At 49.1% G+C, this 72,089-nt stretch overlaps 2 non-coding genes and 3 pseudogenes across 2 annotated transcripts; all 5 read left to right on the top strand.

Annotated features, from left to right (window-relative positions):
- Window positions 1-28,783: 28,783 nt before the first annotated feature.
- LOC147098739 (uncharacterized) lies at window positions 28,784-29,497 on the top strand (annotated as a pseudogene).
- A 471-nt stretch (window positions 29,498-29,968) lies between these two features.
- LOC147098738 (U2 spliceosomal RNA) lies at window positions 29,969-30,145 on the top strand (annotated as a pseudogene).
- Window positions 30,146-30,789: 644 nt separating this feature from the next.
- On the top strand, window positions 30,790-30,981 carry LOC147098737 (U2 spliceosomal RNA). The gene has a single exon (XR_015074096.1). It is a non-coding gene; the product is annotated as a U2 spliceosomal RNA (small nuclear RNA).
- Window positions 30,982-34,883: 3,902 nt separating this feature from the next.
- Window positions 34,884-35,168, top strand: LOC147098736 (U2 spliceosomal RNA; annotated as a pseudogene).
- A 645-nt stretch (window positions 35,169-35,813) lies between these two features.
- LOC147098735 (U2 spliceosomal RNA) lies at window positions 35,814-36,005 on the top strand. The gene has a single exon (XR_015074093.1). It is a non-coding gene; the product is annotated as a U2 spliceosomal RNA (small nuclear RNA).
- The last annotated feature ends 36,084 nt before the right edge of the window (window positions 36,006-72,089 follow it).

Genomic DNA, 72,089 nt, shown 5'->3' with positions numbered 1-72,089 from the left:
ACGGTACCACGTTAGCAGTCCTCCAGTCCTCTGGCACCACACCTGTAGCCAGAGAGGATTGGAAAATGATGGTCAGAGCCGCCGCTATTTCCTCCCTTGATTCTCTCAACAGCCTGGGATACATTTCATCTGGGCCTGGCGATTTATCTACTTTCAAAGATGCTAAACCCCTTAATATTTCCTCTCTCACTACGTTTATCTCATCTTATATTTCACACTCCTCCTCCTTAACTACAATTTCTGCATCGTCCCTCTCTTCTGTGAAGACAGATGCAAAGTGTTCATTAAGAACCATGCCCACGCCTTCCGTCTCCACACACAAGTTACCATTTTGGCCTCTAATAGGCTCTACTCTTTCCTTAGTTATCCTCTTCCTCTTTATCTATTTAGTCTGTCTGTCTGTCCGTTCTCTATACACGCAAAAGTTATAGAGCGTACCTACACGTGCGTTACATCAAAAGAAAGCTTACAATTCCGGAACGGTCATAAGCGTATTTACTTTTCGGTGAGACAAAAATTGTGCCGACGGTATCCAAAAAACGTTCAAAATTCTGCTTATTATCCCCTCATTAGCATTGAGTGACTATGATGTCGAAGAGCTGCTATGATGTCAGAGCAGTTTTTGTGCTGTCATAAAGAAATCAATGCTTTCACTGTGCCCAGCCTACTCAGCTGGAGTGACTCGGGCCGGGTCTCTCTCTCTCTCTCTCTCTCTCTCTCTCTCTCTCCTTCCCCTTCCCTCCCTCTCTCTCTCTCCTTCCCCTTCCCTCCCTCTCTCTCTGTCTCTCTTTCCTTCCCTCCCAAACAGGGCGATACTGAATTTCTAACCCTCTCCCTCTCTCTCCCCCCAATCTCTCTCTCTCTCTCCCCCATCTCTTTATCTCTCTCTCTTGTCTCCCAGTCTCTCTCTCTCTGTCTCCCAGTCTCTCTCTCTCTCTCTCTCTTCCCCCAGTCTCTCGCTCTCCCCCAGTTTCTCTCTCTCTCCCCGTCTCTCTCTCTCTCTCCCCCAGTTTCTCTCTCTCTCCCTGCCTCTCTCTCTCTCGCCACTCAGCCTCGCGCTCTCTCTCTCTCTCCCAGTCTCTCTCTCTCCCCAGTCTCCCAGTCTCTCTCTCTCCTCCAGACTCTCCCTCCTCCAGTCTCTCTCTCACAGTCTCTCTCTCTCTCCATCTCTCTCTCTCCTCCAGTCTCTCCCTCCTCCAGTCTTTCTCTCTCTCCCCGGTCTCTCTCTCCCTTCCCCCGTCTCCAGTCTCTCTCTCCCTTCCCCCGTCTCTCTCTCTCCCTCTCCCCCAGTCTCTCTCTCTCTCTCCCCCCGTCTCTCTCCCCCAGTCTCTCTCTCTCTCCCCCTCAGGCTCTCTCTCTCTCTCCCTCTCTCTATCTCCCCATTCTCTCTCTCTCTCTCCCCAGTCTCTCTCCTCTCTCTCCCCCCAGTCTCTCTAGTCTCTCACTCTCTCCCCCGTCTCTCTCTCTCTCTCCCCCCCAGTCTCTCTCTCTCCCTCTCAGAGTTGGGGTCACTCGGGCCGGGCCTCACAACTGCTCGGCCCGAGACACAGAGCGGGGGAGCGGCAGCGGCCGGCCGTAAACCGCGCGGCCCTGTAAACTGCTGTTTTACAAAAAAGCCTTGGCAACGCCGGGCCCCCCCAGCTAGTCTATTTATAAAACATCTTTGGGTTTTCCTTGATTTTACTTACCAATATTTTTACATTACCTCCCTTTGCTTTCCTAATTTCCTTTTTAATTTCACCCCTGCACTTTCTATACTCCACAATATTTACATCTCAGCTTAGCAAAATTGGTCTTTCCCCAATTCAGAACTTCTACTTTGTCCTTTTCCATAACTATCCGAACTAAATTATGATCACTGCCACCAAAATGCTCTCCCACTGATACCCTTTCCACCTGCCTAGCTCCATTCCCTAAAACCAAGTCCAGAACCGCGCCCTCTCTTGTTGGGCTTGCTACGTACTGGCTAAAAAAGTTCTCCTGAATGCATTTTAAGAATTCTGCTCTCATACCTTTCACACTAATTTTAGCCCAGTTAATATTAGGGAAGTTGAAATCCCCGACTATTACTGCCCTATTGTTTTTGCATTTCTCATAAATGTGCCTACATATTTGCTCTTCTATCTCCCTCTGACTGTTCGGAGGACTATAGGACACTCCCAGCAGTGTGATTGCCCCTTTTCTGCTTTTCAGTTCAACCCACATGGCCTCATTTGATGATCCTTGAGGATATCGTCCCTCCTCACAGCTGTAATTGTTTCTTTAATCAATATTGCGACCCCCTCCTTTTTTACCCCCCTCTCTATCTTGTCTGAAAACCCTGTAACTCGGAATGTTGAGCTGCCATTCCTGCCATTCTTTCAGCCATGTCTCAGTAATAGCTATAATATCATACTCCCACATGTCTATCTGTGCCCTCAGCTCATCTGCTTTATTCCCTAGACTCCTTGCATTGAAGTATATACTATTTAGCACTGACAAACTCCCTTGTTGTCTATTTTCTAGCCTTTGTTTCCTCTGCCTTCCAAACTCACTGACTAATTTACTGCGTTCCATTTCCAGCTTTGCTTCTCTCCCTCCTGAATCCACTCTCAGGTCTGCACACCCCTGCTAAGCTAGTTTAAACCCTCCCCAACAGCACTAACAAACCTCCCCGCGAGGATATTGGTCCCGGCCCTGTTGAGGTGGAACCCGTCCAGCTTGTACAGGTCCCACCTCCCCCAGAACTGGTCCCAATGCCTTAGGAATCTAAAGCCTTCCCTTCTGCACCATCTCTCCAGCCATGCATTCATCTGCTCGATCCTCCTATTTCTGTACTCACTAGCGCGTGGCACCAGGAGTAATCTGGAGATTACTACCTTTGAGGTCCTGCTTATTAATCTCTTTCCTAGCTCCCTAGGGATGAGGGACCCCATCCCTCTTTCTACCTATGTCATTGGTACCGATATGGACCATGACCTCTGGCTGTTCACCCTCCCCCCTCAGTGAGTATAGGAATGGGAAGATAGAACAGATGAATGCGTGGCTAAAGGGATGGTGCAGGGGGGAGGGCTTTAGTTTCCTGGATCACTGGGTCTGCTTCTGGGAAAGGTGGGACTTGTACAAGTCGGACGGTTTACACCTGAACCAGAGGGGAACCAATATCCTTGCGGGGAGGTTTGCTAGCACTGCTGGGGGGGGTTTAAACTAACTTGGCAGGGGGATGGGGTACAGAGTGGAGCTATAGTGGGGGGTGATTTACAGCCAAATACAGAGAAAAAAACAAGGCAGAGCAAATATGTGAAGGCAAAAGGGAATATGGCAGGGCTGGAAGGCATTTATTTTAATGCAAGGAGTCTTGCAAATAAGGTGGATGAACTGAAGTTGTTGTTGAACACATGGGAGTACGATATTGTTGCTATCACGGAGACATGGTTGAGGGCAGGTCAGGACTGGCAGCTCAATATTCCGGGGTATAGAATCTTCAGGCGAGACAGAGGGGGGTGTAAAAGGGGAGGGGGTGTTGCAATATTAATTAAGGAGTCAATTACTGCTGTAAGGAGGGATGATATATTAGCGGGTTCCTCTAATGAGGCCATATGGGTAGAACTTAAAAACAAAAAGGGGGCAAGCACTTTGCTGGGAGTATACTATAGGCCCCCAAACAGTCAGGGGGAGATAGAGGAACAGATATGTAGGCAAATCTCAGAAAAGTGCGAAAATAATAGGGTAATAATAGTGGGGGATTTCAACTTCCCCAATATTAATTGGGATAGTCAGAGTGTGAAAGGTTTAGAGGGTGCAGAATTCTTAAAGTGCATCCAGGAGAGCTTTTTGAGCCAACATGTAGAAAGTCCTACAAGAGAGGGGGCGATACTGGACCTAATTCTGGGGAATGTAGCCGGGCAAGTGGTGGAAGTGTCAGTAGGAGAGCATTTTGGCGACAGTGACCATAATTCGGTGAGATTTAAGGTGGTCATGGAAAAAGACAGAGATGGCCCGGAAATAAGGGTTCTAAATTGGGGGAAGGCCGATTTTAATATGATAAGGCAGGATCTGGCCAAAGTGGAATGGGAGCAGCAATTATAGGAAAATCCACATCAAAACAGTGGGAGACTTTCAGAAGGGAAATAGAGAGAGTACAACGCCAACATGTTCCTGTAAAGGTCAAGGGTGGGACCAACAAGCAAAGGGAACCTTGGATGACAAGGGATATACAAAAATGCATTAGAAATAAAAGGGGGGCTTTTGGCAGTTACAAAAGACTAAAGACAGACGAAGCCCTAGAGGAGTATAAAAAGTGCAGGGGCATACTTAAAAAAGAAATTAGGAGGGAGAGGAGGGGCCATGAAATAACACTGGCGAGCAAAATAAAGGAAAATCCTAAGATGTTTTATAAGTATATTAAGGGCAAGAGGATAACCAGGGAAAGGGTAGGGCCCATTAGGGACCAAAGTGGCAATCTGTGTGTAGAGCCAGATGATGTAGGCGGGGTTTTAAATGAATTTTTTGCATCTGTGTTCACTATGGAGAGAGACGGTGCAGACATAGAAATCGGGCAAGGGGACTGTGACATACTTGAACATATTAGCATCGAGAGGGAGGAGGTGCTAGCGGTTTTAGCAGGCCAAAAAGTGGATAAATCCCCAGGCCCGGACGAGATGTATCCCAGGCTGCTGTGGGAGGCAAAGGAGGAGATTGCAGGGGCTCTGACACAAATTTTCAGAACCTCTCTGGCCACAGGGGATGTACCAGAGGACTGGAGAACAGCTAATGTAGTACCATTATACAAGAAGGGTAGCAGGGATAAACCAGGGAATTACAGGCCAGTGAGCCTAACATCTGTGGTAGGGAAATTATTGGAAAAAATTCTGAGGGACAAAATTAGTCTCCACTTGGAGAGGCAAGGATTAATCGGGCATAGTCAGCATGGCTTTGTCAAGGGTAAATCATGTCTGACAAATCTGATTGAATTTTTCGAGGGGGTGACTAGGGGGGTGGATGAGGGAAATGCTGTGGATGTGGTTTACATGGACTTCAGTAAAGCTTTTGACAAAGTCCCGCATAGGAGACTGGTCAAGAAGGTAAGAGCCCATGGGATCCAGGGTGCCTTGGCGCGTTGGATCCTAAACTGGCTGAGTGGCAGGAGGCAGAGGGTGATGGTCGAAGATTGCTTTTGTGACTGGAAGCCTGTGTCCAGTGGGATACCTCAGGGATCGGTGCTGGGTCCCTTGTTGTTTGTGATCTACATAAATGATTTGGATGAGAATGTAAAAGGTATGATCAGTAAGTTCGCAGATGACACGAAAATTGGTGGGGTGGTAAATTGCGAGGAGGAAAGCCTCAGGCTACAGGACGATATAAACGGGTTGGTCAGATGGGCGGAAAAGTGGCAAATGGAATTTAACCCTGAAAAGTGCGAGGTGATGCATTTTGGACGGACAAATAAGGCAAGGGAATACACAATGAGTGGTAGGACCCTAGGAAGTACAGAGGGTCAGAGGGACCTTGGTGTACATGTACATAGATCCCTGAAGGCAGCGGAACAGGTAGATAAGGTGGTTAAAAAGGCATATGGGATACTTGCCTTCATTAGCCGAGGCATAGAATATAAGAGCAGGGAGGTTATGATGGAGCTGTACAAAACGCTGGTGAGGCCACAGATGGAGTACTGTGTGCAGTTCTGGTCGCCTCACTATAGGAAGGATGTGATTGCTTTGGAGAGGTTGCAGAGAAGATTCACCAGGATGTTACCTGGGATGGAGCGCCTCAGCTATGAAGAAAGACTAAACAGGCTGGGGTTGTTTTCCTTGGAGCAAAGAAGGTTGAGGGGGGACCTGATTGAGGTGTACAAAATGATGAGGGGCATAGATAGGGTAGATAAAGAGGAACTTTTCCCCTTAGTAGGGGGGTCAATAACAAGGGGGCATAGATTCAGGGTAAGGGGCAGGAGATTTAGAGGGGATTTGAGGAGGAACTTTTTCACCCAGAGGGTGGTTGGAATCTGGAACTCACTGCCTGAAAGGGTGGTAGAGGCAGGAACCCTCACAACATTCAAGAAGCATTTGGATGAGCACTTGAAATGCCATTGCATACAAGGCTATGGACCAAATGCTGGAAAATGGGATTAGACTGGACAGGGATGGATGGGCGGCGCAGACACGATGGGCCGAAGGGCCTCTTTCTGTGCTGTAAAACTCTATGACTCTAATGTCCTGCAGCCGCTCAGTGACATCCTTGATCCTGACATCAGGGAGGCAACATACCTGGAATCACGTCTGCAGCCACAGAAACACCTGTCTGCTCCCCTAACTGTTGAATCCCTATCACTATTGCTTTTCTGACCTTTTTCCTTCCCCCCTGTACAACTGAGCCACCCGTGGTGCCATGGACTTGGCTCTGGCTGTACTCCCCAGAGCAACCATCGCCCTCAGCGGAACTGAATACCGGTTAGAGAGCGAGATGCTCTCAGGGGTCTCCTGCACTACTTGCCTGGTCCTCCTTGTTTGTCTGGTGGTCACCCATTCTCTCTCTGCCTGCAAACTCTTAAACTGCGGAGTGACCACCTCCTGAAACATGAAGCTCTCAGCCTCGCGGATGCACTGCAGTGACGCCAGCTGCTGCTCAAGCTCCGAAACCCAGAGCTCGAGCTCCTCCAGCTGACAACACCTCCTCCACATGTGGTTGTCCAGGACACGAGAAGCATCCTGGACTTCCCACATGGCAGAGGATGTGCATTCGACGGGCCTCAGGTGCCCTTCCTTGCCTCTATGTATTAGACTACTAACTAAACTTCTTAGTTTAACCCTCTACAGTAACTTAGAGGAAAAAAAGACAAAATTATTTACTCAAGTTTAACAAGAACCACTGAGATACTAAACACAAAGGCCTAGAAATTGGGTTGGGGTGCCAAAGTGGCGCAAAAGTCGCCTGAGCGCAGGATTTAGCGCAGCGTTCGAGGCTTCAGCGATCGTCAGATATTCAGTTTCATTGCCCCTCGAGGGACACGGGGCGAGGCTCGAGGCGCTCTGCGTCCCTCTTAGGGCGCTGAAACTGAATATCGCAGCGCAACATGCCGCAGCGCCACACGCTGCAGCACGGCATGCTGCGGTACTGCAGGCCTTCCTCCCACTGTTAAGGGGGAGGTGCCTGCAACAGCGCGAGCCCCGATCGCGAGTGCCGGAAAAAGAGCCCGGCACCAAGGAGAAGTGCCGGGCTCTCGGGAAACAGCTGGCAATGCCGCGGGGGGTGGGGTTAGGAGGTCAGGGATGGAGGTGCTGGCAGGGGGCCGCCGAAAAAGGCGGCCACTCGCACCTCCACCTTAACTTGCGCTGCTGCCGGCACAGTAAGGCCCCGTGAACCGGGCGCGGGTAGCGAACGGCACAACTGCGGCGTTCGCTACCAAATATCGTGAACGGGGCGCGAATGGGGCGCTGCGCACACCGATGACGTCATTGGTGGTGGCGCAGCGCAAAAGGCTAACGCCACCATTATCGCCCCAACTCAATATCACGGGAGGCGCAGCCAGTGGCGCTACAGCCACTGCCTGCCTCTTTAGGCGCTAACAAGTGGCGCTACTCACCCGATTTCTCCCTCAAAGAACCTAATTAGATATCTAGATCCTTAACTTAGAGTTCTCGGGTTCTGAGGCTCCACTCCTCCTTTTGAGTGGGACGTGAGAAACCGCCTACCTCCTCCCCACCGAATTCCTACTATCACCAAAATCTTCCACTCTGCTTGCGATCCACTCCGATTGTGGTTCACTCAGCTCTGTCTCCAAGCTCTGTGCTCAGGCTCGGACTGTTGGAGGACAGATTGCTGGATTGCTGTGACACCCTGCAAGCTCCTTTGGACACTGTAATTCACAGCCATGATGGCAGCAGTCTGAGCTTCCACTGCAGCACTCCGGCATTGGGCGGCTGCTGCTCGTGCTGCAATGGAAGCCGTGAGACTGGCCATCAAACGCTGCATCATGTTGGGTCCACAAGTGTGTGAATGGAGTTAGCTACCACGTCCATGCTTGAGAGGATGGGCTCCAAGCTCTGTGCAAAGCCATGTGAAAAGTTGGTGCCGGGCTCCTCCATACTCCTTGACATTGATGGCAGTCTTTCTGGCCAGCCTGCCAATGCACCAAACGTTTTGTTGTGTATACCCATCAGCGACTTTCCGTAGGCTGACCCATCGAAGTGCTCATCTGCGTCCTCTGCAGTGGAACCCGTGCGCCAATGTTCCCCATCACTTTTCTTTGGACTGCACAGCCACTTTAATAGGCTGAGCGGCCCATTCAAATGCCGCGCAGCTTAAAGGGAGCATTGCCATGTGCAGCCTCTCCCTCCAGCGAGCTGGCAACTGTGCTATCCTTGCCCCCTGCCCTGGCTGACTCATGCCCAGTGTCTCACCACATTCTGATCCCACCTCTGATCTATCCTCTAAGATACGCGCAGTGTCAGTATCTGAGCTAGTGGCTGCGACTGTGAAATCAAGTGACGGTGTTGTGTCTTCATCATCTCCCTCCACTGCCTGGCCAGGTTGCACCTCTTGGGTAGTTGAAAGGAGAAAGGTGCAAGGGTAAGGTTGTGGTGCGTGTTTACATCATCTGCAGCATGTAACTCAGCAGAGAGCGTGGATGAGGGGGAAGTGGGATGTGAGAAGGAGGGTTAGGTATGAGGATATCGTCACCTTCGATGGTTTTGTAGGGGGTGGTGTGTGTGTCAGCTTCACCTCTGACTCCTTTGAGCGGTTCAAATCGCTCCCACTCCCTTGGTTCTAGACCTGGACTTATTTGGGGGTTGTAGTGAAATTGCAACAGACAACTGAGTTGGTGAAAAGAACTTGGATTTTATTTGAGACAAGAAAACATACACAACACAATAAATCTTATCACTCTAAAAGGGGAAACACTTCGGAATATGCGAGGGAGAATGACAATAGACAAAATTACCTTACCCCTCCCAATCCCACTATACTAACTAGGTTGAATTCCAGAGGACCAGGAGATGCTCACCAAATGCCGGAATAGTTTGTAGAGTGGGAAAAAACTTGCAGATCTTCAGTTTCTTCCAGGTTGGTTTCTTGTTGCTCGCGGTGGCCCAGTATTACCTGGTTGTTGGTAATATTGTTGGTTGTTTGTTTCCTGGGCCCTTGGTTGCTGCGATTCCTTCCGTTCTCCTCCTGTTGTCCCGAGGCTGATGTCTTTCGAATGAGCTGTGCCTTTTTCTTCCAGGTTGGTTTCTTGTTGCTCGCGGTGGCATATAATACCCAAACAAAACACTCTCCCATTCTTTAAAAATGTAGTGTACATAAGTATACATAGGCAAAAATACAATTATTTACATACATCCAAGCATGGAGGGGGTTCAACACCCCTGCACCACTTGGTACTCATACATCTTTATTAAAAATAACAAATCAATGTCTTTCTTAAAAAAATAACAAAAACACAAAAAAACAACAATCTTTATTCAGAAATACAAAGTAAAAAATTCAAACAGGTGTATCTCCCTCCACCTTGACATAATGTTCCTTCGAGGTCCTTTGGTTTTTGAATTCTAGTATTTGACCTTTTCCCTTGCACTGAGTGCACACTAGGTACAATACTATTCCCAGCTGGCAAACCACGAGGATGTGGGAAGCCAGTCTAATCCACGAAGGGACCTCTATGTTTTCAAAAAACTCCCACCAGGGTGGAACTACAATGTCCAATATCTTAGCCCCTATCTCTACCGTCTTCTGCTCTAACGTGTAGAAATGTCTCTGTGAGACTATTACTGCTTTGAGCATTTTGGTAAGGTGTTCTGGGAGGGGGGGTATTTCATAGCCGAAATGCGCTATGTACTTTTGCAGGTTGGTAAAATTCTCCCTTTACAGTGAGGTGAACAGTGGAGGGTTCAGGAATGGGGGCAATTCATTCCTGGGCCACTTGAACTTTTGCCTCGGGTTTAAAGCAGAAACTGCTGTCACTAACCAGACACCAGCTATGCTGTCCATTCTGGTAGTGGGGCGCACCTGTGGTGACACAATATGTCCCACCTCCTATATGTGCTACCTGTGGGGGAACATGGCCTTGTGCCATTGCCTCCATGGTACAATTTATAGGTTTTGCGCCAGCAGCTCTGAACCCGCACTGTGGTTTTGAATAGGCGTTCAAGTGCTGGGGACACAGTTTTATGTGTGCTCCCCGGCTAGGGCACCCTGAGAGGTCAGTACCTGTCATAGCGTGCTCCCACTTTATGACGTAAGGTGGGACCGCTGTGAAACAGATGTGTGCACCCCCCTGAATGACTCCAATGTTCTCAACCCTGTATTCCGGGGCAGGTCAGGCTGTTCTACCCATGACCGGCATCCTAACTACTATTCCCATGATGGTGTGGTTGGATCGCCCACAATCCACGGGGACCGGGTAGGCTTCAGAAGCTAGCCGGGGTTGGCACAGGCTTAATGCATTCTCAAATGGAAGGAGGACTGCGAGGTGTTTGTTGCTGATCCAGGAGGGGACTAAACCCTGTTTTAAATCCTCCAGATTACTGCGGCCCTCGCCCAGCAACCACGCCCCATACAGCACGCACACCTCATTCTGCGCAGCCTGGTCAGAAGCACTTCTGTCCTCTCTTATGAGGGCATTTACGGTCTTTGCGTGCTTCTCCAACTCCGCTATAATCTCCTTTTAAATGGACCATCATGGCCTGGTCCTCATGCAACTCCGAGCCCACTACTTTGTTCTCATCCATTAATATCTTCCTTAACTGTGTTTTCAAACCATTTATCTGGGTTTGCAGCTCTATGTCATCCAGACTGTTGATGACAGAGGACCCTGTGTTGAACACAGTAAAAACATCATTCCATACTCCCCTTCTTTGTCTCCCTGTATTACCAAAGTACTCGTGGTGTGTGGTGTACAGTTCGGTTTTGTCTACATTAGCGAAATCGAACTCGTAAAACTTCCTAAACATCTCCTTTAATAGGGCCTGGTATAGCTGCTCTGTTTCTTTGGGACACCACTCCGGTAAGTGTACCTCGGTGAGATTTAAAATCACGGAGGCTACCGCATAGTGTACCCCCTGGTATAGTACCTGATCCGTAGGCACTAGTACCAGCCCATTCCCTGGTCCCTTGGTGGTGGCAGGGCACCCCTCTCTGTGTGTCCTTGCTGCCTGGGTCGTGGGCAGGGGCTTTCGGGGGCGGGTCACAAGCTCAGTGGCATTGACTGGGATCGGGGAGTATGGGACCGCGCACGCCTTCAGGCTGGAATCCCACTTCATCCCCTTCCTGGCGTCTTGCCACTGCTGGTGGAAAATGATAGATATGTCTGTGGGGCAGACCTTCTCTGACCCCCACATGCAGACATAAATCCCCTGATCCGGTTCCCACCACTTGTCCCAGCACACACTCAATCCCCCGTGAGTCCCTGTAATCGTCCGATGGGTATTGTTCCCCAACCGTTCCCACTCGACTGCGGGGTTTCTCATACCTTTGCTCAGTTTTTTGAGCCACCACCACCTATCCAAAGGAATGTGTCCCTTGCACGTTAAACATACACGTTTCCCTACGGTGACGCTGACCCTCGTGGCAATGACCTGTACCCTGGGGCACAGGAGGGAGGCCTCCCAGTACGTGAACCCGGTCTGGCTGGAGTACTGAGTCGAATTGGACCCCAGCCACCCTGGCCACCTTCCCTCGTGGACGTAGACGGCGGTCTCCTCTGCATCCCGTTCGCCACTTCCATTGGTTGCTATAGGTGCTCTCTCTCCTGAGCACCCATAGATGTGAGAGTCCTCCACGTCACCTCTCTTTCCAATGTCAGTCCTATCAGGGCGAGTAGGATCACGTTCCCCTTCATCCTGAAAGTCTTTCTGCAACAGACACAAAAACATACAGCCAGGTCCCCAAGAGATTCTCTGGCTTGGGTGAAGCATAGTCGGATCTCACGACCTCGACTCAAGTACACACACTCTTAGCAGAATACTACTTAATTAAAACTACCCGTCACCTTGTTTAACTTAAGCTAAACACCCAAACTTAAGCTAAATACCTAAACTTACGTTACCTAAACTATGTACATCCGCCGCCTGTCTCGGGGCGGCCAGCCTAATCCCTGTTAGGACTGCGGCCCACCGCTCCCTCCAGCGTGGCCGCACTGTCCTGCACTGTCGGTCCCTTGCAGCCTGTGGCTGCCGGCTGGGGACCCCTGTCCTTGGACTTCCCCCTAACTCGGGAGGCTGTCCCTTTAAAATGGGGAGCTGGTGACCAGGGTTTCCTTGGCTGGGGCGTCCGTGGGGACCTTCTAGGGACTTTGGCGGGTGGGGTTTTCTTGGCTGGTGGGCCTTTAACCCGAACCGCTGCCCCCTCAGGTGCGGTCTGTGGGCTCACCACTGCCGCTGGCTGGGGATTCCCCGTCCTCAAGCTTCACCTCTCCCGAACCTGGGCTAGGGGCAGGTAACTCTTCGCAGCCTGTTGCTGTAGGCTGAGAGTCTCCACCCCCAGGTCCCAAACCTGGGTCTGGGGCGGGGTCTTCACCCTCGGGTCCCTCCTCCTCTACACTTGGGTCAGGGGCGGGGCCTTCGCCCTCGGGTCCCTCCTCATCTGGATCCCAGAAGAGTGGGGGAGTGTCCCAATCGGTGGGCAGGATGGCCCCTCCCCTTAAGCAAGCCACAGCGCCTGCCTGTGCAGTCTGTGAACTCGCTCCTGCTGCAGGCTGAGGATCTTTATCCTCAGGCCCTACCCCAACTGGCTGTTTTCTCCTTTCGGGTTTAAACAGTTTGCACTGATTAATGTGAAACCATTTTGTGCGCCGAGCCATCTTAACGGCATATACCATGGGGCTGGCCTTGTCTACAATGCTGTAGGGCCCCATGTATAATGGTTCCAGACTCCCTACTCGGGCATAGTTCCTCACCATGACCTGATCTCCTACCTCCCACTCGTGGTGCTTTCGGGGTTCCAACAGCAATCGGTTACTCCGATTCTTCTTTCCCATGTTCCCAGCCGTCTGCTCGTGGACCTGTTTAAGGTGCTCGAAGAGGTTTCGGGTGAACCTGTCCCGGTTTACCTCTCTCAGCTGACCCTCTGTGAGCACCGGGGCTAGTACATGGGTAGGGGTCCGCATAACCCGGCCAGTCATCAGCTCGTACGGGGAGTACCCCGTGCTTTTTGACTGGCTGGCCCGGATCCCCATCAGAACCAACGGTAGGACCTCGGCCCATTTACGGGGCGAGTCCACCGTCTCCTTCCTCAACCTTTCTTTTAGGGTCCTATTCATTCTTTCCACAATCCCTGATGACTGTGGGTTGTGGGCAACGTGCCACTTCCCCGCGATGCCTAGCAGCATAAGGGTATTCTGCATTATCTGCCCGGTAAAATGACTCCCTTGGTCGGACTCCACATACTGTGGTAGCCCCCATCGCGAGAACACCTCCCGGATCAGGATCCTGTCAGTACCCAGAGCTGTGGCTGTTCTGCAGGGGAAGGCCTCTGCCCATTTGGTGAACACATCCACCAGGACTAGGCAGTACTTATAGCCTCCCTGGGCAGTGGGCAGGGGCCCGAGGTAGTCGACCTGTATCGACTGCCATGGTCCCTCTATCCTCCTGATGTGTCCCATAGGTACCTTCCTTTTGTGGGGGTCAGGGTTGTTAGCAGCACACACCAGACAGTCGGCGCAGAACTCGCGGACATCTTCCCTGAGTCCCGGCCACCATCCCGCCTGTTCCACCCGTTGTCAGGTGATCTCAGACCCGGGTTGTCCCGCTCCTGGACCCTCATGGGCCAGTGGAAGGAATTCCCTCCGGTGTTGCTGCGGCACAACCCACTGTTCCCCCCGGAACAGCATGCCCTCTTTCACAGAGAGGGTCGCTGTGCCGTACGGACCCTCTACCCTTTTTCCCTCAGTCACTGCACTGAGGACTGCTTTGAGGACGGGGTCTTGGGCTTGGACCGTCTTAAGGTCCGGGGCTAAAGCTACCCCTGCACTCCCTTGGGTCCCATCCCTACCTCTGACCGCCACCATTGGTCTGGACCCATATGGGTCCCAGAAAGTGCCTGCGCGGGCACTCTCCTTGGCAAGCAGGTCAACCTGCTGGTTGCCTTGGCTGCGGGGTTCTGTGGAGGAATGGGCCTTCGCCTTGTGGATGAAAACCTCCCCTTCCTCCCCCACTGCCGCCAGGATCTTTTCCAGCAGGGGTTTTACTGTGAGGGGTCTCCCGTCGGCGGAGGTGTATCCGCGGCAGGACCAGATGGCCAGGTACTCCGTACACGAATTGCATGTAAACATGCTGTCCGAGCAAATCGTGTATGGGGTGGGGAAGATTTCGGGGTGTGTAATGATGTACACTACCGTGGACAGTTCAGCCTGCTGGGCGCTCATGGTGCTGGGGAGCTTAATCACCAGGGCAATGTTTGCCGCTGGGTCATAAACTCCACACCCTGTGAGTCACTCGCCAGCAGATACCGTGCTGGAACAATCTACATAGATCTCGCAGCCCGTGGGATGTATCCCGGCCCATAAACCTATGTTCACTTCCCAAACCCCTTCAATGGAACACCGGTGGGCTGTTCCAGGATATACCAGGTTGGCTGCGAGCTTTGGCTCACAGAGACCCTTCACCTTAAGATCCATCTGTGAGAGGAGCAAGGTCCAGCGGGCAATGCGGGCACTGCTCACTGTTCCATCCTTGATCCTCCCATCCAGAAGCATCTGGGTGGGTGTGTGATGGGTGAGGAGGGTGATGGGAGAGGTGCCTCTGAAGATCAGTGATCTCTTCACAGCCCAATCTGTGGCCAAGAGGTACCGCTCACAGTAGGAGTAGCTCCTCTCCACATCCGTGAGTATCCTGGAGGAGTAGACCACCGGCCTCAGCCGGCCGTGCCGCTCTTGGAGCAGCACAGCACTCAGTCTGTCCCCGCTGGCTGCTACCTCCAGGAAAAACTCTTTCCCCCCATCTATGGCTCCTAGAGCTGGTGCGGTCTGCAACTCCTGCTTGGGCCTGACAAATGCTGCCTGGCAACCCTCATCCCAAACCCACTCCACTCCCTTGAGTAGGAGTCGGAGCAGAGGGGCTGCTGTGGCTGCATATTCTTCAATGAAGTCTCTGCAGTACCCGGTTAGCCCTAGAAATGACCTCACACCCGTGACTGTGTTGGGGACGGGTAACTCCTGTACTGCTTCTCTCCTAGCCTTATCTATGGCCCTTTCTCCAGCGCGTACGGTCAGGCCCAGGAATTTCACCTCCTGCTGGCCGATCTGCGCTTTCTTGGGGTTTACTTTAAAACCCTTTTGCCCAAGCAGCTCCAGCAGTTCGGCCAATAGTGGGCCATGCTCCTCTTTCGAATCAGTGAACAGGAGCAGGTCATCCACATACTGTACCAACTGTCTGGGCTGACTGAAATCCTTTAAACTGTTTGCCATGCACTGATGGAAAATGCTGGGGCTGTTGTGGAAGCCCTGAGGCAAGCAGTTCCACGTGTACTGTTGCCCTTTAAACGTAAAGGCAAACTTGTACTGAACCTCCCTCCTCAAAGGGATGGACCAAAACCCGTTGGAAATATCCAGCACCGTGTAAGTGGTCGTGGATGCTGGGATACTTCCTATCAGGTCGGCAACTGCTGCTACCGTGGGTGCACAGGCTGGGATGTTACTATTGAGCACTCGATAGTCCACCGTGGCCCTCCAGGAATTGTCTGGCTTTCCAACCGGCCACAGTGGAGAGTTTACGTGGGTGGCTATCGGTCTCAGAACTCCCTGCTGTACTAAAGAGGACATGGCTGCTTCCATGTCTGTCTCCGCTTCCCTGGGGAAGTTATACTGTTTCTGTGGTCGGGCCATGGGGTCCCCGTCTACGCTGACCTCAAACCCGTTGACCCTCCCGCAGTCGTGTTTGTGTGTGGCAAATGTGGCTAGGTGGGCCTGCACAAATGCCTGGAACCCCTGTGAGGTGTGACTGACCATGAGCTCGAGGTTATAACCCTCTTTGGGCTTCATGGTGCATAGGGTCCCCTTCCCTTCTTTTCCTGGGATTACTACTATCTCACCGTCCTTTCCTTTACTTGCTCCCCATAGGCAATGATTTCTTAAATCGACCATGATCCCGTGGCCGACAATAAAGTCAGCTCCCAGGACCCCTCTTCCACCCTCCCCTTCCCACTTCATCAGGGCACAGGTCCACTTAGAGCGGAGAGGTCCTAAACAATTGGCGAGCGGGATGGAAAACGAGCCGGCCTGTTTTTTGCCTGTGAACCCCGACTGATTGTATGGGACTCCGTTAGATAGAGGCGAGGTGGTGGGGTTAGCTGAATGGACCACAGTGCATGATGCCCCCGTGCCCAACAGATAGGTCCCCTTCACCTTTTCTACCTCCATCTCCACGAGGGAGGGGGTCTTTTCTGTGATAAATCCATGTAGTGGAACAAGAACTCGAAGGGCGATATCGTAGAATTAGCACGAGTACTTTATTAACAAACAGAGTAACAAACATCATGCCTGCATCCTGGCATTTCACCTTTGCTGACCTTAAAAGGAAGCAAACCTCTGACCTTAGCAGCAGCATTGGCTACAGCACCACCTGGTGGATAACGTTAATCATAACATCCCAGATTACTATATCCCTCCCCCCTTATGATTTCAGTATGAATTTCCTAACAAACAACCATTCCTGAGGGTCACATAAGGAGTCTCCATTCATCATGTTCCATACTTGACAAATCTAACAGTTCAGTATCAATCTCTCTGGTGGCTTGCGACACCTTTGTGAATGTCGAACAGTAAAGTCCCTGCTTGTTTGTGGTGAAGCCACCAGCTGCTCCTGAGCAGTGCTCAGAGTATCTGACTCTGCAACCATGGTTTCCTCTTGACAAATAGGTTCCTGTGGAATTGTCTTTGTCCCTGGTGCTGGCATCACAGATGCACTTGGATAACTGGGGGCAACCTTGCCTTCAGTCATTGCGTCTGGAACCTTCATTTCAATTTCCCCTTGTCTGGGAAGTATCTGATCTACATGTCTGCGTACTACCCTACCATCTCCCAACATGACCTTTTATGATACTGGACCTGTCATTGAGTCGATGAAGCCAGGAATCCACTTTGGTCCATAACTGAAATTCCTGGTAAGGACCGCATCTCCTTCTCCAAAACTTCGGCTCTTAGTTCTTTTGTCATGGTTCTCTTTTTGTTTGTTTTGTCTGTTTTCCATTTTCCCTTTTAGGTCTGGGTGGACAAGGTCAAGAGTGGAGCGTAGTCTACGACCTAATAACATCTCAGCAGGAGAGAGTCCTGTGGTGGATTGAGGTGTTATTCTGTAGCCGAACAGAACCCGTGACACTTTGGCTGCTAAACTCCCTTCTGCACTTTTTTTCATCATCTCCTTAAATGTTTGTACGGCTCTCTCCGCAAGTCCATTCGAGGATGGATGATATGGAGCCGAGGTCACCTGCACTATGCCATTTTTCCTCAAGAACCCTTTTGTCTCTGTACTCACAAAACAAGTGGCATTGTCACTCACCACGATCTCCAGTAGCCCTTGATTACTGAAGCTCTGACGCAGGCAGTCTATAGTAGTAGTGGCGGAAGCAGAATTTACAGGATAAACATCCATCCATTTGGAGTGTGCATCAATGATTATGAGGAACATCTTCCCCATGAATGGACCCGCATAATCTAAGTGCAATCTTCTCCATGGTTTATCCGGCCACTTCCAGGGGTGGAGAGGAGCCACTGCTGGTGCCTTCCGGTGTTCCTGACAAGTGCTGCATGTCTTGACTAGATTTTCTATCTCCTCATCTAGCTTTGGCCACCACAAGTAATTCCAAGCAAAGGCTTTCATACGCGAGACCCCAGGATGACACTGATGTAGTTGCTCTAGGATAGACTGTCCTGCTGGCTGTGGAATAATCACTCGTGCTCCCCACAACACGCAACCATCCTGCACACTCAGCTCTCTTTTCCTGACACTGTAGGGTGTGAAGTCTGCCCCTTCCGGATGCTGTGGCCATCCCCTCACCACATATTCTCGAACTCTAGACAGTACTGGATCTTTACCTGTCCATGTTCTTACTTGCTCTGCAGTCACAAGTGCCGTGTCAGTGTCCTCCAACATCATAACCCTGTCCTTTGGAGCTGCACGAATAGGTGTGCCTGGCAGTGGAAGACGGCTCAAGGCATCTGCGTTCCCATGGTACTTGCCCGCCTTGTAGACGATGACATACTCATATGCCCTCAACATCACTGCCCACCTCTGGATCCGGGGTGACACCATCTGTGGAACTGCTTTCATTTCATTGAAAAGAGAGAGAAGAGGTTTATGATCGGTGCATATGGTGAACTTCCTGCCATATATGTACTTGTGGAACCTCTGTAACCCAAACATTACTGCTAACCTCTCTTTGTCTAACTGGGAATAGTTTTTTTCCGCTGGTGTTAGAGTTTGGGACATAAACCCTATTGGTCTTTCAGTTCCATCTTCCACGCAGTGTGAAAGAACTGCCCCCACCCCGTAAGGTGAAGCATCACAAGAGAGAATGATGTCTTTCTCTGCATTGTAGTGAACCAGCACATCCGACGACAGCATCAGTTTTTTGGACTGTTCAAATGAAACCCCCTGCTCCTCTCTCCACTGCCACTGTGTCTCCTTGTGCAGTAGTTTGTGAAGAGGTGCTAACACAGTTGACAAGTTTGGTAAAAACCTGTTATAATTGTTCAGCAGTCCCAGGTAAGCTTTTAACTCAGCCACATTTGTAGGAGCAGGGGCGTCCTGCAGTGCTTGTACCTTCTCCTTGAGTGGATGGAGCCCGGTGGTGTCCACTCTGTGTCCCAAGAACACTGCCTCATTCCCCAGGAAAGTGCACTTACTCCTCTTGAGCCAGAACCCTGCTCCCCAGTCTAATTTAAGTTCTTTTATCCAGCCCCGACCTAACAGGTTTGGTCCGGTACCTGATACTATAACTACAGGTAGTTGTTCCACTGTGTCCCTGTGTTGCACAGTTACATTAGCTGTACCTAATGTCGCTACTCGTTCACCTGTATATGTTTTAAGATGCAGGGAGCAAGGCTTTAACTCTGGAACTTTTGCACGGTTTTGAGTACTCTGCCTTGTTCATTATGGTCATGCCGCACCCTGTATCCACTTCAAAGTTCACCTTAGAGACATTTACTGTCAGTTGCAATGTGATAGGAGCCACTGAACATGTCCTCTTCTTCCTCAGCTTCCCTGCTGATGTGGTGTGCTCCATGTTTTTTCACTTCTCTCCCTTGGTTTTGCTGTCCTACCCCTTTTGGTTTGGATCCTTGTTTCCCACACTTGTAGCACTTTTCCTCCAGAAACCGGCATTCACGTGCCAGGTGATCGCCCTTGCATCTATAACATGCCTTCACATGTTCACGTTGTGGTTTCTGATGCATGTTTAACTTGTGCACAACAACCTGACCTGCAACTAGCTTAGCATTTGCCCTGTCTAACCCTGTATTTCTTTTACATCTCGGTTCGCTGTCTCTATGGCTTGAGCAAGTTCCAATGCTTTTTCATAAGTAAGCCCAGTCTCGGATAATAATCTGCGCTGCATTCGGTCGTCCATTATTCCGCAAACTAGCCTATCTCTCAGCATTTCCTTCAGGTTGTTCCCATAATTGCAATCTTGTGCTAATTTATGCAACGCCGCAACATAGTCCATTACACTCTCTTCCTCTTTCCTGTTCCTTGAATTAAACTTGAACTGCTGTACAATCTCACTAGGCTTAGGGTTGAAATGTTCTTTTAGCAAGGCCACTAAATCAACAAATGATTTGTCTCCAGGCTTTTCAGGACTGAGCAGATTCCTCATCAAACTGTAGGTTTGGCTTCCCACTGAACTAAGCAGAATGGCTTTCCTTTTTCCGGCATCATTTATTTCATTTGCTTCGAAAAAATAACCCAACACTTCACGAGTACTTTATTAACAAACAGAGTAACAAACATCATGCCTGCTTCCTGGCATTTCACCTTTGCTGACCTTCACAGGAAGCAAACCTCTGACCTTAACAGGAAGCAAATCTCTGACCAACAGCTCAGCTCCCCAGAGTAGGTCCAAGCAATGGGGACCCACAACTCACATGTGAACCCCATACAGACCAAGGAAAGATCCACCATCGCTTCTCACTAAATGACTGAGGTTTACCCCCGCCTTTAAACGGTTAAATGGTTTTCAATCAGGGTCACCCTGTGCTGAGCTTGTAATTGCTCCGTACTTTATTCTTACACCCTCTGAACACCTTGGGGGAGAAATTCGGCTGCTTTGCGCCCCCTGTTAGCGCCTGGGGAAGGTGGTAACGGGGGCGCTGAAGGGTTGGCGACCGGGCACAACGAATTCAGTGATGCCCGTGAACTTCCCTGCTGATCTAGCGCTGGCACTAACACTAACGCAGTGCCCCGGATGTGAAATTGCCTCCCGCCCACCCCCCCGCGCTGTATGGCCGGGCGTGAACAACAGCAGGAAGAGGAGGCGTCCTCACCTCGGCTTAAAGAAACACTCGCATTTCTATAGCGCCTTTCGCAACCACTGGACGTCTCAAAGCGCTTTACAGCCAATGAAGTGTAGTCACTGTTGTAATGAGGGAAACACGGCAGTCACAATTTGTGCACAGCAAGCTCCCACAAACAGCAACGTGATAATGACCAGATAATCTGTTTTTTAGTGATGTTGATTGAGGGATAAATATTGGCCAGGACACCGGGGAGAACTCTCCTTCTCTTCTTCGAAATAGTGCCGTGGGATCTTTTAAGTCCACCTGAGAGGGCAGACGGGGCCTCTGTTTAACGTCTCATCCGAAAGACGGCACCTCTGACAGTGCAGCGCTCCCTCAGCACCGCACTGGAGCATCAGCCTAGCTTTATGTGCTCAAGTCCCTGGAGTGGGATTTGAACCCACAACCTTCTGACTCAGAGACGAGAGTGCTGCCCACTGAGCCACGGCTGACATGACTGGCCGCTTGGGGAGCGCTATTTCCGGTGGGCCAAACTTTATTCTTTGCACCCGTCCGGCGCCTGCTGAAAGTTTCTGATGCTTTATTGCTGCGAGAGGTCCAAGCCCTCCACTCTCTGAGAGTGTTTGAGACTGCAATGGCAGTTGCGCAGGTCACCTGGCAACACAGAACTGAGCAGAAGTATGTTGTGCATCATCAATGGCCCTTCCCTTTAAGCGAGGGAAGCAGCCTGCGATGCCGGTATCTTTTCACTCCACATTGTTCAGCGCTCTGTCGCTCCCGCCCCGCTCTTGGACATTAGCGCCCTAGGAGAAGGGGTTTACGCTTGATTTAGCACTCCACTTCCCTCTTGGAGCGCTAAGGCTGAATTACGCGGCAGGAGAGAATCATTAGCGCCTGGCGCCACTTCTACTACTTTTCAAAAGTTAGTGCCCCAACTGTGGCGATACTGAATTTCTAGCCCCTTGTCTCTAATCGGAGCAGAGAATCAATCTGACAAAAATATTATTTTTGCATCTTTTACGGCCATGGGTCTCAAACGTTTTTGGTTGACGGACCATTTTACAAATCGATTAATAATCTCAGGCCCCCTAATTTTTTGCAGTCATAGAATGATACCGCACAGGAGGTGGTCATTCAGCCCATCGTGCCTATGCCGGCTCTTTGAAAGCGCTGTCCAATTAGTCCCACTCCCCTGCTCTTTCCCCATTGCTCTGCAAATTCTGGGGGTGAGTCAATCAGTGCCACCTCCTCCCTCTTCAGTCAGAACTGGCTTTTTAGAAGCTGCACTCTAATGTCCATGCACACCTGCACATTACTCCTATTTTACACCAGTATATGCAGATCATAGAAACATAGAAGATAGGAGCAGGAGTGGGCCATTCGGCCCCTCGAGCCTGCTCCGCCATTCAATGAGATTATGGCTGATCATCCAAATTCAGTACCCTGTCGCTGCTTTCTCCCCATATCCCTTGATCCCTTTAGCCTTAAGAAATATATCTAACTCCTTCTTGAATATATTTAATGAATTGGCCTCCACCGCCCTCTGTTGTAGAGAATTCCACAGGTTCACCATTCTCTGGGTGAAGAAATCCCTCCTCATCTCAGTCCTAAATGGCTTACCCCTTATCCTTAGACTGTGACCCCTGGTTCTGGACTCCCCTGCCATTGGGACAGCCTTCCTGCATCTAGTCTGTCTAGTCCTGTTAGAATTTTATAAGTTTCAATGAGATCCCCTCTCATTCTTCTAAACTCTAGCGAATATAAGCCTAATCGACCCAATCTCTCTACATACATCACTCCTGCCATCCCAGGTATCAGCCTGGTGAATCTGCGCTGCACTCCCTCTATGGCAAGAACATTCTTCCTCAGATAAGGCGACCAAAACTGCACACAATACTCAAGGTGTGGTCTCACCAAGGCCCTGTACAACTGCAGCAAGACATCCTTGCTCCTGTACTCGAATCCTCTCACTATGAAGGCCAGCATACCATTTGCCTTCTTAACTGCCTGCATGCTTACCTTCAGCGACTGGTGCACAAGGACACCCAGGTCTCGTTGCAATTCCCCTTTTTCCAATCTATTGCCGTTCAGATAATAATCCGCCTTCCTGTTTTTCCCACCAAAGTGGATAACCTCACATTTATCCACATTATACTGCATCTGCCATGCATCTGCCCAATCGCCCAACCTGTCCAAATCGTACTGGAGTTTCTCTGCATCCTCCTCACAGCACACACGCCCACCCAGCTTTGTGTCGTCTGCAAACTTGGAGATATTACATCTAGTTCCCTCTTCTAGATCATTAATATATATTGTGAATAACTGGGGTCCTAGCACCGATCCCTGCGGTACCCCACTAATCACTACCTTCTACTCGGAAAAAGACCCGTTTATTCCAACTCTTTGCTTCCTGTCTGCCAACCAGTTTTCTATGGGGATTGGGTGGGAAAGTGGAGTTGAGGTCGATGATCAGCCATGATCTTATTGAATGGCGGAGCAGGCTCGAGGGGTCGTATGGCCTACTCCTGCTCTTCTTTCTTTCATTCTTTCTTTCTTACTTCCTTCCTCCCTCCCTCCCTCCCTCCCTCCCTCCCGAAGCTTGCCGCGTTTTCCATTACAAACACTCACCGCGCTCCCAAACAATTAGTCGTGTGAAACATTCAGATGCAGGACAAGGTGCCATATGAATGAGTTTTTCTTCCTTTGTTAATAAAATAATTGTGGTAGTTTTTTAGACTACAAAGACAATTCACTTCCCCTTGGGTTACAGAGCTGCGACAGATTCTTCAACAGTACTCTTTGACTTGGACAACACAAGAGAGGATATTGGACATGGGGTTAAGAGACAGTATTGCAGTTAAGAGAGGCACATGACATCCAACTATGAAAGTGGTTTAATCATCACCCGAGTCTTGAAATTAGATTACTGCCCTTAATCCCATACAAAAATTTTCTTTTTAAATACTAGAATCATAGCAATAGAAATTTACGGCACAGAAGGAGGCTATTCGGCCCATTGCATCAGCGCCAGCCGAAAGAGCTATCCAGTCTAATCCCTCTTGGTCCATAGCCCTGTAGGTTACAGCACTTCAAGTGCATATCCAAGTACTTTTTAAATGTGATGAGGGTTTCTGCCTCTACCACCCTTTTAGGCAGTGAGTTCCAGACCCCCACCACCCTCTGGGTGAAAAAAGTTCTCCTCAACTCCCCTCTAATCCTTCTACCAATTGCTTTAAATCTATGCCCCCTGGCTATTGACTTCTCTGCTAATGTTCACTAGATTGATTCCTGGGATGGGAGGGCTGTCCTATGATGAGAGATTGTGTAGAATGGGCCGATACTCTCTGGAGTTTAGAAGAATGAGAGGTGACCTCATTGAAACATAGAAGATTCTGAGGGGGATTGACAGGGTAGATGTTGAGTGGTTGTTTCCCCTGGCTGGAGTGTCTAGAACTAGGGGGCATAGTCTCAGGATAAGGGGTCGGCCATTTAAGACCAAGATGAGGAGGAATTTCTTCACTCAGAGGGTTGTGAATCTTCAGAATTCTCTGCCCCAGAAGGCTGTGAATGCTGAGTCTTTGAGTATATTCAAGACCGATATCGATAGATTTTTGGACTCTAGGGGAATCAAGGGATATGGAGAGCGGGCGGGAAAGTGGAGTTGAGGTCGATGATCAGCCATGATCTTACTGAATGGCGGAGCAGGCTCGAGGAGCCGTATGATCTACTCCTGCTCTTATTTCTTATGTTCTTATTACCCCAACCCCATGAGCCCTAATCTTGTGTAATGACCTTTTATGTGGCACCTTATCGAATGCCTTTTGGAAATCCAATCCAAATATACTACATGCACTGGTTCCCCTTTATCTACCCTGCGAGTTACATCCTCAAAAAACTCTAATAAATTTGTCAAACACAATTTCCCTTTCAGAAAACCATGTTGACTCTGCCCAATCATGTTAGGATTTTCTAAGTGCCCTGATACCACTTCCTTAACAATGGATTCGGGCATTTTCCCTACGACTCATGTCAGGCCATTGCCCACCCCAAATTGCCCTTGAGAAGGTGGTGGTGAGCTGTCTTCTTGAACCGCTGCAGTCCGCGTGGTAAAGGTACTCCCAGAGCGCTGTTAGAGACTGAGTTCCAGGATTTTGACCCAGCGACTATGAAGGAACGGTGATATATTTCCAAGTGAGGATGGTGTGTGACTTGGAGGGGAACTTGGAGTTGGTGGTGTTCCCATGCGCCTGCTGCCCTTGTCCTTCTAGGTGGTAGAGGTCGCGGGTTTTGGAGGTGCTGTCGAAGAAGCCTTGGCGCGTTGCTGCAGTGCATCTTGTAGATGGTACACACTGCAGCCACGGTGCGCCGGTGGTGGAGGGAGTGAATGTTTAAGGTGGTGGCTGGGGTACCAATCAAGCGGCTGCTTTGTCCTGGATGGTGTTGAGCGTCTTGAGTGTTGGAGCTGCACTCATCCAGGCAAGTGGAGTGTGTTCCATCACACTCCTGACTTGTGCCTTGTAGATGGTGGAAAGGCTTTGGGGAGTCAGAAGGTGAGACACTCATCACAGAATATCCAGCCTCTGACCTGTTCTTGTAGCCACAGTAATTATGTGGCTGGTCCAGTTATGTTTCTGGTCAATGGTGAACCCCCCAGGATATTGATGTTTGGCGATTCAGCGATGGTAATGCCGTTGAATGTCAAGGGGCGGTGATTAGACACTCTCTTGTTGGAGATAGTCATTGCCTGTGTCGCGCGAATGTTACTTGCCACTTTATCAGCCCAAGCCTGAATGTTGTCCAAGTCTTTCTGCATGCAGGCACAGACTGCTTCATTATCTGAGGAGTTGCGTATGGAACTGAACACTGTGTAATCAGCAGCGAACATCCCCACTTCTGACCTTATGATGCAGGGAAGGTCATTGATGAAGCAGCTGAAGATGGTTGGGCCTAGGACTCTGCCCTGAGGAACTCCTGCAGCGATGTCCTGGGGCTGAGATGATTGGCCTCCAACCACCACAATCATCTTCTTTGGTGCTAGGTATGACTCCAGCCAGTGGAGAGTCTTTCCCCTGATTTCCATTGACTTCTATTTCACTAGGGCTCCTTGATGCCACACTCGGTCAAATGCTGCCTTGATGTCAAGGTCAGTCACTCTCACCTCACCTCTGGAATTCAGCTTTTTTGTCAATGTTTGGACCAAGGCTGTAATCAAGTCTGGAGCTGAGTGGTCCTGGCGGAACCCAAACTGAGTTGTTTAGCATGTATTTAGTCCTGTGTTGCAGCTTCCCCAAGTTGGCACCTCATTTTTAGGTATGCCTGGTGCTGCTCCTAGCATGCTCTTCTACATTCCTCATTGACCCGGGGTTGGTCGCCTGGCTTGATGTTAATGGTAGAGTGAGGGATATGCCGGGCCATGAGATTACAGATTGTGGTGGAATACAATTCTGCTGCTGCTGATGGCCCACAGCGCCCCATGGATGCCCATTTTGAGCTGCTAGATCTGTTCTGAATCTATCCCATTTAGCACTGTGGTAGTGCCACACAACACGATTGAGGGTGTCCTCTGTGTGAAGACGGGACTTCGTCTCCACAAGGACTGTGCAGTGGTCACTGTTACCAATACTTGGTCAATACCAGACCGATCTGTCCGTTCCAGGATAGACTTCCTGTTTGTGTACCAGATAGTCCCAGACAGATTCACCGACGTCACACCAATGTTCAGAGGCATAGCGTACAAAAGCAAGGAAGTTATGATGAATCTGTATAAAACACTGGTTCGGCCTCAACTGGAGTATTATGTCCAATTCTGGGCACTGAACTTTAGGAAGGATGCGAAGGCCTTAGAGAGGGTGCAGAAAAGATTTACAAGAATGGTTCCAGGGATGAGGGACTTCAGTTACGTGGATAGACAGGAGAAGCTGGGGTTGTTCTCCTTAGAGCAGAGAAGGTTGAGAGGAGATTTGATCGAGGTGTTCAAAATCATGAGGGGTCTAGACAGAGTAGATAGAGAGAAACTGTTCCCATTGGTGGAAGGGTCGAGAACCAGAGGACACAGGCTTAAGGTGATTGGCAGAAGAACCAAAGGCGACATGAGGAAAAACTTTTTTACGCAGCAAGTGGTTAGGATCTGAAATGCACTGCCTGAAAGGGTGGTGGAGGCAGATTCAATCGTGGCTTTCAAAAGGGAATTGGATAAGTAGCTGAAAGAAAAACATTTGCAGGGCTGCGGAGAAAGGGCAGGGGAGTGGGACTAGCTGAAATGTTCTTGCAGAAAGCTGGCACGGGCTCGACGGCCCGAATGGTCTCCTTCTGTGCTGTAAATATTCTATGATTCTATGATTCTCTGACCAATGCCTCCTACTGGCTGACTGTCACCCACAGGAAGACCAGACAGTGGGCAGAGGGATATGGAAGCTGAACGTGAAACTGTTGGCCCCGGAAAACATTGAGGAACTCAAAAGGGATTACAAAGGATGGAGAACCGTGAAACCCCTCTTTGATTCCCCGGCGCACTGGTGGGAAACGATCAAGACGAACATCAAGAGGTTCTTCATCCTCAAAGGTGTTCAGAAGGCGAGAGAGAGACAGAGGGAAATGTCCCGACTCCAGAAAAGCATGCAGAATCTGCTCCTGCTGCGGTCGATGGGGGGCGATGTCGGGGAGGAACTCCAAGAGGTGATGGGCCAGCAAGCCTCGCTCTATGCCTCAGAGTCCTCCAAGATCATCTTCCGCTCCAGAATCCGCTCCGTGGAGCAGGACGAGACGTGCTCGCGTTTCTTCTTCCAAAAGGTACACAGAGGGAGCTCTGTGATCCACAGCCTGAAGGAAGAAGACGGCTCTGTGACGTCTTCGCAGCCTGACATGCGAAGGATCAGCAAATCCTTTTATGCCGGGCTGTACGACGCGAAGCCCACAGACAGCGCGGCCTCCCAGTCTTTCCTGTCGTCTATCTCGGAGGTGCTAGACGACAGCAAGCGGGAGAGTCTGGATCACCCGCTAACTCTGGACGAGCTGACAAAGGCCGTCCGGTCCTTCGAGACGAGTAAAACTCCCGGAAGCGACGGCCTACCGGTCGAGTTGTATTCGGCTCTGTGGGACTGGATGGGCCCAGACCTGCTGGAAGTGTACGGGGATATGCTTCTGGCTGGCAGCATGTCAGAATCAATGAGGAAAGGCATCATCACCCTCATCTACAAGCAGAAGGGGGAGAGGGAAGAAATCAGAAACTGGCGGCCCATTTCGCTGCTTAATGTGGACTACAAGATTCTGTCCAAGGTCATCGCCAACAGGGTCAAGTCTGCTCTGGAGCTGGTGATCCACCCGGATCAGACCTGTGCCGTACCCGGCAGGAAGATCTCTGATAGCCTCACGCTACTCAGAGATACGATTGCCTACGTGCGGGACAGGGGGGTGGACACCTGCTTAATCAGCTTGGACCAGGAGAAGGCTTTCGACAGAATATCGCACACGTACATGATGGACGTGCTCTCCAAAATGGGGTTTGGGGAGGGAATCTGCAATTGGATCCAACTGCTCTACACAGACATCAGTAGCGCAGTTCTAATCAACGGGTGGGAATCAGAAAGCTTCCCGGTCAAATCTGGAGTCAGGCAGGGCTGTCCTCTCTCCTCCGTCTTGTTCGTGTGTTGTATTGAACCCTTTGCCCAGTCCATCAGGAGGGATTCGAGCATAGGAGGGGTGACGATCCCAGGAAGCGGAGGCACTCAGGTTAAGGCCTCCCTGTACATGGACGACGTCGCCGTCTTTTGCTCGGACCCACTGTCGGTCCGCAGACTGCTGAGCATCTGCGACCAGTTTGAACTGGCCTCGGGAGCGAAAGTAAATCGCAGCAAAAGCGAGGCCATGTTCTTTGGGAACTGGGCCGACCGATCCTTTGTCCCCTTCACCGTCAGGTCAGATTACGTGAAGGTGCTGGGAATATGGTTCGGAGCGGCCGGGGCGTGCACCAAAAACTGGGAGGAGCGTATCTCCAAGGCACGCCAGAAACTGGGAATGTGGGAGCAGCGCTCCCTGTCGATCGTGGGCAAGAACCTGGTCATCAGGTGCGAAGTGCTGTCGGTGCTGCTGTACGTGGCGCAGGTGTGGCCCATACCCCGACCCTGCGCCGCCGCAGTCACCCGAGCCGTCTTCCACTTCATCTGGTGATCGAAAATGGACCGTGTCCGGAGGGACACGATGTACAAATCTCCAGAGAAAGGGGGAAAGAACGTACCAAACGTCGCCCTCATCCTGATGGCCACCTTTGTGTGCGGCTGCATCAAGCTGTGCACAGACCCTCGGTACGCAAACACCAAGCGTCACTACATGCTGAGGTTCTACCTGTCCCCGGTGTTGCGAAGGATGGGCCTGGCGACGCTGCCGCGGAACGCTCCATCCAGTTGGACCGTGCCGGACCACCTGTCCTTCGTGGAAAAGTTTTTCACGGCAAACACCTTTGACCACAAGGCTATCAAGCAGTGGTCAGCACGTAACGTTCTCGAGACCCTACGGGAAAAGGAGATGGTGGATCCTCTCGGATGGTTCCCCGAGTAGACTGTCGAAGTTATTTGGCAGAATGCCTCATCGCCAGAACTCACAAACAAGCACCAAGACGTAGCTTGGCTGGTGGTGAGAAGGGCCCTCCCCATCAGAACCTTCATGCACTCCCGACGTCTCTGCTCCACCGCACGCTGTCCGCGAGGAGGCTGCGCTTGGGACGAGACCGTCATCCATCTCCTTCTGGAATGTGCCTTTGCAAAGAAGGTCTGGAAAGAGATGCAGTGGTCTTTGTCGAGGTTCATCCCGAGCAGCTCGGTAACACAGGACTCTGTGCTCTACGGACTGTTCCCAGGGACGCACACCGAGACAAACATCAACTGCTGCTGGAAGATCATCAACTCGGTGAAAGACGCCCTTTGGTCTGCCCGAAACTTGCTGGTCTTCCAGATCAAGGAGTTGTCCACGGCCGAGTGTTGCAGATTGGCACATTCCAAGGTCCGGGAGTACGTGCTGAGGGACGCACTAAAGGTTGGTGCCGCCGCCGCCAAGGCACGATGGGGAAGGGCCACAGTTTAAGGCCCTCCCACCAGTGTACACCGAGGGGCTGAAACCAGTAGAAAACCCCCCCTCGGGCCGCATGACGTACAAGTGTGTTAATTGTAAAGCTCTTGTAATCTGTGAATGTAAATAGAGTACCATGTACTGCATTCATGTGTATTAATTAAGCCATATATAATACGATTGGTGGACTGTAATGCAACGTATTTTGCCAAGTGTTGGAATGTATCTCGGCCCCCCTCGGGCTGTATGACTTATAAAACATGTAATGAAAATGTACCTGTTTGTGTAAAGCGAGTACCATGTACTGCTTTCATCTGTAATATGATTTGCGGAGTGTATTGTAATATATTCAAACATGCTTTGATATATGTAATGATAAATGTAATGTAATTTGTAAATTGAGTGCCATGTGCTGAAGTTAATTTGTGCTGTACTAGATGTGGACTGTATTGTCATGTACATGAACAAAGATTTTACGAATAAAGTATATATTTTGGAAAAAAAAAAAAATCTGTTCTTATCAGTTTAATATCTGATACGTCCCCTATTTGGGGACCAAATACTAACTTGGTTTTTGGAACAGGGAGATGGGACAGGGGCTTGCTCCGCCCACTCCACGCATTGACCTGGTATTGCAGTGCATCCAGGGACGGTGCAGCTTCCCCTCTTTGGGGTGGGAAGTCAGAAAAGTCAAAAGGAGAAAAATACTTTACATCCTTTTCACCGTGCTTTCTTTTCTTTCCTAGATTGCTGCTCGCTGCCCCTCTCCGCTTTTCCCGCCTTCTCGCCGCCGCCTTCACACCTTTAGCTCGGCAGGTTAAGCAGCCGCCTTGGGGGGTGTTTTTCTCTCTGTCCTTGCATGTCTATTGTGCTTTTCTTTCCGTATTTGCAGATGGGCCCTACTTCTATATTATAGGGCGGGGCCTCGCCATCTTTGCCGCTCTGCAGCTAACCTGAACGATGCCCCCTGTTGGATTTCTGAGCCACTGCAGGCAGACGCCCCCTGTTGGAAAAGGAGGGGACTGCAAGCCCCGCCCCGCAGGCACGCTCCTACTGCGCCCCGTCGGGATCCTGCGCTGCGCACGTCGCTTAACCCTTCGCAAATGCAAATGCTTTCATGGCATCATCTCGGCCAAAGGGAAGAGGTGCGATACCTGCATGGCTTTTCATCTCTGTTGCGAGTCCTGGCAAAAAATGCTCTCTCGCTCAAAGTCCTCCGTCGCACCTGCGCTCCGTCAGCCACGGCCAGATTGACGGAGAAGACCGAGGCCAAGGAAGACTTGCGCATGAACGGGAGTTTACAGGCTATCGCTTCTTGGCCTTTTGGCTAAGATCAAAGTGTAGTATCTGTTCTTATCAGTTTAATATCTGATACGTCCCCTATTTGGGGGCCAAATATTAACTTGGTTTTTGGAACATGGAGATGGAACAAGGGCTTGCTACGCCCACTCCACGCATTGACCTGGTATTGCAGTGCATCCAGGGACGGTGCAGCTTCCCCTCTTTGGGGTGGGAAGTCAGAAAAATCAAAAGGAGAAAAATCTTTACAGCCTTTTCACCGTGCTTTCTTTTCTTTCCTAGGTTGCTGCTAGCCGCCCCCCTCCGCCCTTCTCGCCGCCGCCTTCACACCTTTAGCTCGGCAGGTTAAGCAGCCGCCTTGGGGGGGGTTTCTCTCTGTCCTTGCATGTCTAATTGTGCTTTTCTTTCCGTATTTGCAGATGGGCTCTACTTCTATATTATAGGGCGGGGCCTCGCCATCTTTGCCGCTCTGCAGCTAACCTGGACGATGCCCCCTGTTGCATTTCTGAGCCACTGCAGGCAGACGCCCCCCTGTTGGAAAAGGGGGGGACTGCAAGCCCCGCCCCGCAGGCACGCTCCGACTGCGCCCCGTCGGGATCCTGCGCGGCGCACGTCGCTTAACCCTACGCAAATGCAAATGCTTTCATGGCACCATCTGGCGGATCATATAACTAGGGCTGTAGAAAGGGCTTTAAACTAACTAGGCGGGGGGAGTTTCCTAGAGAGCAAATAATAAAAATGACAACAGAGAAGGTAATAGAAGGTAGCAGTGGGGAAATTAATAACCAGAGCGTGTCAGGAAGGGGCAGAAGGTATGGAGTAAAAGGTAAAGCAATAAAAAGGGCAAAAGCAGGAACTAAGTGTCATAAAACATCTTTGAAAGTCCTCTATCTGAATGCACGTAGCATTCGTAACAAATTAGATGAGTTAATGGCACAAATAACTACATATGGGTATGATCTTGTGGCCATTACAGAAACATGGCTGCAGGGTGACAATGCCTGGGAATTAAACATACCAGGTTATTTAACGATCAGGAAGGACAGGCAGGAAGGAAGGGGAGGTGGGGTGGCTATGTTAATAAAGGAAGGAATCACTGTAATACAGAGAAATGATATTGGGTCAAAAGATCAGGATAATGCAACAGTTTGGGTGGAGGTAAGGAATAATAAGGGGAAAAAAACACTAGTGGGCGTAGTGTATAGGCCTCCGAACAGTGGTAACTCTGTTGGACGGAGTATCAATCAGGAAATAGTTGAGGCTTGTAATAAGGGAACATCTATAATTATGGGGGATTTTAACTATCATATTAATTGGACAAATCAAATTGGGCAGAGCAGCCTTGAGGATGAGTTCATTGAGTGTATTAGGGATGGGTTTCTTGAGCAGTATGTAACTGAACCGACCAGGGGTCAAGCAACCTTATATCTGGTCCTGTGTAATGAGACGGGATTAATTAAAAATGTCCGAGTAAAGGATCCCCTTGGAATGAGTGACCATAACATGGTTGAATTCCATATTCAATTAGAGGGTGAGAAGGTTGGATCGCAAACAAGCGTGCTAAGCTTGAATAAAGGAGACTATGAAGGTATGAGAGCGGAATTGAGTAGAGTGGATTGGGAAAATAGATTAAAGGGTAAGACGATACATGATCAGTGGTGTACATTCAAGGAGTTATTTTACAACTTCCAAAAAAAATACATTCCACTGAGAAGAAAAGGGTGTAAAAGAAAAGACAGCCATCCGTGGCTAAGTAAAGAAATTAAGCATAGTATTCGACTAAAAACAAGGGCATATAAGGTAGCCAAATCTAGTGGGAGGATAGAGGATTGGGAAAACTTTAAAAGACAGCAAAAAATAACAAAAAGATTGATTAAGAAAGGGAAGATAGATTATGAAAGTAAATTAGCAAAAAATATAAAAACAGATAGTAAGACTTTTTATAGTTATATAAAAAGAAAAAGGGTGGCTAAAGTAAATGTTGGTCCCTTAGAGGATGAGACCGGGAAATTAATGGTGGGAAATATGGAGATGGCAAAAACACTGAATGAATATTTTACATCAGTCTTTTCAGTAGAAGACACTAAGAATATCCCAACACTGGACAAACAGGGGGCTAAAGGGGGGGAGGAGTTAAACACGATCAAAATCACTAAGGAAGTTGTACTCGGTAAAATAATGGGACTCAAGGCGGATAAATCACCTGGACCTGATGGCTTACATCCTAGGGTCTTGAGGGAAGTGGCGGTAGGGATTGTGGATGCATTGGTAATAATTTTCCAAAACTCCCTGGACTCGGCAAAGGTCCCGGCAGACTGGAAAACTGCTAATGTAACACCCTTATTTAAAAAGGGCAGTAGACAGAAGGCTGGAAACTATAGACCGGTTAGCCTAACATCTGTGGTAGGTAAAATTTTGGAGTCCATTATTAAGGAGACAGTAACAGGCCATTTGGATAATCATAATTTAATAGGACAAAGTCAGCATGGTTTTATGAAGGGGAAGTCATGTTTGACAAATTTGCTGGAGTTCTTTGAGGAAGTAACGTATAGGGTGGATAAAGGGGAACCAGTGGACGTAGTGTATTTAGACTTCCAAAAGGCATTTGACAAGGTGCCACACAAAAGATTATTGCTTAAGATAAAAAATCACGGGATTGGGGGTAATATTCTGGCATTGATAGAGGATTGGCTATCTAAGTGAAGGCAGAGAGTTGGGATAAATGGTTCATTCTCAGACTGGCAATCAGTAACTAGTGGTGTTCCGCAGGGGTCAGTGCTGGGTCCCCAACTCTTTACAATCTATATTAATGATTTGGAGGAGGGGACCGAGTGTAACATATCAAAGTTTGCAGATGATACTAAGATGGGAGGGAAAGTAGTGAGTGAGGAGGACATAAAAAATCCTGCAAGGGGACATAGACAGGCTAAGTAAGTGGGCAGAGATTTGGCAGATGGAATACAATACTGGAAAGTGTGAGGTTATGCACTTTGGCAGGAAAAATCGTAGAGCAAGTTATTATCTTAATGGCAAGAAATTGGAAAGTGCTGAAGTACTAAGGGATCTGGGGGTCCTGGTGCACAAAACTCAAAAGGTTAGTATGCAGGTGCAGCAAGTGCTTAAGAAGGCCAATGGAATGTTGGCTTTCATTGCTAGGGGGATAGAATATAAAAATAGGGAGGTATTGCTTCAGTTGTACAAGGTATTGGTGAGGCCGCACCTGGAATACTGCGTACAGTTTTGGTGTCCATACTTAAGAAAGGACATACTTGCTCTCGAGTCAGTACAAAGAAGGTTCACTCGGTTAATCCCGGGGATGAGGGGATGGACATATGAGAAGAGGTTGAGTAGATTGGGACTCTACTCATTGGAGTTCAGAAGAATGAGAGGCGATCTTATTGAAACATATAAGATTGTGAAGGGGTCGGATCGGATGGACGCGGGGAGGATGTTCCCGATGATGGGTGAAACTAGAATTAGGGGGCATAGTCTTACAATAAGGGGCTGCTCTTTCAAAACTGAGATGAGGAGGAACTACTTCACTCAGAGGGTGGTAGGTCCATGGAATATGCTGCCCCAAAAAGCTGTAGAAGCTACATCATTACATAAATTTAAAACAGCAATAGACAGTTTCCTAGAAGTAAAGGGAATAAAGCGTTATGGGGAGCGGGCAGGAATTTGGACATGAGTCTAGGTTCGGATCGGTCATGGCCCTGTGGATAGCGGAGCGGGCCCATGGGCCATGTAGCCTGATCCTGCTCCTATTTCGTGTGTCTAATTCTGTTAGATTCAGGAGATGGTTCTGTGATAGTGGATTGGCGGTTAGGATCAGATCAGCCATGATCTTATTGAATGGCGGAGCAGGCTCGAGGGGCCGATTGGCCTACTCCTGCTCCTATTTCTTATGTTCTTATGTTCTTATCTTGGCCAAAGGGAAGAGGTGCGATACCTGCATGGCTTTTCATCTCTGTTGCGAGTCCTGGCAAAAAATGCTCTCTCGCTCAAAGTCCTCCGTCGCACCTGTGCTCCGTCAGCCACGGCCAGATTGACGGAGAAGACCGAGGCCGAGGAAGACTTGCGCGTGAGCGGGAGTTTACAGGCTATCGCTTCTCGGCCTTTTGGCTTAGATCAAGCGTAGTCACACCCCAGTAATGGGGTGGTGATAGTCACCCCCCGGTATGGGGCTGCGCCAAAAAAATCACCCCCCTTAATTAAAGGGCGGAAAAGAAATAAATCTGTTCTTATCAGTTTAATATCTGATACGTTCCCTATTTGGGGACCAAATATTAACTTGGTTTTTGGAACAGGGAGATGGTACAGGGGCTTGCTCCGCCCACTCCACGCATTGACCTGGTATTGCAGTGCATCCAGGGACGGTGCAGCTTCCCCTCTTTGGGGTGGGAAATCAGAAAAGTCAAAAGGAGAAAAAGTCTTTACAGCCTTTTCACCGTGCTTTCTTTTCTTTCCTAGGTTGCTGCTAGCCGCCCCTCTCCGCTTTTCCCGCCTTCTCGCCGCCGCCTTCACACCTTTAGCTCGGCAGGTTAAGCAGCCGCCTTGGGGGGTGTTTTTCTCTCTGTCCTTGCATGTCTATTGTGCTTTTCTTTCTGTATTTGCAGATGGGCTCTACTTCTATATTATAGGGCGGGGCCTCGCCATCTTTGCCGCTCTGCAGCTAAACTGGACGATGCCCCCTGTTGGATTTCTGAGCCACTGCAGGCAGACGCCCCCCTGTTGGAAAAGGGGGGGACTGCAAGCCCCGCCCCGCAGTCACGCTCCTACTGCGCCCCGTCGGGGTCCTACGCGGTGCACGTCGCTTAACCCTTCGCAAATGCAAATGCTTTCATGGCATCATCTCGGCCAAAGGGAAGAGGTGCGATACCTACATGGCTTTTCATCTCTGTTGCGAGTCCTGGCAAAAAATGCTCTCTCGCTCAAAGTCCTCCGTTGCACCTGCGCCCCTTCAGCCACGGCCAGATTGACGGAGAAGACCGAGGCCGAGGAAGACTTGCGCGTGAGCAGGAGTTTACAGGCTATCGCTTCTCGGCCTTTTGGCTAAGATCAAAGTGTAGTATCTGTTCTTATCAGTTTAATATCTGATACGTACCCTATTTGGGGACCAAATATTAACTTGGTTTTTGGAACAGGGAGATGGGACAGGGGCTTGCTCCGCCCACTCCACGCATTGACCTGGTATTGCAGTGCATCCAGGGACGGTGCAGCTTCCCCTCTTTGGGGTGGGAAGTCAGAAAAGTCAAAAGGAGAAAAAGTCTTTACAGCCTTTTTACCGTGCTTTCTTTTCTTTCCTCGGTTGCTGTCCGCCCCCCCCCTCCGCTTTTCCCGCCTTCTCGCCGCCGCCTTCACACCTTTAGCTTTATCCCTTTGGCCTTAAGAAATATATCTAACTCCTTCTTGAATATATTTAATGAATTGGCCTTAACCGCCTTCTGTGGTAGAGAATTGCACAGGTTCACCACTCTCTGGGTGAAGAAATTCCTCCTCATCTCTGTCCTAAATGGCTTACCCCTTATCTTTAGACTGTGACCCCTGGTTGTGGACCCCCCCGCCATCGGGAACATCCTTCCTGCATCTAGTCTGCCTGGTCCTGTTAGAATTTTCTAAGTTTCAATGAGGTCCCCTCTCATTCTTCTAAACTCCAGCGAATATAAAGGAATCCAGGAAGGATGTCAAGGCCTCGGAGAAGGTGCAGAGAGATTTACTGGAATGGTACCAGGGATGAGGGACTTTAGTGGAGCGACTAGAGAAACTGGGGTTGTTTTCCTTGGCGGAGAGTAGGTCTGGTAGTGTAGTGGTTGATGTTACTGGTAATCTGGAGACCTGGACTAATGATTCTAGTGACGCACGAGTTGTGTATTTGCATTTTGTTTTGGAGTTTTTACAACAGTCCGATAGCTTCATGGTCACCATTACTGATACTAGCTTTTTATTCCATCTTAATTGTTAAGATTAATCAGTGGTTTAAATCAATTTCAGTTCAGCAAGAGGTGAAAACTGCTCCAAATGCTGAACAATCGGACATTTCCTGATTAAAAGCCTCTCATTTTTGCTCCACAATAGTTTATTGTACATTGACTGTTTCCTGTTTATACCCTGAAGATATGGATTATATTTTTAAGAACAATTTTGTAAATAAAGTAAGGAAAATATTGATTTTTTTTGCCAAGAAATTGCAGCGAGCTTTGCAGTAGTGCGGATGTGTTGCAGTTCCGTGCTCTTCCAACAGATGTCCTCGCCCTCCTTTACCAACAAACTCCCAGTTCTACATTAATCCAACAGAGGTGTGGAGTCTGCCTGGACTTCAGATCACCAGACACGTGGTGGTGGGAAAGGCCATTTGCCCTTATTAATTCATCCCTCCACAACATCCCTATACTCCCTGTTAAGTATGTGTATTGTATTGAACAATTAACACAAAGACTTAAACGTATAACTCAAACAGGTCTTTACTGGTTGGAGGTAGGGACTGCACGTAGGTCTTTACTTCATGCCCACAGGCGGGAACTGAGGGGAGATCAGTACCCACAGTACTATTTATACCCCTATGGCCAGGAGTGGTACTGCGTATCACTACGCCCTACAAGTAGTGCAGTCCTGTCCATAGGTTCAAAGTAGCACACATATTACATACACAACATTCCTCCCTTCTTAGCTTTACAGTCATCTCCCCATTTAACATAACGTAATAACATATATACATATATAACTTCAGGTTTACATAACAGAATAACATAGATACATAGATAACTTCATGTCAAAACAGATCACAGATTCAGTCTCTGCGGAAAACAGTTCACAGATTCAATCTCTGTGGTGTAGTCGGTTCACATTGCTGGAGTGACTCCTTCAATAGTCCTTCCATGGATTTAACAGTTTGAACTTCCGAACTGAATTGGCTCCGTTCGGAGGGACCACGTGTGTGATCTGGTAGAGGTAATAATGGTTCAGATGGGTCATCTTCTGTTTCGACTTTTCCTTTTCTGCTTCTTGGAGACTCTCTGGGCTCCACTGTCAGCTGCCAGCTGCATGCGCAGTTCCTCCTTCTCTTCCTCCTTTTTCCGTAGTAGAGCCACCTTCTCCCGATGTTCCGTAGACTTTCGGTGCTCCTCCATGATTTCTGTATGGTGGGAGTCGAAGTTACAAGTTGGGCAGGACAGGACATAGTAATATTCGGTGTCGTACTGATCTAGGCCAGCGAGAGGGTCTTCTATTTCCTCCATACCCAGCTGGGCGTTAGCCAGCTTTTGTTCCAAGTCCAGACATCTTTCCTGAAGAGACTTCTTCATGCGTACCTCTTCATCCAGCTTTTCCTGGGCTTTCAGCAAGTCGTTTACTAATGACCTCATTTGAGATTTTACTACTTCAACTTCTTTTGAAGATTGATTGATCGGACTATTCAATCCCTCTACCGGAGCAGCTGTTTCAGCGGTCTGTTGTTCTACGTTGACGTGAGTCAGCGTACTTTTGGCATCCAAGGGCTGCTCTGTTGCAGTCATCTCAGTCTGTGTTGCCACCTCAGCTCTTCCAATAACCTTTGAGAGCTCCGAACCCCTTTCGTTTGAATATTGAAGTTCGTGTTCAAGTTTTTCCCATTTCAGAGTCCTGTCCTTCAGCATATGCAGGAGTTGGCTGACCGTTAACTCCTCTGACATCAGACGTTTTGTGTGCTCCTGCTCCATTTTCTCCATCAGCTGCTTCTGTTGTCTTTCCAGATTCTCCAACTCTATATCAAAGAACTCTTTCGTTGCATTCAACTCTTGCTCAAAACGGCGAAGCATTTGTTCTAATTGCTGTTGTAGTTTGAAATGGAGTTGAGTTCGAGCCCGGTGTCCCTCAGAAATGGGCACATCAGTAGACTTGCCAGACTCAGAATCCACAGTTAAACTATGTTGTTGTTGCTCAGTGGAATTCTGTGCTGAAACTTTGTCTTTTGCACCTGAGTTGGGCTTACCATCATCCGTTCCAGAGTCTGGGCCAACTATCTTCACCGAGTTCTCACTCGTTATTGTTTGTAGGAAATGCCAGTCCATATTCATTTTCCTAATCCACTCCCGTCCTAGTAGTGGAGGACCTCCTTCAGATATCACATATAAGTCCATTATTTGACTGTCTTCGCCCTTGTGGACCACTGCAACCTCTATTTTCCCAATGGGGTACACTCTTTGCCCCGTGTATGTTTTCAATATAATCCCCGTATCCTGTAGGGGAATATGTTGGAATAACTTTCCGTAATCTTTCTTATTTATGACCGTCAATGCCGATCCAGTGTCCAATTCCAGTTTTACTTGGACTCCTTCTATCTGAAGAGTGACCCAAATTGTCTGGAGGTCTGCACCCTTACCAGCGTTGAGTACTCTTAAGCTAGCCAGTTCATTACAGCTTAAGCTAGCCAGTTCATTACTGCTAGCGTCTGAATCGGACTCCTGGTCGGTCACCTTGTGTACCTTTGCGTATTTTCCTTGCGGTGACTTCTTGTTGCTGGTCTTCTTCCCTGACCTGCATACTCTAGCTATATGTCCAAGCCTACCACAAGTTCTACATTCTTGGTTTTTAAACCAACACTGGTTCTGATCATGCGTTGTCTTTCCACAACGATAACATTTGCCAGAACTCACACCCAATTTGTGTGCACTGAGCTCCGGTGACCGTAGCTGCATTACTGCCGTGCCTCTCGCTGCGGCTTCGTGTGCTGCTGCCATAGTGACCGCCTTCTCAAGCGTCAGCTCATTCTCCTCGAGCAGTCGCTTTTGTGTATCCTGTTTAAATAAACCACACACAAATTTGTCTCGTAGTGCATCTGTCAGTCCCGTTCCAAACTGGCAATATTTCGCTAATTTACGCAATTCCAGCAAATATTCAGCATTGCTTTCATGCTGTAGCTGCCTTCTGTTGTAAAATTTAAATCGTTCCGCTAGCATCAGCGGCGTGGGGTTTAGATGATCTTTCAGGACAGTAACAATCTCATCGAACGTCTTATCCGCCGGTTCATCTGGTGATAACAGGTGTTTCAATTGCCCGTATGTCTTCGCACCCATTAAATTTAATAATGTTAGAGCTTTATCTTGGTCACAAATTTTATTGGCCTTACAATAATTTTTTTACTCTTTCAACATATATGGCCCAATCTTCGAGATCACTATCAAAGGTGCTAATATTCCCGTGTTTAGGCATTGTAGATTTGCAATTTCTCAGATTTTATTTTCTTTACTTGTTATCAAAGATGGCGGCTTCCCGCTCTTGCCGTCGTCCTCCGCCCACAAAATGGCGGTTTTCCCGCGCTTGGCGGTCTTCACCCGTCCCCCGACGCCGTCTCCCTTCAGCCCCCGAGTGCGGCCCTTATCTTCACCGCGATCGCCCGAGTGCGGCCCTTATCAGCGGATGCGATCGCTGGATCGCGAAGTGGCTCCCGACCGAAGCGGCTCTCGGCCCTTATCTTCTGTGCGATCGATAGCCCGCGCTGTGCACCGCGGCTCTCGCACCTTGAGCTTCTGCAGCCGCCGCGCCTTTCAGTCCGAGTGCAGCCCTTATCTTTGGTCCCGATCGCTGGCCCGCGCTGCGCCTCGCACTTGAAGCGGCTCCCGGCCTCTGGCTCACCCGCTCGCGCGGCTCTTGCTCGCTCCCTCCCGGGCTCTGGCTTACCCGCTCGCGCGTTTCACCGCGGCTCTTATCAGGGATTGCGATCGCCCTTATCTCCCGATCGGTGGCCCTGTCTTTGCAGCCAACGCTGCTCGGCTTACCCACGAGGTTATGGAGTCTTCAGGGTCCTAATGCCTGTCGCTTCCAGTCGCTGGAAGCTGTCAGGATTTCTCCTTCCCTTCAGTTTTGAGTGGGGTGTTGAGGATTGAAACCTCTCTTCAACGTCCTGTCTTTGGACGAAGCCGCCGTGGAATAACTGCCGCAGGGTTCGAACCGACTCGTCGCCAGTGTTAAGTATGTGTATTGTATTGAACAATTAACACAAAGACTTAAACGTATAACTCAAACAGGTCTTTACTGGTTGGAGGTAGGGACTGCACGTAGGTCTTTACTTCATGCCCACAGGTGGGAACTGAGGGGAGGTCAGTACCCACAGTACTATTTATACCCCTATGGCCAGGAGTGGTACTGCGTATCACTACGCCCTACAAGTAGTGCAGTCCTGTCCATAGGTTCAAAGTAGCACACATATTACATACACAACACTCCCCATTACTGCATCTGATTGCTTCTTAAATGAGTAAAGGTGTCCGCTACCCAGAATCCTCTCATACAGCAGCAAAGTACTGTGGATGCTGGAAATCTGAAATAAAAGCAGCATTTACACACATGCATTCCAAACGCAGCTTAGTCTGCCTGCTTTTGCCTCCTGTCTGATCCCTCCTACTTCTGAACTAATCTTTACTCTGGGGCTATTTGCCTCTCCCAGTTCTCTGTGCACCTGGTTTCTCCTCTCTAATGCTTCATCCTGGTGCCCATCCCCCTGCCAACTTAGTTTAAACCCTCCCCCCACAGCACTAGTTAACCTCCCCGTGAGGACATTGGTCCCAGCTCTGTTGAGGTGCAACCCGTCCACCTTGAACAGGTCCCTCCTGCCCCAGAACTGGTCCCAATGCCCCAGGAATCTGAAGCCCTCCCTCCTGCACCATTTCTCCAGCCATGCATTAACCTGTCTTATCCGACTATTCCTATACTCACTGGCGCATGGCACTGGAAGTAATCCCGAATTTGCTATCTTTGAGATCCTGCTCTATAACCTCCTCCCAAGCTCCTGAAAATCTGACTGCAGAACCTCAACCCTTTTCCTTCCTATGTCATTGGTTCCCACATGGACCACGACTTCTGGCTGTTCCCCTTCCCCCGCAGAATGTTCTGCACCCGTTCAGTGATGTCCTTCACCCTGACACCAGGGAGGCAACACACCATGTGTAACTCACGTCATCAGTTGCAGAAACGCCTGTCTATCACCCTGACAACAACAACATGTCTAGCACCTTTAAAGTAGTAAAACATCCCAAGGTGCTTCACAGGAAGGCTATAAAACCAGATTTGACACCGAGTCACATAAGGAGACATTAGGACAGGTGACCAAAAGCATAGTCAAAGAGGTTGGTTGTAAGGAGCGTCTTAATGGAGGAAAGAGTGGTAGTGAGTGTAATGTATATACCTTTAAGGGGGGGAACTATCTTTTACAGCTCATGTATACTGCAGTACCGGCAGTGACCACACCTGTATATAGCACTGAGTAGTAATCTGTACAGATCAGTTCCCGTGTGAGCCATGTTGAGTAAACACCTGTTGTACCGTTCTCCTGCAGTCTGTGTCTTATTATACACGGACACAACATTGGCGACAAGGCAAGTTTGAACCTACCTGCAACTCTGCATCACCTCCCGGGGATTCGTTCCTGGAGATCAGTGGATTGGAGGTCAAGGCCAGAGACTCGGGTGTTGACCACGGGCAACCACCCAGTCATCCAGCAGAGACTCGAGAATTGCGGGGGAGGCTGTCGAGAGCCAGGCTTGGCTTTCCAGTCGAGGTGGTCCAGCGAAACGGGCTGGCAACAGGTAGTGCGCAGACCCTTCCCGGACAGCGGCGGGCTAGAGCCCGACCGAGCGGCACAGCAAAGGGCCGAGCAGCGTCGACGGGGAGAGAGAGAGAGGGCAGAGCGCACAGGGCGCAGCCAGTGTTCAGGGGCTGAGCAGCGTCGAAGAGAGGGAGAGAAAGACGCGCAGAAACCCGCGAGGCGCCGCCATTGCCACGAGGACCACCGAGAGCGGCGTTGGCAGCAGCGCAGGAGAAGCGCGCGAAACCTACATGGCGCCGCCATTGCCACGAGAACCGCCGGGAGCGGCGTTGGCAGCAGCGGGGGAGGAAGGAAAGCGCGGGAGACGCCATTTTAAGCCATTGGGAGACGCCATTTTAAACCACACCCAAAATCCCGAAGAGTGGCAGTATCACCGCATTTGACAATGAAGTCGAAGATTGGACTACATATGTCGAATGAATAGAGGTGTACTGCAAGGCAAATGAGGTGTCAGATGACAAGAAAGCGTCGGTATTGTTAAATTTAATGGGTGCAAAGACGTATGGTTTATTATGAAATCTAGTAACCCCAACGAAGCCAATGGAAAATAATTTTGAAGACATAGTAACGATACTACAGGAACATTTAAACCCCACACCGCTGCTGATAGCAGAAAAATTCCAAGTTTCACAAATGGAACCAGCATAAGGATGAAAGTGTGGTGTATGTACCTTTAAGAGCCCCTGTGTGCTGTAATGCTGGTAGTGGCCACTCGGGCTATATAAGCCTGTATAGTGTCTTGTATCTTTAAGTTCACCTCCAGACTTTGTTCAATAAACACCTGTAAATCAACTCCTGCATTCCGTGTCTCCATTAACACACGGATACAACAGTGGCGACGAATTGGAAACGGACTTACCTGCAATTCGGCAGCACCTCAAGGAGATCGATTCCTCAGACGAAGGTCGAAGAAAAAAAAACTGTGGTTTCAGCAGCTAGCCAGGCTGGTGGCAGGTACTGCACTAATCCTTCCTGGGCGGCGGGCTGGGGCTCGATCGGGTGGCTCTGCAGCGGGGCCAAGCAGCAAATCGGAAGGCGGAGGCAAACAGAGACGGAGGGTGGAGCACTCGGGAGACGGCCGGCGCTGCAAAGCAGGTCGGCGTTCAGACCAAGCAGAGGGAGGGAAAAGTCCCAGAGAGTCCGTCGGGAACGAGTCTCCAACTATTAAAAATATCTGTGTAAATAAAAACCGCGGAGAACAGCGTTGTCAGCAGTGGCAGCGGCGGGAAAGCGCGGGAGGCGCCATTTTTTCTCGGCAGGGAAGAAAGGAAAGCGCGGGAGGCGCCATTTTTGATTTTCAGGATGCCTAAGACTGGCAATATTACTGCTTTCGATAGTGATATAGAGGATTGGACCACATATGTGGAAAGAGTGGAGCTATATTGCACAGCGAATGAAGTAGAGGATGATAAAAAGGCATCGGTACTTCTAAATCTGATGGGCGCAAGAACATACGGGCTGTTACGAAACTTAATCACTCCAGCCAAACCGATGGACAAGAATTTTAAGGAGATTGTTGATACCCTACAGGAGCACTTAAACCCAACACCGCTGCTGATAGTGGAACGATTCAAATTCTTCAGGAGGAATCAGCACAAGGATGAAAGTAACGCTGATTACCTCACCGAATTAAGAAAGCTGTCAAAGCACTGCCAATTCGGGGCAGGGCTGGCAGATTCTCTACGAGACAAACACAAAAAAGGCTACTTTCTGAGAAAGATTTGACACTGGACAAGGCTTTCAGTGTGGCTGTATCATACGAAGCAGCAGCAAGAGGAGCTGCAGAGATACAGCAAATGCCACAGGACTTCGGCACCCATGAAATGACACGGGGTTTTGAGAGATGTTATTGCTGCAGCAGATCCACCCATGACCAGAGGGACTGCTGGTTCAAAGACAAAGCATGCAGGCAATGCGGAAAGATGGGACACATTGCACGTGTATGCCGATCTGGAAACAAAAAAATCCACTGACAGAAAAAAAATCAATAAGGAAAAGTACAGAAAGGTACAAATGATGACGGACAGTAGCTCCGAAGACCAGAAGAGCGATAGCGACTCCGGAAACAAGAGACTAGGCTGCCTCAAATTACATAATGTAATTGCCAAAGAAGATTACCAGACCATTTGGGTTACCCTCACGATAGCAGGGTCCCCAGTTAAAATGGAGCTAGACACAGGATCAGCTCTGACCGTCATAAGTCGATGGGATTACGAGCGGCTATTTCCGCATATACCTTTAAAAGACCCATCCATTATCTTGAAGACATATACGGGGCAGAAAGTATACCCCAGAGGGAAAATAAGGGTGCCTGTTGTATACAACGGCAAGGAAATACAGAAGTTGTATTTATACGTTCTGCAAGATGGTGGTCCACCGCTGTTGGGACGTGAATGGATCAGGAAGATACATTTAGACTGGCACTCCATTCAGGCAGTGACGGTGACCAGTAAGAAAAAAAATGATGATGACGTCAAACCTGAACGATTAAATGACATCTTGGCCAACGCCAAAGAAGTGTTTCAACAGGAACTAGGAACCTTGAAAGGTGTCACCGCCTCAATAAAAGTGGAAGATGCGGCAATTCCCAAGTTTTTTAAGGCAAGGCCGGTGCCATACGCAATTCGTCCAGCAGTCGAAGCAGAGCTGGAGAATTTGGAAAAGGCAGGCGTGTTATCCAAGATAGATTGGAGTGAGTGGGCAACACCCATCGTCCCGGTTATGAAGAAAACGTTGAATAATGATAAATCTGAAGAACAGAGAAAAATTTGCATCTGTGGGGACTTCAAGGTGACTGTAAACCCGGTTCTTCACACGGTACAGTATCCTCTTCCGAGGATAGAAGATATTTTCGCCTCACTATCCGGAGGGAAACGTTTCACCAAAATTGACTTGGCACAGGCATATCTACAGATGGAGGTTGAGGAGGCCTCTAAAAAGTATCTCACGATAAACACACACAAAGGCCTGTACCAGTACAATCGACTGGTTTTCGGAGTAGCATCAGCTCCAGCTATCTGGCAAAGAGCTATGGAGCAAGTCCTGCAAGGGATTCCGGGGACTCAATGCTACCTAGATGACATCCTTGTAACAGGAGAAAACGACAATGAGCACCTTGCCAATTTGGAGCAGGTGCTCACTAGGCTGAGAGAACGGGGCCTACGAGCAAATCGCCCCAAGTGCGAATTTTTCCAGAAACAAATATCATATTGTGGCCATATAATTAACGAAGAAGGGTTGCATAAGTCACATGAAAAAATTGAAGCGGTCATAAAAGCCCCAGCACCTGAAAATGTCTCAAATTTAAGGTCGTTCCTGGGATTGATAAATTATTATCATAAATTTATACCGAACTTGTCAACTGTTCTGCACCCTCTTAACGCACTGCTACAAACGGGAGTAATTTGGAAATGGAGCGAAGACTGTAAACGTGCCTTCCATAAATGCAAAGGCTTGATCACGTCCAAGGAAGTTTTGGCTCATTACAACCTATCACTGCCAATCAGACTGGCGTGCGATGCATCCCCTTACGGCGTAGGAGCGGTATTATCGCATAGATTCCCTGATGGCTCGGAGCGGCCGATAGCTTTTGCGTCACGCTCATTAAACTCAGCTGAGCGTATCTATGCCCAGATCGACAGGGAAGCACTCAGCCTGGTATGGGGAGTGAAGAAATTCAACCATTACCTACACGGACAAAAATTTACCTTGTTGACTGACCATCAACCCCTCGTCTCCATATTCAATCCTAAAAAGGGCGTTCCCATTATGACAGCGCAAAGGCTACAGAGGTGGTCCCTTTTCCTAGGGGCACACCAATATGACATAGAATACAAAAGATCAAAACAGCATGGGAATGCTGACGGTTTATCGCGCCTACCGTTGCCAACGGTAGAAGAGGCACCTACAGTGGACCCAGTGGAGGTGTTCCACTCAACCATAGTGGAATGTCTACCAGTAACAAATTCTACCATTGAAAAGGAAACGAGAAATGACCCGACTCTCTCACGAGTCTACGATTTAACGGTGAAGGGATGGCCAGCACATGGCGAACCACTGTTGCCAGCATTCTCGCAAAGAAGAGAACAGCTGTCAGTGTGCCGAGGAACCTTGATGTGTGGATCCAGAGTGGTGATTCCACCCAAACTCCAGGATAAAGTGCTAAAGGAGCTTCATGAGGGGCATCTGGGTGGAGTGAAAATTAAGAACCTAGCCAGAGCGTTTATGTGGTGGCCAGGTATCGATGGAGACATCGAAGAAATGACCAAGAGCTGTCTCGGATGCCAGAAGGTCCAAAACGCCCCACCACAAGCCCCTCATCTCCATGGCAAAGGGTACACATCGACTTTGCTGGTCCATTTATGGACTCAATGTTCTTAATCGCGGTTGATGCACACTCCATGTGGCCGGAGGTAATAAAGATGTCCTCCACCACCACGGAAAAAACCATCACAGTATTAAGGACCATATTTGCCAGGAATGGGCTGCCTGAACAGATCTGTTCTGATAATGGACCGCAATTTGTGTCCGAAGAATTCAGGAAGTTCTTAAAAAACAATGGGGTTAAGCACTACACGTCCGCCCCATACCATCCTGCCACCAATGGATTAGCTGAAAGGTTTGTCCAGACCTTCAAGAAGGCCATAAAGGCCATGGGTAATGAAGACATAAATCTACAACATAAGGTAGATAACTTCTTGTTTGCATACAGGAATGAAACACATGTGGTTACAAACCAAACTCCCGCCATGATGTTTTTCAATAGAAGACTAAGATGCCGGCTGGATTTGATCAAGCCAAACATGCCTTCCATAAATGCGTCCGAGCTTCAAACACTGAGACACATCAGGGAGGGGGAGAGTTACCTGGATTCTGTGTATCATGAGGTATTCACACCAATTAGATTAATTAATTCAGATGTAGTCCGTGACCAGGGTCAGGATGGTGTGACTAGAAGTGAGGCAGGTACAGGGATCCAGGAGGTAGTGTTGGAGGAGCCGCAGCCCTTGCACTTGTCCAACAGGTTCGAGGCTCTTACTCCCTGTGAGGATGGGAACAGGGACTGCGGGGAGGATGAGCAACCTGGACACAGCACCGTGGAGCGGGGGGCCATTCAAGTGGGGGGAGTTAAAAGAAATGTTGTAGTGGTAGGGGATAGTATCGTTAGGGGGATAGATAGAGTACTTTGCAGCCGAGAGCGAGAGTCCCGAAGGCTGCGTTGCCTGCCCGGTGCCAGGGTTAAGGACATCTCCTCTGGACTGGAGAGAAACTTGGAGTGGGAGGGGGAGGATCCAGTTGTCGTGGTCCATGTTGGTGCCAACGACATAGACAGGACAAGGAAGAAGGTTCTGCTGAGGGAGTTTTAGCAGCTAGGGGCCAAATTAAAAAGCAGAACCACAAGGGTACTAATCTCTGGATTATTACCTGAGCCACGAGCGAATTTGGCTGGGACAAATAAAATTAGAGAGTTAAATGCGTGGCTCAAAGACTGGTTGGGAGAAATGGGTTTTGCTTCCTGGGACACTGGCACCAGTACTGGGGCAGGAGGGAGCTGTTCCGTTGGGACAGGCTTCACTTGGCCAGTGCTGGGACTAGAGTCCTGGCGGATCATATAACTAGGGCTGTAGAGAGGGCTTTAAACTAACTAGTGGGGGGGAGGTTCCTAGAGAGCAAATAATAAAAATGACAACAGAGATGGTCATAGACTTAGGTAGCAGTGGGGAAATTAAAAACCAGAGCATGTCAGGAAGGGGCAGAAGGTATGGAGTAAAAGGTAAAGTAATAAAAAGGGCAAAAGCAGGAACTAAGTGTCACAAAACATCTTTGAAAGTTCTCTATCTGAATGCACGTAGCATTCGTAACAAAATAGACGAGTTAATGGCAAAAATAACTACATATGGGTATGATCTTGTGGCCATTACAGAAACATGGCTGCAGGGTGACAATGCCTGGGAATTAAACATACCAGGTTATTTAACGATCAGGAAGGACAGGCAGGAAGGAAGGGGAGGTGGGGTGGCTATGTTAATAAAGGAAGGAATCACTGTAATACAGAGAAATGATATTGGGTCAAAAGATCAGGATAATGAAACAGTTTGGGTGGAGGTAAGGAATAATAAGGGGAAAAAAACACTAGTGGGCGTAGTCTATCGGCCTCCGAACAGTGGCAACTCTGTTGGACGGAGTATCAATCAGGAAATAGTTGAGGCTTGTAATAAGGGAACATCTATAATTATGGGGGATTTTAACTATCATATTAATTGGACAAATCAAATTGGGCAGGGCTGCCTTGAGGATGAGTTCATTGAGTGTATTAGGGATGGGTTTCTTGAGCAGTATGTAACTGAACTGACCAGGGGGCAAGCAACCTTAGATCTGGTCCTGTGTAACGAGACAGGATTAATTAAAAATGTCCTAGTAAAGGATCCCCTTGGAATGAGTGACCATAACATGGTTGAATTCCATATTCAATTAGAGGGTGAGAAGGTTGGATCTCAAACAAGCATGCTAAGCTTGAATAAAGGAGACTATGAAGGTATGAGAGCGGAATTGAGTAGAGTGGATTGGGAAAATAGATTAAAGGGTAAGACGATACATGATCAGTGGTGTACATTTAAGGAGTTATTTTACAACTTCCAAAAAAAATATATTCCACTGAGAAGAAAAGGGTGTAAAAGAAAAGACAGCCATCCGTGGCTAAGTAAGGAAATTAAGGATAGTATTCGACTAAAAACAAGGGCATATAAAGTAGCCAAATCTAGTGGGAGGATAGAGGATTGGGAAAACTTTAAAAGACAGCAAACAATAACAAAAAGATTGATTAAGAAAGGGAAGATAGATTATGAAAGTAAATTAGCAAAAAATATAAAAACAGATAGTAAGAGTTTTTATAGTTATATAAAAAGAAAAAGGGTGGCTAAAGTAAATGTTGGTGCCTTAGAGGATGAGACCGGGAAATTAATGGTGGGAAATATGGAGATGGCAAAAACACTGAATGAATATTTTATATCAGTCTTTACAGTAGAAGACACGAAGAATATCCCAACACTGGACAAACAGGGGGCTAAAGCGGGGGAGGAGCTAAACACGATCAAAATCACTAAGGAAGTGGTACTCGGTAAAATAATGGGACTCAAGGCGGATAAATCACCTGGACCTGATGGCTTACATCCTAGGGTCTTGAGGGAAGTGGCGGTAGGGATTGTGGATGCATTGGTAATAATTTTCCAAAATTCCCTGGACTCGGCAAAGGTCCCGGCAGACTGGAAAACTGCTAATGTAACACCCTTATTTAAAAAGGGCAGTAGACAGAAGGCTGGAAACTATAGACCGGTTCGCCTAACATCTGTGGTAGGTAAAATTTTGGAGTCCATTATTAAGGAGACAGTAACAGGACATTTGGATAATCATAATTTAATAGGACAAAGTCAGCATGGTTTTATGAAGGGGAAGTCATGTTTGACAAATTTGCTGGAGTTCTTTGAGGAAGTAACATATAGGGTGGATAAAGGGGAACCAGTGGACGTAGTGTATTTAGACTTCCAAAAGGCATTTGACAAGGTGCCACACAAAAGATTATTGCTTAAGATAAAAAATCACGGGATTGGGGGTAATATTCTGGCATGGATAGAGGATTGGCTATCTAACAGAAGGCAGAGAGTTGGGATAAATGGTTCATTCTCAGACTGGCAATCAGTAACTAGTGGTGTTCCGCAGGGGTCAGTGCTGGGTCCCCAACTCTTTACAATGTATATTAACGCTTTGGAGGAGGGGACCGAGTGTAACATATCAAAGTTTGCAGATGATACTAAGATGGGAGGGAAAGTAGTGAGTGAGGAGGACATAAAAAACCTGCAAGGGGACATAGACAGGCTAAGTAAGTGGGCAGAGATTTGGCAGATGGAATACAATACTGGAAAGTGTGAGGTTATGAACTTTGGCAGGAAAAATCGTAGAGCAAGTTATTATCTTAATGGCAAGAAACTGGAAACTACTGAAGTACAAAGGGATCTGGGGGTCCTGGTGCACGAAACTCAAAAGGTTAGTATGCAGGTGCAGCAAGTGATTAAGAAGGCCAATGGAATGTTGGCTTTCATTGCTAGGGGGATAGAATATAAAAATAGAGAGGTATTGCTTCAGTTGTACAAGGTATTGGTGAGACCGCACCTGGAATACTGCATACAGTTTTGGTGTCCATACTTAAGAAAGGACATACTTGCTCTCGAGTCAGTACAAAGAAGGTTCACTCGGTTAATCCCGGGGATGAGGGGATGGACATATGAGGAGAGGTTGAGTAGATTGGGACTCTACTCATTGGAGTTCAGAAGAATGAGAGGCGATCTTATTGAAACATATAAGATTGTGAAGGGGTTGGATCGGGTGGATGCGGGGAAGATGTTCCCGATGATGGGTGAAACTAGAACTAGGGGGCATAGTCTTAGAATAAGGGGCTGCTCTTTCAAAACTGAGATGAGGAGGAACTACTTCACTCAGAGGGTGGTAGGTCCATGGAATATGCTGCCCCAAAAAGCTGTAGAAGCTACATCATTACATAAATTTAAAACAGAAATAGACAGTTTCCTAGAAGTAAAGGGAATTAAGGGTTACGGGTGTTGTGTATGTACCTTTAAGAGAATAACTGGTCTCAGACTGCAGTACCGGCAGTGAGCACCCCTGTATAAAAGGCGCTAGAGAGCCTCTGTTGTTTAGTTTCGTTATTACCTTCTACCAGTAAAGATCTGTTTGTTTTCACTCCTGCTAGTCCGTGTCTCAATCATTCACGGACTTAACAACGGGGAGCGGGCAGGAATTTGGACATGAGTCTAGGTTCGGATCGGACATGGCCCTGTGGGTAGCGGAGCGGGCCCAGGGGCCATGTAGCCTGGTCCTGCTCCTATTTCGTGTGTCTAATTCTGTTAGATTCAGGAGATGGTTCTGTGATAGTGGATTGGCGGTTAGGATCAGATCAGCCATGATCTTATTGAATGGCGGAGCAGGCTCGAGGGGCCGATTAGCCTACTCCTGCTCCTATTTCGTATGTTCTTATGTTCTTAACATCAGAAGGGACGTAGAGAACCGGCAATTTCAAGGCATGAATGAAAGGCCAACTAGAACCTTCCAGATAGGTCAACAAGTTTTGGCCCGGGACTACCGTACCGAGAAATGGCAGCCTGGAACTATTTGCACACGACTAGGACCACTGATGTATACCGTGGACATTGGAGAAAGCATAATAAGGCGCCATGCTGACCAGATCATAGAGTCATCCGAAAAGGGACAACCTACACCACAACTCTATACGCCTAATGATGAAGCAGAGATACCCATAGTATCTACCTCCGATCCGGTGATACTGGAACCAGATGAACCCGACACTGGCATTCAAGCCGAATCGACCTTGCCAAAAGAACCTACTCTACACCACCGAAAACTACTACACCACCGAGGCGTTATCCGGACCGAGTCAGGAAGCCTCCAGAGAGACTGACTTATAATTGATTAACTGCAGCAAATGTGTAGATTATTGTTCTTGTAAACATGTTAATTAATGATTACTTAAAATGTTATGTACTGGTTGTCTAAAAGGGGAGGAATTGTGGTGTATGTACCTTTAAGAGCCCCTGTGTACTGTAATGCCGGTAGTGGCCACTTGGGCTATATAAGCCTGTATAGTGTCTTGTATCTTTTAGTTCACCTCCAGACTTTGTTCAATAAACACCTGTAAACCAACTCCTGCATTCCGTGTCTCCATTAACACACGGATACAACAGAAAGCAATGCTGATTATTTAACAGAACTGCGCAAACTATCGAAACACTGCCAGTTTGGAGCGGGACTGGCAGATACCTTAAGGGACAAGTTTGTGTGTGGGCTTCAAAGTGAAGGAACCCAGAAACGGCTTTTATCTGAAAAGGACCTTACGCTGGAAAAGGCTTTCAGCATTGCGGTATCATATGAAGCAGCAGCACGGGGCGCTGCAGAGATACAACAGAGACTGCAAGAATATGGCACAAATGAAATGTCATATAGAACAGAGAAGTGTTATCGCTGCGGCAGAACAACACACGACCAGAATGATTGCTGGTTCAAAGACAAAGTGTGCAGACAGTGTGGAAAAGTAGCACACATAGCACGAGTCTGCAGGTCGGGAAAGAAAACCAGCAATAAGAAACCTACCAAAGAAAAGTACAAGAAGGTACATAAGATGATGGAGAATAGTTCAGACGAACAAAAGAGTGATAACGACTCCGAAAGCAGGGAACTGAGTTGTCTGAAATTACATAACGTGATCACAACGGAGGATCACCGAACCATTTGGGTCACTCTCAAGATAGCAGGAGTCCAGGTAAAGATGGAATTGGACACAGGATCAGTCCTAACAGTCATAAACTGACGGGACTACGAGCGGCTATTCTCACACATACCCTGGAGAGACACAAAAATTATTTTGAAGATGTAAACGGGGCAAAAAGTCTACCCCAAAGGAAAAATAAGGGTGACCGTTATATATAACGGTAAGGAAACACCAAAACTAGACCTGTATGTATTGCAAGATGGAGGACCACCATTACTGGGACGTGAATGGATCCGGAAAATACAACCAAATTGGCATTCCATACAGGCACTGACTGTGGCTGACAAAAAGGATGACGACGTCACACCTGGGCGACTGTCAAAGATCCTAACAGATGCGAAAGAAGTGTTCCAGCAAGGACTCGGAACACTAAAAGGCATGACAGCGATGATTAAAATTGAAGAAAACGCAAGCCCAAAATTTTTTAAGGCCAGACCTTATGCGATCCGCCCAGCCGTCGAAGCAAGGCTGGAGAGTCTGGAACATTCAGGTGTACTGTCCAAGGTAGACTGGAGCGAGTGGGCTACACCCATCGTCCCTGTGATGAAAAAGTCGTTGAGCAGCACGCCTGGAGAACCAAGGAAGGTTCGCATCTGTGGGGACTTTAAGGTAACAGTCAACCCGGTCCTTACATAAGAACATAAGAACATAAGAAATAGGAGCAGGAGTAGGCCAATCGGCCCCTCGAGCCTGCTCCGCCATTAAATAAGATCATGGCTGATCTGATCCTAACCGCCAATCTACTATCACAGAACCATCTCCTGAATCTAACAGAATTAGACACACGAAATAGGAGCAGGATCAGGCTACACGGCCCCTGGGCCCACTCCGCTACCCACAGGGCCATGTCCGATCCGAACCTAGACTCATGTCCAAATTCCTGCCCGCTCCCCGTAACCCTTAATTCCCTTTACTTCTAGGAAACTGTCTATTTCTGTTTTAAATTTATGTAATGATGTAGCTTCTACAGCTTTTTGGGGCAGCATATTCCATGGACCTACCACCCTCTGAGTGAAGTAGTTCCTCCTCATCTCAGTTTTGAAAGAGCAGCCCCTTATTCTAAGACTATGCCCCCCAGTTCTAGTATCACCCATCATCGGGAACATCCTCCCCGCAGCCACCCGATCCAACCCCTTCACAATCTTATATGTTTCAATAAGATCGCCTCTCATTCTTCTGAACTCCAATGAGTAGCGTCCCAATCTACGCAACCTCTCCTCATATGTCCATCCCCTCATCCCCGGGATTAACCGAGTGAACCTTCTTTGTACTGACCCGAGAGCAAGTATGTCTTTTCTTAAGTATGGACACCAAAACTGTATGCAGTATTCCAGGTGCGGTCTCACCAATACCTTGTACAACTGAAGCAATACCTCCCTATTTTTATATTCTATCCCCCTAGCAATGAAAGCCAACATTCCATTGGCCTTCTTAATCACTTGCTGCACCTGCATACTAACCTTTTGAGTTTCGTGCACCAGGACCCCCAGATCCCTTTGTACTTCAGTACTTTCCAGTTTCTTGCCATTAAGATAATAACTTGCTCTACGATTTTTCCTGCCAAAGTGCATAACCTCACACTTTCCAGTATTGTATTCCATCTGCCAAATCTCTGCCCACTTACTTAGCCTATCTATGTCCCCTTGCAGGTTTTTTATGTCCTCCTCACTCACTACTTTCCCTCCCATCTTAGTATCATCTGCAAACTTTGATATGTTACACTCGGTCCCCTCCTCCAAATCATTAATATAGATTGTAAAGAGTTGGGGACCCAGCACTGACCCCTGCGGAACACCACTAGTTACTGATTGCCAGTCTGAGAATGAACCATTTATCCCAACTCTCTGCCTTCTGTTAGATAGCCAATCCTCTATCCATGCCAGAATATTACCCCCAATCCCGTGATTTTTTATCTTAAGCAATAATCTTTTGTGTGGCACCTTGTGAAATGCCTTCTGGATGTCGAAATACACTACGTCCACTGGTTCCCCTTTATCCACCCTGTATGTTACTTCTTCAAAGAACGCCAGCAAATTTGTCAAACATGACTTCCCCTTCATAAAACCATGCTGACTTTGTCCTATTAAATTATGATTATCCAAATGTCCTGTTACTGTCTCCTTAATAATGGACTCCAAAATTTTACCTACCACAGATGTGAGGCTAACCGGTCTATAGTTTCCAGCCTTCTGTCTACTGCCCTTTTTAAATAAGGGTGTTACATTAGCAGTTTTCCAGTCTGCCGGGGCCTTTGCCGAGTCCAGGGAGTTTTGGAAAATTATTACCAATGCATCCACAATCCCTACCGCCACTTCCCTCAAGACCCTAGGATGTAAGCCATCAGGTCCAGGTGATTTATCCGCCTTGAGTCCCATTATTTTACCGAGTACCACTTCCTTAGTGATTTTGATCGTGTTTAGCTCCTCCCCCCCTATAGCCCCCTGTTTGTCCAGTGTTGGGATATTCTTAGTGTCTTCTACTGTAAAGACTGATGCAAAATATTCATTCAGTGTTTTTGCCATCTCCATATTTCCCACCATTCATTTCCCGGTCTCATCCTCTAAGGGACCAACATTTACTTTAGCCACCCTTTTTCTTTTTATATAACTGTAAAAACTCTTACTATCTGTTTTTATATTTTTTGCTAATTTACTTTCATAATCTATCTTCCCTTTCTTAATCAATCTTTTTGTTATTTTTTGCTGTCCTTTCAAGTTTTCCCAATCCTCTATCCTCCCACTAGATTTGGCTACCTTATATGCCCTTGTTTTTAGTCGAATACTATCCTTAATTTCTTTACTTAGCCACGGATGGCTGTCTTTTCTTTTACACCCTTTTCTTCTCAGTGGAATATATATTTTTTGGAAGTTGTAAAATAACTCCTTAAATGTACACCACTGATCATGTATCGTCTTACCCTTTAATCTATTTTCCCAATCCACTCTACTCAATTCCGCTCTCATACGTTCATAGTCTCCTTTATTCAAGCTCAGCACGCTTGCTTGAGATCCAACCTTCTCACCCTCTAATTAAATATGGAATTCAACCATGTTATGGTCACTCATTCCAAGGGGATCCTCTACTAGGACATTTTTAATTAATCCTGTCTCGTTACACAGGACCAGATCTGAAGTTGCTTGCCCCCTGGTCGGTTCAGTTACATACTGCTCAAGAAACCCATCCCTAATACACTCAATGAACTTATCCTCAAGGCAGCCCTGCCCAATTTGATTTGTCCAATTAATATGATAGTTAAAATCCCCCATAATTATAGATGTTCCCTTATTACAAGCCTCAACTATTTCCTGATTGATACTCCGTCCAACAGAGTTGCAACTGTTCGGAAGCCTATAGACTACGCCCACTAGTGTTTTTTTCCCCTTATTATTCCTTATCTCCACCCAAACTGTTTCATTATCCTGATCTTTTGACCCAATATAATTTCTCTGTATTACAGTGATTCCTTCCTTTATTAACATAGCCATTCCACCTCCCCTTCCTTCCTGCCTGTCCTTCCTGATCGTTAAATAACCTGGTATGTTTAATTCCCAGGCATTGTCACCCTGCAGCCATGTTTCTGTAATAGCCACAAGATCATACCCATATGTAGTTATTTGTGCCATTAACTCGTCTATTTTGTTACGAATGCTACGTGCATTCAGATAGAGAACTTTCAAATATGTTTTGTGACACTTAGTTCCTGCTTTTGCCCTTTTTATTACTTTACCTTTTACTCCATACCTTCTGCCCCTTCCTGACACGCTCTGGTTTTTAATTTCCCCACTGCTACCTAAGTCTATGACCTTCTCTGTTGTCATTTTTATTATTTGCTCTCTAGGAACCTCCCCCCCACTAGTTAGTGTAAAGCCCTCTCTACAGCCCTAGTTATATGATCCGCCAGGACTCTAGTCCCAGCACTGGCCAAGTGAAGCCCATCCCAACGGAACAGCTCCCTCCTGCCCCAGTACTGGTGCCAGTGTCCCAGGAAGCAAAACCCATTTCACCCACACCAGTCTTTGAGCCACGTATTTAACTCTCTAATTTTATTTGTCCTAGCCAAATTCGCTCGTGGCTCAGGTAATAATCCAGAGATTATTACCCTTGAGGTTCTGTTTTTTAATTTGACCCCTAGCTGCTCATACTCCTTTAACAGAACCGGCTTCCTAGTCCTATCTACGTCGTTTGTACCAACATGGACCACGACAACTGGATCCACCCCCTCCCACTGCAAGTTTGTTTCCAGCCCAGAGGAGATGTCCTTAACCCTGGCACCGGGCAGGCAACACAGCCTTCGGGACTCTCGCTCTCGGCTGCAGAGAACTCTATCTATCCCCCTAATAATACTATTCCTACCACTACAACATTTCTATTTACTCCCCCCTCTTGAATGGCCCCCCGTTCCACGGTGCTGTGGCCAGGTTGCTCATCCTCCCTGCAGTCCCTGCTCCTGTCCCCACAGGGAGTAAGAACCTCGAACCTGTTGGACAAGAGCAAGGGCTGCGGCTCCTCCAACACTACCTCCTGGATCCCCGTACCTGCCTCACTCGTAGTCACACCATCCTGTCCCTGGTCATGGGCTACATCTGAATTAATTAACTTCATAGGTGTAACCACCTCCTGAAACACAGAGTCCAGGTTCTTCTCCCCCTCCCTGATGTGTCGCAGTGTCTGAAGCTCAGACTCCAGCTCATCAACACGGAGCTGGAGTTCCTGTAGCAGCAGACACTTGTCACAGACGTAATCACCGTGAGCCTCAATGGGGTCCATCGGCTCCCACACCTCGCAACAGTAACACATCACCTGCTCCATTCTATGTAATTAATTAAATTTTTTATTGTTAGTTATGGACACCCTCTGCCCGATTTTAGATGCTAGTATCCCCTTTAATTAATTGGATTTAAATTAAATCAATCCCACTAATTACACCAGTTAAATGGTTTACCAACAGTCACTCTGCACCAGAAAGGCCTTATTAACTACAACCCACAGAGTTAAAGTTTGAAAAGAGCACCTAACACCCCACTTACCCTAACTCACACTTACCCAAACTCACAGCACTCTCTGCCGACTCGCACTCAGTGCTTGCTCGCACTAGGACTGGTCTTTGAATACTGTTTGTTTGTTTACAGCCAAATGAGTCACCCCTGCTGATTGGTTAGAAAACTGGTTTCCACTGCCTGCTGTGCCAATTTACTCCTACTGCAGTGTAACCTTGTTTTACTCTTCTTAAACCAACAGAATCCCAAATATTTAACTTTTCCCCTTTACTTAAACTGCTTAAGTAATCTTATCAAGAATGATTTAAAGAGAAATAACAATTAAAGAACTCTCACACTTACCCAAACTTCACACCGTACAATATCCACTTCCGCGGATTGAAGATATCTTCACCTCGCTATCTGGAGGGAAACGCTTCACTAAGATTGATCTGGCCCAGGCGTATCTGCAAATGGAGGTAGAAGAAGCATCAAAAAAATACCTCACAATCAACACCCATAAAGGTCTCTACCAATACAACCGGCTGGTATTCGGGGTAGCATCAGCTCTGGCTATTTGGCAGAGGGCAATGGAACAAGTCCTGCAAGGGATCCCAGGGACCCAGTGTTATTTGGACGACATCCTGGTCACGGGCGAAAATGACAGTGATCACCTTGCCAACCTGGAGCAGGTGCTCACTAGATTGCAGGAATATGGGCTCCGAGCTAACCGCCCCAAATGTGAGTTTTTTAGAAAACAGATCTCGTATTGTGGCCACGTTATCGATAAAGAGGGGTTACATAAGTCCCCAGAGGGGATTGAGGCAATAGTCAAGGCTCCAGCACCGGAAAATGTGTCACAACTGAGGTCGTTCCTCGGGCTGGTAAACTACTACCATAAGTTCTTGCCAAATTTGTCTACAGTACTACACCCACTGAACACCCTACTGCAAACTGGGGTGCCATGGAAGTGGAGTGACGAATGTAGACGAGCTTTCCAGAAGAGCAAAACACTAATCACATCGAAAGAGGTATTGGCCCATGACAACCCGGCATTACCAATTCGGTTGGCATGTGAGGCGTCACCCTACGGCATTGGAGTGGTGCTGTCGCACAAATTCTCGGACGGCTCAGAGAGGCCAATAGCCTTTGCATCACGATCACTAACCTCAGCCGAGCGTAACTACGCCCAAATTGACAGGGAGGCCCTCAGCCTAGTGTGGGGAGTGAAAAAGTTCAATCACTATCTGCACGGGCAGAAATTCACCTTGCTGACTGATCACCAGCCTCTAGTCTCCATTTTTAATCCGAAGAAGGGCGTTCCGGTGATGACTGCGCAACGACTACAAAGATGGTCACTTTTTCTAGGGGCGCACCACTATGAGATTGAATATAAGGGCACGAAACAGCATGGAAATGCTGATGGGCTATCACGCCTGCCACTGCCTACTGCGGAGGAAGCACCAGCAGTGGATCCTGTCGAAATATTCCATTCGACTATAGTTGAATACCTACCGGTAACTAACGCTTGTATCGAAAAGGAAACCTGAAATGACCCGACACTGTCTCGGGTATATGATTTGACGGTGAAGGGATGGCCAGCATATGGCGACTCACTGTTGCCAGCATTCTCGACAAGGAGAGAACAGCTGTCAGTGTGCCGGAGGACCTTGATGTGTGGATCCCGAGTGGTAATTCCACCCAAGTTAAGGGATAGAGTGCTCAATGAGCTTCATGAGGGTCATCTGGGAGGGGTAAAAATGAAAAGCCTAGCCAGGGCTTATGTGTGGTGGCTGGGAATCGATAAACAAATCGAGGACCTCACCAAGAGCTGCTCAGGATGCCAGAAAGTCCAAAATGCACCACCACAGGCCCCTCTACACCCATGGGAGTGGCCCTCATCTCCATGGCAACGGGTGCATATTGATTTTGCTGGTCCATTCATGGACTCAATGTTTTTAATAGCCGTGGATGCGCACTCGAAATGGCCTGAGGTCATCATAATGTCCTCCACCACCACGGAGAAAACTATTGCAGTCCTACGGACCATTTTTGCCAGGAATGGCTTGCCAGAACAGATTTGCTCCGACAACGGACCACAGTTTGTGTCCGAAGAGTTCCGGAGGTTCTTGAAAAAGAATGGGGTAAGGCATTACACATCCGCCCCGTATCATCCAGCCACAAATGGATTAGCTGAGAGGTTCGTACAAGCCTTTAAGAAGGCAATAAAGGCTATGTACAATGACAACATTCCGCTGCAGCACAAGGTGGACAATTTCCTGTTCGCCTACCGGAATGCGACACATGCAGTCACCAACCAGGCCCCGGCCATGATGTTCTTTAACCGAAGGTTAAGATCTCACCTGGATTTGCTCAGACCAAACGTACAAAGAGATGTTGAGAGTAAGCAATTCCAGCACATCCATGAGAAGCCAACAAGGAGCTTCAATGTAGGGCAACCAGTCTTGGCCCGCGACTACCGAACAGAAAAATGGCAGCCAGGAATGATATGCACACGGCAGGGCCCACTAATGTACACAGTGGACGTTGGGGAGAGCATCGTGAGATGCCATGCTGACCAGATCCTAGAGTCACAGGAACAAGTCAACCCCATGCCTCGCCCATACGTACCTGGTGATGAACCCGACGTACAGGTCGCATCTACCCCAGAAACAGTAGCATCGGAAGCTGATGAACCAACCGACGACAGGGGGCCAGAATCGCCTCCGCACCAAGAGCAAGACACTCGGGAAAGGCGCTATCCAGAAAGGATCAGGAAGCCTCCCCAAAGACTGAATATATAAATAGACTATTTTCAGCTAATGTTGCATGCTAAAAAGTGTTAATTGTAATTAGTTTGATATTTAATTGTTAAATGAGTGTTATGGTACTGTTAATCTAAAAGGGCAGGAATTGTAATGTATATACCTTTAAGGGGGGAACTATCTTTTACAGCTCATGTATACTGCAGTACCGGCAGTGACCACACCTGTATATAGCACTGAGTAGTAATCTGTACAGATCAGTTCCCGTGTGAGCCACGTTGAGTAAACACCTGTTGTACCGTTCTCCTGCAGTCTGTGTCTTATTAAACACGGACACAACAGTGAGGCAGAGAGGTTTAGGGAGGGAATTCCAGAGCTTAGGGCCAAGGTAGCTGAAGGCACGGCCACCAATGGTGGAGCGATTAAAATCAGGGATGCTTAAGAGGCCAGAATTAGAGGAGCGCAGATATCTCGGGGGGTTGTGGGGCTGGAGGAGATTACAGAGATAGGGAGGGGCGAGGCCATGGAGGGATTTGAAAACAAGGATGAGAATTTTAAAATCAAGGTGTTGTTTAACCAGGAGCCAATGTAGGTCAGCGAACACAGGGATGATGGGTGAATGGGACTTGGTGTGAGTTAGGACAGAGGCAGTCGAGTTTTGGATCACCTCGTAGGATAGAATGTGGGAGGCCAGCCAGGAATAGTTGGAATAGTCAAGTCTAGAGGTAACAAAGGCATGGATGAGGGTTTCAGCAGTGGATGAGCTGAGGCAGGGGCGGAGATGGGCGATGTTACGGAGGTGGAAGTAGGCGGTCTTAATGATGGCGCGGATATGTGGTCGGAAGCTCATCTCGGGGTCAAATATGACACTAATGTTGCAAACAGTCTGGATCAGCCTCAGACAGTTACCAGGCAGAGGGCTAGGGAACGGAGTTTGTGGCAGGGACTGAAGACAATGGCTTTGGTCTTCCCAATATTTAGTTGGAGTAAATTTTTGCACATCCAGTACTGTATGTTGGACAAGCAATCTGACAATTTAGAGACAGTGCAGGGGTCGAGAGAGGTGGTAGTGAGGTAGAGCTGGGTGTGGTCAGCATACACGTGGAAACTGACGCTGTGTTTTCAGATGATGTTCAGAAATGTTTTCCAATTAAATATTGGGAAGACCGAAGCCATTGTTTTTGGTCCCCGCCACAAACTCCGTTCCCTAGCCACCGACTCCATCCCTCTCTCTAACATCTGTCTGAGGCTGAACCACACTGTTTGCAACCTTGGGGGGAGAAATTCGGTTGGTTGCGCCATCTATTAGCGGCTAAAGATGCCGAGAAGTGGGGCGCTAACCAACTAGCGCCCGGGCGCAGCGATCCTTGCGCCTCCTCCCATATTGAGCGGACATTTATCACCGGCGCAAAACGGGCGCAGGCAGATCATGATGTCATTTCAGTGTGCAACGCCTTTTGGGCGCCCCGGACTGGAAATTCAGTGGCGCCCCCCCTCCGTTCCGCCTGGCGCTAATAAGGACAGCTTACCTGGAGTGCTCCCCAGCCGCTCTCGGGCTGGGGGGGCGCTCTTTAAAGGGGACTGCTGTGGTTTAAAAGCGGCAGCCATTTCTGGAGCACAACTTCTTCCAGAGTTACAGAGAGTTGCTCAGCTGCACACTGAGAGCCCTTTCACCACTGAGCCAGCGCTGGCAGCAGAACTTCAGCCTTCTGACCATCTCCTTGCTGTTGGTGAGCTTTTCAAATGGGGAAACTTTCTGTGTGCACTTATTATGGGGGCTGCATTGGAGGCGAACGTCCTGCTGCTGAATCATCTGGAAAGGGCACAGAGGCGCAGGGAGAGAGGGGCAGGCATGGCCAGACGGAGGAGGGACAACAGACGTCACCACAGGAGATGGTACACTGCCAGGGTTTTCCGACAGCAGTTCTCATACATGAACATATCGGAGGAGCAGTGTATCAGAAGGCTGCGCTTTAGAAAGGAGGTGGTGACTGAGCTGTGCCATCTGCTTCAGCCAGATCTGCAGCCTCAGCTAAGATGCAGGACATCTCTGTCGGTGGCTGCAAAGATCACTGTTGCCCTTAACTTCTACGCAAGTGGCTCCTTTCAGGACGCAACTGGGGACATAGCCAACATCTCGCAGTTTGCGGTGCATTGCTGAATCCGCCAAGTGACTGAGGCGGCAGTACATCTCCTTCCCAATGGCCCCGGACAAGCAGCGGGAGCGCACAGAGGGCTTCGCAGCAATAGCGGACTCCCCCATGGTGCAGGGTGCCATTGACTGAATGCACGTGGCTTTGCGGGCACCTGTAGAGAATGCGGAGGAGTTCCGCAACCGCAAGGGGTTCCATTCCTTGAATGTCCAGCTGCTCTGTGACCACCGGCAGCTGATCCTCGCAGTGAATGCTCAGTTCCCAGGAAGCAGCCACGACGCCTTCATCCTGTGCCAGACTTCTGTTGCAGACCTTTTCGAGGCCCCGGCTCACCCAGGAGGCTGGCTTCTCGGGGACAAGGGCTATCCTCTGTGCACCTGGCTGATGACCCCGCTCCGTTCGCCCAGCACCCCTGCTGAAGAACGCTACAATGCGAGCCATCAGGTGATGAGGAACATTGTGGAGCACACAATCGGCGTGCTAAAGCAGTGGTTCCGCTGTCTGGACCATTCCAGAGGAGCCCTGCAGTACTCGCCTGAGCGAGTCTCCCACTTTGTGGTAGTGTGCTGCATGCTGCATAACCTGGCAATCCTACGTACCCAGCCAATGCCACCAGACATTGAAGCACCAGCAGAGGAGGAGGAGGAGGAGGAGGAGGAGGACGACGAGGAGGAGGAGGTCCAAGATGGGAGAGAGGCACAAACTGGAAGGTCCGTCCGTCAGAGGCTGATCAGAAGTCACTTCTAGGCCCCTCTAACAGAATGTGAAGGGCAAAATTCATGTAAACAGCAGACATGGCCATTGTAAATAAAGGAAGTTGTTTATTGTACAAAATGTGCTTCCTTCCAGCAAAAAAAAACAATGGCAACAAAAAGCAAAAATATCACACTGACACATAAGTGACTCGCACACCCGGGAGACTGTCCAAAACAGTACAACCATCCAGACCTGCATCCTCGGCCTTGATTTCAACAAAAACGGGGTTTCAACAGCACCCTCTAATCTTTCCCCCTTAATGGTGATCTGCTTCTCCTGCGAGTTCTGCCCCGTCCCTCCCCGCAGCTCCTTCGTAGTGGGACCCCAGTGGCTGCAGCAAGGCTGGGGGAGGCCTGCTGACTGTCCGAAATCGCAGCTGCCCGTGAGGAACGGCCTGGACCAGCTCTGGCCCTGGAGGGCCCGGCTGCTGACTGCTCCAACATGGCATGGGTGGAAGCAGTCTGTCCTGCAGGTGGTGGCAGCTGCAGTGGAGAAGTGCCAGCGGTTGGAGCAGGAATGCTGTCATCCTGAGAGCGGACAGCAGCTCCCTGGTCGGCCAACACACTGGCACTCTGACAGGCCAGCAACGCAGCATGCGCAGCAATCGGCTGGTCCACAGATTGCTGGCCTGCTGTGGTGCTGCAAGGGCCCCGGGGAATCCTGCCTGATCCAGCGAGGGTGGCAGCAGTCAGTTGTCGCGTGGCCTCAATCTGCGCCTGCATGAGGCCAGTGAGTGACTACGTGGCAGCACTTAGCACTTGCGTGGCAGGTGCCAGTGCTTCGGTGAAGCCCTGGACAGTCCTTTCCATTGCTGTCGCGAAGCCCTGGACAGTCCTTTCCATTGCTGCCCCGAAGCCCTGGACAGTCCTTTCCATTGCTGCCCCGAAGTCCTGCGCACTCCGGGCCTGTGCTGCGCCAAAGTCTTGGACACTCCTTGCCAGTGTCTCGATGGATTCAGGCATCCTTGCCACTGCAGCCATGAGCTCAGTGTGCCTCAGCCCAGCCTGGGCACTCATTTCAGAGAGGGCACGCACCTCCTCTGCGCTCTGTGCAGCAGCACTCGCGGCCTGACTCGCCCTCCGGGGAGACGGCCCCCGAGCTTCCCTACCCCCCTTGCGTTGCTGCAGGCCGCTGGTTCCTGGAGCTGGCTCCTCCCCAGAGCATTCCCCCCCGCTCCCCTCCAGGGAAGTAGTCTCCCCAGTCGGCAGATGGGCTGGCTCGCCTGAGGGTGGTTCGGATGGTCCAGCTTCCTCCTGGTCATCGCCTCCAGAGTCAGTGGCACTGGCAGCTTGAGGGCCCGGCTCCCGAGCTGGTGATGCAGCATCTGAAAGCAGGGAGGTTGAAGAGTGGCTTTAGCGAAAGGACAGGGTGGCAGCAAGGGATGCATGAGTGCTGCAATGCGCTGACTTGGGCCCAAAGTGAAAAAGCATGCTGGTGGGGGGAACAAGTGGAAGGAGAGAGTTCAGAAAGGTGATGACCTTACCATCGCTCTGCACAATGGGGTCGGCGGCTCCAGAGGTGACAGGACCACTCATCCGGCCTCCAGCAATCTGGTGTACACGCTCTTCGAGGTCTGTCTGGGTCTGCAGATGAGGCCGACCTCCTCCGGTGAGAATCTGCTCCCGACGGTTCCTGGCCAGCTTGGCCTGCAAGAGAAAGAACGGGAAGTGATGAAACATGCTGCCCTGAGCTGACATCACATGCCCCCATGGTTGAATAGCCCTTACATTATGCTGCCCTGAGCTGACATCACGTGCCCCCCATGGTCGAATAGCCCTTACATTATGCTGCCCTGAGCTGACATCACGTGCCCCCCATGGTCAAATAGCCCTTACATTATGCTGCCCTGAGCTGACATCACATGCCCCCCATGGTCGAATAGCCCTTACATTATGCTGCCCTGAGCTGACATCACATGCCCCCCATGGTCGAATAGCCCTTACATTACACTGCCCTGAGCTGACATCACATGCCCCCCATGGTCGAATAGCCCTTACATTATGCTGCCCTGAGCTGACATCACATGCCCCCCATGGTCGAATAGCCCTTACATTACACTGCCCTGAGCTGACATCACATGCCCCCCATGGTCGAATAGCCCTTACATTACACTGCCCTGAGCTGACATCACATGCCCCCCATGGTCGAATAGCCCTTACATTATGCACTGAGCTGAATGTGCGTGTGTGTTTCCAGAAAGGGCCATGGGTTATGGGTGACAGCTGGCCATTGGGGTTTCGCAGACCCTCTGGCCATAAAGTGAGTTGCAGATGGAGGGATGGAGATGATTGTGAAAAAGGCACTTACCCTAACGACCCGAGTGAGGTCGTTGAACTTCTTCCTGCATTGAACAGGAGTCCTGGGCACCACGCTGGTGGAGGTCACTCTCTGGGAAACTTCCCTCCAAGCTCGCCGGTAATCTCTCTGATGAGGCCGCCTGCCATTTTCGGGGTACAGCACAGCCTGCCGGCGCTCCACTGCACCAACCAGAGCATCCAAGGCCTCATCGCTGAATCGCTCCACTCTCTGCCTGGCCCTCTCCATGTCTGCGAAGTCTGGGACGCCACAGCTTGCTCAGCACCGATTTTGAGGCCGACAAGGCGCAGAGTGTGGCTGCTGATGCGACTTGACCTGCCCCTTTAAGAGCGGGCCGGCGCCAGTGTGTCTCGTGGAAATTGATTATTGACAGCACCTGCGCTGTGACTGGCCGCCGAGAAATTGAGTTGCGCCGCCAGGTTAGCGCCTTAAGAGTAGCGTGCAGCGTCTGATTTAGTGCCGCAATCACCTTCAGGGGCGCTGCAGCCCAATATCACGCGAGGTGGCGATAAATTGCGCCTGGTGCTAAAGTTTGCGCAACGCCAGTACTAGCGCCCCAAACGGGGCGATACCGAATTTCTCCCCCTTGGTGTCATATTTGACCCTGAAATGAGCTTCCGACCACATATCCACAGCATAACAAAGACCGCCTACTTCCACCGCCCGTCTCCGCCCCTTGCGTCAGCTCATCCGCTGCTGAAACCCTCATCCATGCCTTTGTTACCTCCAGACTTGACTATTCCAACACACTCCTGGCCGGCCTCCCACATTCCACCCTACGTAAACTTGAAGTCTTCCAAAACTCGGCTGCCCGTGTCCTAACTCGCACCAAGTCCCGTTCACCCATCACCCCTGTGCTCGCTGACCTACATTGGCTCCTGGTTAAGCAGCACCTCAATTTCAAAATTCTCATCCTTGCTTTCAAATCCCTCCATGGCCTCGCCCCTCCCTATCTGTGTAATCTCCTTCATCCCTACAACACCCCCCCCCCCCGAGATATCTGCGCTCCTCTAATTCTGCCCTCCTGAGCATCCCTGTTTATAATCACTCAACCATTGGTGGCCGTGCCTTCTGTTGTCTGGGCCCTAAGCTCTGGAATTCCCTCCCTACACCTCTCCGCCTCGCTACCTCTCTTTCCTCCTTTAAGAAGCTCCTTAAAACCTACCTCTTTGTCCAAGCTTTTAGTCACCTGCCCAAATTTCTCCTTATGTGGCTCGGTGTCAAATGTTTTGTCTTATAATACTCCTGTGAAGCGCCTTGAGGCGTTTTACTACATTAAAGGAGCTATATAAATACAAGTTGTTGCTGTTGTTGTTGATATCGCCAAGGGGCAGCATGTAGATGAGAAATGAGATGAGGGGGCCAAGTATAGATCCTTGGGGGACAGCAGAGGTAACGGTGCGGGAGCGGGAAGAGAAGCCATTGCAGGTGATTCTCTGGCTACGATTAGATAGATAAGAATGGAACCAGGCGAGTGCAGTCACACCCAGCTGGACGATGGTGGAGAGGCGTTGGAGAAGGATGGAGTGGTCAACCGTGTCAAAGGCTGCAGACAAGTCAAGAAGGACAAAGAGGGATAGTTTACCTTTGTCACAGTCACATAGGATGTCATTTGTGACTTTGATGAGAGCCGTTTTGGTACTGTGGCAAGGGCGGAAACCTGATTGGAGGGATTCAAACATGGAGTTCCGGGAAAGATGGGCACGGATTTGAGAGGCGACAACATGTTCAAGGATTTTGAAGAGGAAAGGGAGGTTGGAAATGGGGCGGTAGTTTGGAAGGATGGAGGGGTCAAGGGTTGTTTTTTGAGGAAAGGGGTGATGATGGCAGATTTGAGGGAGAGGGGGACAGTACCTGAGGAGAGAGAACCGTTAACAATGTCAGCTAACATGGGGGCCAGGGAGGGAAGTTGGGTGGTCAGCAGTTTAGTGGGAATTGAGTCGAGGGAGCAGGAAGTGGGTCCATGGACAAGATGAGCTTGGAGAGGGCGTGAGGGGAAATAGGAGAGAAACTGGAGAAAGATGCGAGTTCAGGGCTGGGGCATGGGGGGAGCCTTAGAGGAAGTTTGACCCGGTAAGTTCGGGGAAGAGAGGGAAGTGGCAGAGGCAGCTGATCGGATGGTCTCAATCTTAGAGAGTCCATGAGCTCCTCGCACTTGTTGTTGGAGGTGAGGGTGGAGGAGACCACTGCATTTCTACACTTTGCAGTGACTCCTGTGCATTCATTTGCTCCACGGTGCCGTGGATTTTCTCTGGACTGCACTCCCCTGGTCTTCAGCACTTGGACATATAACACTGTTCGTTTATCGTCACTGAGTCAAAAACCTGGAACTCCCTACCCAATAGCACCGTGGAAACATCTTCACCACTCGGGCTGCAGCGGTTCAAGAAGACCCATCACCACCTTCTCAAGGGCAAGAAAGGGAGGGCAATAGACGGTGGGCTCGCCAGCGACCAATGTTCCCGTGAAGTTGCGCAGTCATGCTGCGGTCTACAGGTATCGCGCAGGCCGCTCACCAGCTTTTGAATGGACAAACCGAGCTTGCGCAGAAATTTGAAAGGGTCGCGCAGCCCGTTAAAGAGGCCGTGCACCCAAAAAATTTAGAAGTGACATTGCCTGTGATGCCAACATCCCGAGAATGAATAAAGAACAGATCACATTTTGAAGCTAAATGAGTGAGTCTGGCTCCAGAGGAGGGAAAGTTGACAGGTCTGAGCGAGGGGGAACCGAGCAGGGGGAAGGAGGAAGGAAAAGTTCAGTCAGTCCCACTCTGGGAGTTGCTGCTGTCAACACTTCCCCACAGGGCTTGCCAACTGTGGGAGGCGGCACATAACCAACAGGCCCGCCCCCACACACAGCATCACCAATCCCATGGCTCGGATAGGGTTGAATGGCATTGTGAACAACCAATAAACAAAATGGAAAAGGTGGGGTACTAACCTGATTGGCATTGTGCTGAGCCAATCATCAGCGACTATAAAGCAGTCCTGGGTCTGCCACGTGGGGACGATGAATAATCCGCTGCCCGATTGGCGAATGTCTGTAGATATGCAAATAAGGAAGCAATTTAAATGCGTTGCCAAAAAGAGAAAGGAGAGATACTTCTTTATTTATTTTGGGCTCCGATTAAAAATACAGGGAAAGCCTTAGGAACAAACAAAATTCCATATGAATAGGTGATGGCTCATGAGCAGTCATTGTGATGTAAAAGAGGTGAGGCCTGCGAGACACGAGCGGGAAGCAGGATTTTGTTTTATATTTTGAATCGCTTTATTGTGAGTCAATTCAATTCAATTCAACTAATTTTTGGACTGGGGAGATGGTGGGGGCTTCCTCTGCTCTCTGAGATAGAGGGAGACCAATTGTTGGTTTCCTCTGCTCCGTCTCCCTTTCCCTCTGGGGGAACTTGAACAAAAATCAGAATTGCATATGTGACAAGTGCCACTGCTCATCAGCGTGATTCACCGTTGCTATCCGGCATTGCTGATGTCATAATGGGTATTGCCAACGTTAGGTTAGAGGTTAGTAGACTGGACAATACCACTCTTCGAGGTCATCAAAAGAACAAAATCGTTAATCTTTTAGGTGGTAGATGGGGTGCCAATCAATTAGTTCCAATTCCAATCCTCACCTGTGGTGCCAGGAGGATTGGAGAACTGCTGACTTTGTACCATCAGAACCCCATGAGGCTGAAAAAGCCATCGGACAACTGAAGAACAACAAGGCCTCAGGAGCAGATGGAATCCCTGCCGAGGCACTAAAGCATAGCAGAGAAGCACTACTGGTGTCAATTCATGAACTCATTTCTCTTATCCGGAAGGAGGAGGTCAGAGACGCCGTAATTGTGACCATCTTCAACAAAGGTGACAAGTCCGATTGCGGTAATTACAGAGGAGTTTCCCTGCTGTCTGCCACAGGGAAAGTCATCGCAAGAATCCTCCTCAATTGCCTTCTCCCAGTGGCCGAAGAGCTCCTCCCAGAGTCGCAATGCGGATTACGTCCACTAGGGCACAATGGACATGATCTTCACCGCGCGTCAATTACAAGAGAAATGCAGGGAACAGCACCAACCGCTGTACATGGCCTTCTTTGATCTCACAAAGGCCTTCGACACTGTCAACCGTTGAGGATTATGGAGTGTCCTCCTCAAATTCGGCTGCCCTCAAAGGTTTGTCACCATCCTCCGCCTGCTTCACGACAACCTGCAAGCCGTGATCCAGACCAATGGTTCCACCACAGACCCAATTCACGTACGAACCGGGGTCAAGCAAGGCTGTGTCACCGCACCAACGCTCTTTATCTTCCTTGCTGCAATGCTCCATTTCACTCTCAGTAAGCTCCCCACTGGAGTGGAGCTAATTTACAGAACAAATGGGAAACTGTTCAACCTCCGTCGCCTCCAGTCCAGATCCAAGATTGTTCCATCCTCTGTCATCGAATTACAGTATGCAGATGATGGAGGTCGAACTCCAAACCATCGTCAACACCGTCACCGAAGCGTACGAGAGCATGGGCCTTATACTAAACATCCATAAGACAAAGGCCCTCTACCAACCTGCCCCCGCCACACAGTACTGCCCCCCGATTATCAAAATCCACGACAAGGCCTTGGACAACGTGGACCACCTCGGGTGCCTACTGTCAACAAGGGCAGACGTCGACGACGAAGTCCAACACTGCCTTCAGTGTGCCAGTGCAGCCTTCGGTCGCCTGAGGAAGAGAGTGTTTGAAGACCAGGACCTCAAACCCGGCACTAAGCTCATGGTCTACAGAGCAGAGTGATACCCCGCCCTGCTGTATGCCTCAGAGACATGGACCATGTACAGCAGGCACCTCAAAGCACGGGAGAGGTAACACCAACACTGCCTCTGCAAGATCCTGCAAATCCATTGGCAGGATAGGCGCACCAATATCAGTGTTCTTGCTCAGGCCAACATCCCCAGCATCGAAGCTTTGACCACACTCAGTCAGCTCCGATGGATGGGTCACATTGTCCGCATGCCCGATACGAGACTCCCAAAGCAAGCTCTACTCGGAGCTCCGGCACGGCAAGGGAGCCCCAGGTGGGCAGAGGAAACGCTTCAAGGACACCCTCAAAGCCTCCTTGAAAAAGTGTAACATCCCCACTGACACCTGGGAATCCCTGGCCAAGACCGCACAAAGTGGAGGAGAAGCATCCGGGAAGGCGCCAAACACCTCGTGTCTCTTCGCCGGGAGCAAGCAGAAGCCAAGCACAGGCAGCACAAGGAGCGCACGTCAACCCAAGCACCCCACCCACCCACCCACCCCTTCAACCACCGTCTGCCCCACCTGTGACAGAGACTGTAGGTCCCGCATTGGACTCATCAGCCACCTGAGAACTCATTTTTAATGTGGAAGCAAGTCATCCTCGGTTCCGAGGGACTGCCTAAGAAGAAGATTGTTTAAAAAGGGAGGAAGGTTAAACCGAGCAATGGCAGGCCTGTTAGTTTAACCTCGGTGGTGGACAAATGACTGGAATCAATTCTGAGGGATAATATAAACCTTCATTTAGAAAGACACAGATTAATCAGGGACAGTCAGCATGGTTTTGTTAAGGGAAGGTTGTGTCTGACTAACTTGATTGAATTCTTTGAGGAGGTAACAAGGAGGGTCGATGAGGGCGGTGCGTTTGATGTAGTCTACATGGATTTTAGCAAGGCTTTTGACAAGGTCCCACATGGCAGGCTGATCAAAAAAGTAAAAGCCCATGGGATCCAAGGGAAAGTGGCAAAGTGGATCCAAATTTGGCTCAGTGGCAGGAAGCAGAGGGTGACGGTTGAGGGGAGTTTTTGCGACTGGAAGGCTGTTTCCAGTGGGGTTCCACAGGGCTCAGTACTCGGTCCCTTACTTTATGTGGTATATATTAATGGTTTAGACTTCAATGTAGGGGGCATGATAAAGAAATTTGCAGATGATTCAAAAATTGGCTGTGTGGTTGACAGGAGGAAAGCTTCAGACTGCAGGAAGATATCGATGAACTGGTCAGTTGGGCAGAAAAGTGGCAAATGGAATTCAATCTGGAAAAGTGTGAGGTAATGCATTTGGGGAGGGGCAACAAGGCAAGGGAATACACAATTCATGGGAGGATATTGAGAGGTGTGGAGGAACAGAGAGACCTTGGAGTGTACGTCCACAGGTCCTTAAAGGTAGCAGGACAAGTCGATAAAGTAGTTAAAAAGGCATACAGAATGCTTTCTTTTAATAGCCGAGGCATAGAATTTAAGAGCTGGGAAGTTAAGCTTGAACTGTATACAGCACTAGTTAGGCCACAGCTAGAGTACTGCGTGCAGTTCTGGTCACCACATTACAGGAAGGATGTGATTGCACTAGAGAGGGTGCAAAGGAGATTTAGGAGGATGTTGCCAGGACTGGAAAACTTTAGCTGTGAT

This window comes from Somniosus microcephalus, chromosome 28 (assembly GCF_052327205.1).
Source record: "Somniosus microcephalus isolate GS21.2 chromosome 28, FLI_Smic_1.0, whole genome shotgun sequence".
Lineage (NCBI taxonomy): Eukaryota > Metazoa > Chordata > Chondrichthyes > Squaliformes > Somniosidae > Somniosus > Somniosus microcephalus.
The sequence above is the reverse complement of the archived record's forward strand: the minus strand, read 5'-3'. Positions and strand labels throughout refer to the sequence as shown.